The sequence below is a fragment of the Puma concolor genome, chromosome A1 (genome assembly GCF_028749965.1).
Source record: "Puma concolor isolate L17-30 chromosome A1, mPumCon1.1.hap2, whole genome shotgun sequence".
NCBI classification, from domain to species: domain Eukaryota; kingdom Metazoa; phylum Chordata; class Mammalia; order Carnivora; family Felidae; genus Puma; species Puma concolor.
In genome coordinates this window covers 532,536-600,863 of record NC_141667.1, presented here as the reverse complement: position 1 = coordinate 600,863, position 68,328 = coordinate 532,536, and the positions used below count along the sequence as shown (strand labels likewise).

The 68,328-nt window shown below is 57.8% G+C and overlaps 2 protein-coding genes and 1 long non-coding RNA gene across 11 annotated transcripts; 1 reads left to right on the top strand and 2 right to left on the bottom strand.

Moving 5' to 3' along the window:
• Window positions 1-13,839: 13,839 nt before the first annotated feature.
• LOC147583972 (uncharacterized) lies at window positions 13,840-16,537 on the bottom strand. Its single transcript, XR_015240243.1, has 2 exons — window positions 16,019-16,537; window positions 13,840-15,412 (listed from the first exon to the last, which is right to left on the bottom strand). It is a non-coding gene; the product is annotated as an uncharacterized LOC147583972 (long non-coding RNA).
• Window positions 16,538-18,463: 1,926 nt separating this feature from the next.
• TRIP13 (thyroid hormone receptor interactor 13) lies at window positions 18,464-43,054 on the bottom strand. 2 transcript variants are annotated; one of them, XM_086675172.1, is made up of 13 exons: window positions 42,840-43,053; window positions 41,987-42,152; window positions 40,212-40,341; window positions 39,418-39,473; window positions 38,619-38,709; window positions 37,016-37,088; window positions 34,408-34,471; window positions 33,520-33,606; window positions 33,171-33,277; window positions 30,643-30,796; window positions 28,156-28,268; window positions 26,973-27,042; window positions 25,653-26,554 (listed from the first exon to the last, which is right to left on the bottom strand). In XM_086675172.1, exons 1-13 carry the CDS (start codon window positions 42,929-42,931, stop codon window positions 26,459-26,461), a joined length of 1,299 nt encoding a protein of 432 aa, XP_086531298.1. In that variant the 5' UTR covers window positions 42,932-43,053; the 3' UTR covers window positions 25,653-26,458. The 2 variants fall into 2 exon arrangements, with proteins under 2 accessions (XP_086531306.1, XP_086531298.1); XM_086675180.1 differs by lacking the exons at window positions 25,653-26,554; window positions 26,973-27,042; window positions 28,156-28,268 and adding an exon at window positions 18,464-18,829 and having other exon boundaries at window positions 42,840-43,054.
• A 77-nt stretch (window positions 43,055-43,131) lies between these two features.
• BRD9 (bromodomain containing 9) lies at window positions 43,132-66,356 on the top strand. 8 transcript variants are annotated; one of them, XM_086675134.1, is made up of 17 exons: window positions 43,133-43,322; window positions 43,990-44,204; window positions 44,465-44,597; window positions 46,061-46,121; window positions 46,547-46,691; window positions 48,277-48,387; window positions 49,109-49,221; window positions 50,265-50,397; window positions 52,530-52,605; window positions 53,534-53,629; window positions 54,532-54,664; window positions 57,163-57,274; window positions 58,094-58,177; window positions 60,288-60,326; window positions 62,327-62,426; window positions 64,753-64,926; window positions 65,628-66,356. In XM_086675134.1, exons 1-17 carry the CDS (start codon window positions 43,271-43,273, stop codon window positions 65,726-65,728), a joined length of 1,878 nt encoding a protein of 625 aa, XP_086531260.1. In that variant the 5' UTR covers window positions 43,133-43,270; the 3' UTR covers window positions 65,729-66,356. The 8 variants fall into 8 exon arrangements, with proteins under 8 accessions (XP_086531289.1, XP_086531260.1, XP_086531249.1 ...); XM_086675123.1 differs by having other exon boundaries at window positions 49,106-49,221; XM_086675119.1 differs by having other exon boundaries at window positions 49,088-49,221.
• The last annotated feature ends 1,972 nt before the right edge of the window (window positions 66,357-68,328 follow it).

The window sequence follows — 68,328 nt, the reverse complement described above, 5'->3', positions numbered from 1 at the left end:
CATTTAAGGATTCGGTCTCAGAGGGAACCCGTAATTTTTGTTCTGCCTTCTGACCCCGGCAAACTTGACTTTGGAGTCTTTGGGGTAATTACAGGTGTATTTGCGTCTGGCCACCTGACGTTACCAAAGTGAGAGGAACGGGGAGTTCCTCATCCCGCTAGTTAAACACAGCCGATGACGGGAGCCCCGCGCGTCATCCACAGGCTGCAGCCACGTGGCCGTCGGGTCTGACGTGTGTGACACACGTCCTGTCCTCCCCTCGCTGTCCCTGCGGTGGCCCGAGCCCCACACAGGCGCCCGCCACCGGGATTATGCAGTGGGCAGGTCCCCCCGACAGCACCCCCTCTCCACTGCCTCCAGCACGCCTCCGCTGCCCGTAACCCCAGCTGTCTCTGTGTCAGCGCCGCCCTGGTCACGTGGACGGCCACATTCCTGGTCCTCGGACGCCGTGGGGTCTCCAGCGTCACTGCGTCACGAAGACGAAGAACATTCTTTTCTGGACTCCGTCACCTACTGCTCCTTAAACGTGGTATTTCTGTCCTTCCTCTGGCTGCGTTCGACACGTGTGCCCCTGTCCCTGGTCCCAGACGTGGTTCGTCTGCCGATCCCTCCAGACGGTGGGGGTTCCTGCCCCTCTGGATGCGGCTCCGTGGTGTCAGCTCTTCTCGGTTCGCAGCCCGGTCTTCCGCTCTCTGCTCTTCCGAGGGGGCCGTCCGGCTCGCAGTCCAGCTTTCCGAGCCTGTGTCTGATCTGCCCATCGAGCTTTGCCTTGAACTCTCCACAACTTCACGAAGGATAATTAACACACAGAAATACAAACCAAATGATTACATTCAGTGTGTGACTTGTAAGTTCTGATGTGCCGATTACGTGCCTGAAGCGTCACCGGGCTCTGACGGCAGAACCACACGTCCACGTGCGCCTCCACGGCCGGCTGGCCACCCTCACCGCGTAGGGGCCCCTTCCCGCCTTCTGGCCACACTGGGGGTCCAGAGGAGCCCCGCCTGCCAGTCTGCCGTTGTCCACGGCGCCCTGAAGCCATCCTCACGGTCTGGGTCTGGGCCTCACACGACACCTGCCAAGCCTTGTCCTATTTCTCGTGTTCTTTGTCGCCGGTCACTGGGCTTTTCTCTTCTGTTCCCGAGTCCCTTCCGTGACAGCCAGCTGGGGATTGTCCTCCTCTCCTCCAAGTGTCTTAACCGCGTCTCACTTTTTTCCATCTCTTTCTTTCTGTAACAACGTCTCATGGTGTCTAATCTGTCCTTCACCCCGTTATTTGTGTCCTTCCTTTCACTGATGACACACGTGCCTCGTAGCGTTCATTATGGACTGCGTGTGTGTGTGTCCCCCAGCCCCAGCGCGGGGGTGGGGTGTGGAGTGCCTGGCCTCCTGCCAGGTGAGGGCACCGCGGAGGCCGGGTCCGTGGATCAGGTCCAGGCCCTGCCGTGGGAGGTCACCTCTGCTGTTCAAGCCACCCCGACTGATAACGTTTATCTTGATCTTTTAAAAAATCTCCTGTTCGCTTTCCATGTTTTTACGTTCTTTTGGCTTCAGTTCCTACCTTTCTAATCATGGGTGTAAAAGCCGTGGCCGCATCAGGTGGGGTCCCCGTGATCTGGGACTTGTGGCAGCTGCATCCCGGCCAGTTTCCAGAGCGACGCTCTCTGTGGGGACCCTGCAGCGCCCTTCTGGCACTCTTCCGCAGCGGACCTGGCTTATCACCGGCCAGGACCTCTTTCTTGGTAGTGACCTTGCCAGCTCCTGGATCCCAGAAATGTTACAAGTCAAACACATACGGAGACCAGACCTGAAAATTCCCAGAGCAGACAGAACCTATTTGTGACACAGGCGAAGCTTAACTTAGCTTATTTTGCAAGACAAGCCAGGCTAACCTGGCCTGGGTCACCTCTTGCTTGTGTCTCTGAAAATCATAAGGGCATCAGATAGTGCCCCCGATATGAAGCAACCACTAACCTGTTCATTTAAGAAAATTCCAGTATCGTTTCCAGCCCCGGTGGAGAATACGCATCCCTGCCCCCTCCCTTACGAGCAGCTGCAGAACCACACGGCCCGGGCCTCACTCCAGGTCTGGCTGGCGTGTCCCCGGATTGCGAACCGTTTGGTGTGTGTGCACGGTAAACCTTTCCTCATCACTACCTCAGTGACTCACGGTTTTACTTCTGTTTGTTTTTTTTTTTTTTTCCCTGAACTTTTGACGGAAGTGGCCCAAATACAGACCCAAGCGTCAGTGCAGACTCACTCATATTACGCTCATCTCTTCTCATTTTGTCACGCAGAAACTTTTTTTTAATGTTTATTTATTTATTTTGAGAGAAAGAGGGAGGGGGAGTGAGCACACGTGGGGGAGGGGCAGAGAGAGAGAGAGAGAGAGAATCCCGAGCAGAGCTCAGGAGAGAGCTTGAACCCACAGGGCTTGAACCCACAAACCGTGAGATCATGACCTGAGCTGAAATCAAGAGTTGGACACCTGATCGACTGAGCCACATGGCGCCTCCAGATACTTTTCTATCGTTTCTTTCTCGTAAGCTCAGCTATTCATTTAAAATCTGTATTTTTGGTTTTGCCCTGTTTTGCTCAGCATTTCCCGCTGGGCCCTTTGCTGGCTCTGAGCATTCGGGCCTCGCTCTCCTGGGGCTCAGTCCAGGGGAAGAGGCAGCAGGAAGGCTCAGCACCAGACGCAGGAGGAGCACTCCGGCCGGAGCCCCTTGGTGTGGCAGGGCTGGGAGGGACGCCTGCCACAGACAGCGTGTGTCTTGACAGAAGAGTGAAAGCTTCTACCAAGATAGTTTGGCATAAGTTGCTACGAATACAATCAAAATGCTACCAAAACAGTGCAATTATTGAAGAGGAGAGAAACCAGTGAAAGTCTGCATCAGGAAGGAGGGAAGGTCATCCCAGGCTAAGACGCTGGCACACGCGGAGCCACAGAGCACGTTCCGGGCGCGATTCCTGCTCCAGGGACCCTGCGGCCGGCGCCCTCGACTCCACCTGCGCTGACGGGCACGTGCATCGGCCGATTTCACTTGAAAAGGGACCCAGGGCACCGTGTAGGCACTTAGTTTTAGGCAAAGGAGTGCAGCTGAGAAGTTCGCTGCATCACTGAGACCCCCGCCCCCCCCCCGGGGGGGGCTCCCTGCTGACAGGAGAGGCCTTGTGTCAGGGCTGGCGGTGGGGGGCATGGCCAAGGAGCCACAGAATTAAGAAGTCGAAACGTCTGTGTTAGTTGTCTTCCTCCAACTGCAAGGACAGACGTGAGAAAGGAAGACAATGTAAGTAAAATATTCATTGACTCGCCTTTATTTCTTGGAAGAGGCAATAATTCTTCTAGTCAAAACCCATCGTTGACTGATCTGAAGAATCCTTCCTTCCTCACTCTTTCATTCATTCATTCATTCATTCAGTAAACGCTTCTTTAGCACAAACTACAAGCTAATTTGCTATTCAAATTTCTCTTGCTCAGTGACACCCCGGCAGCAGTGAGCACACCCTGGGCCCAGATCCTGGTCTCTAACGCCGTGGGGTGGACTCCGTGCCGCAGGCAGCCTGCATCCCGACAGCTCACCCTGGGCTCCCGGGTCTTCAGAGACAACGTCGGAGGCGAGGTTTCCGAGCCCTGCCGAAATAAAGGGGCTGCCTCCTCCCCCGCTAACACCTTGTTTTGAGGACCTGAGCCAGGCAGGTCTTTCTGGCTTGGAAACAGAGAGCAGAAAAGCCGAAGACCAGACGGAAAGGTCCAGAAGGTCAGTGGGCGCTGGGCACTCCTCTTGGGCCTCTGCTCTCTGACGTGACTTGTTCTTCCCTGCCGCGGGCCCCGGCGTAGGCTACGGGGTCTGCGGGCCGGCCGGCAGGGTGAGCACAGCCCCTCTGTGGACTCCGAGTCCGGGGCGGGTCAGTAGAAGATGACCAAGGCGTCTGGCCCACCTGGACACACTTCCCTTCCTTTCTTCTCCGGCTCCGGGATGCTGAGGGGACTGAAAGCGGGCAGCACACTCACCCCCGGAGGAACCGGGCCTGGGAAAAACCCACAGAGAACACCCAAGCTGCAGTTCAGAAACAACAGATAACACGGCATCAGCGAGCACCCACGAGCCGCTGCCCTTCAGGGCCTTTCCGGCCGCCCGCGGCCCCACGGTGGCTGGGCTTGGGGCAGCACGCGGTCTGCTGTCCACACCCCTGCAGGCCTGGCTCAGACGGGCCCCCAGCTTCCTACCTGCCTCGTCTGATTCCTCGCCAATGTAATCATATTTCCTTTCATTTTTTAAAAGTTACTCATTTCTTTCCAGTTTCATTGAGATATAATTGCCATGTCAGCAATGCAATCACATTTTAGAAATTTGTTTCGGCCATGGCCTGTGTGAAGGCACGCACTTCTGTGTTTGTTAGCCTGGGTAAGCCGATGGGAAGGGTGGGCCCGGGTGTAAGAGCCCCGCGGGGCCAGGTGGCAGGTGGCCAGCCCCACAGCCAGGTGTCCTGTGCTGACACCCTGGACAAGTCCTTCCACCCGGGCTGGGCCGTGTAACCAGGGGCACACGCGGAAGCCCTCGACCGTCACTTCCGAGCTCGGGCCGCGGAGACGCTGCGGTCCCGTCGGGTGCCCCCCGCCACGGGATCGCCCGGACCTAGGCGCTGGGGTCTGCAGGCCGTCCGCAGGACCCGGACACATACCTTCTGACCCCAGCACGGCCTCAGACGACTGCAGACCCCCAGGCCGCCACGGCCCCAGGAAAGGCTCATGCGGAGTCCCTCCGCCAGCAGCTCCCGATTCCCCACCCACGAAACTGCGAGGTCCGGGGCGACTCGTGCAGCAAGGGAGGGGAATGGGAGCGCTGGCACCATGGCCCAAGTTCCCCTGGCCACGCCCTCAGCAAGCAGTGGGCGGGAGCTGTGGACCATCCCGGAAGTGCCCCGACTCCTGTTCTTAGAATTTTGGACCCTGAGGGGCCGGCCGTGGATCCTGTTAGAGGCATTCTGTGGGGGTGCTCCTGCAGGTGGGGTGGCCAGTCCGGTGACGCCAGGCCCGCGGAGGTCACAGAGGTCACTGGTGGGCGGGGCATGTGGCTGAGGAGGCTCCCCTGTTTCTGCTGACGGCAAGAGGCGGGGGGAGACCCGCCAGAGGACGCAGTGACAGGCAAGGAGCCAGGACCCCCAGCCTCTCCAGGGCCGAAGAGACCAAGCGCACGGTGCTCTCGGGAAAGCGTGGTCAGAAGAGGACACTGGTGGGGGCCTCCCGGAGTCGCCAGGGAGCATGGATGCAGCCACGCCAGGCAGCCGGGGTCTCCGGCTGGGCGCCTGGGGGGTCAGACACATCGCTGCGGTGAGGGAGGCTCAGCCAAGGAGCCACGGAGGCAGAGAGGGCATGGGACGCGGCGGGGGGGGGGGGGGCACCCTGGGTCCCGGGGGCTTGCAGGTTCCCTTATTTCTGGGCATCTCCAGCAGCACCTGGACACACTGAGGGGAGAGTGGGCAGGAAATCCTGCAGCCGCTGGGCCAGCCACACTCTGCATCTCAGGAGGCGGGCTGGGGGCTGCCTTCCTCCCAGGACCGGCCAACGGCCAGAAAGCCATCTGGGGACGTGCAGCCAAAGTGAGGAGGGTCACCCGGGAGACAGACACCGTCACTCAGCACTCGCCGAGGAGCCAAGGGAGCTCCCGCGTGACCCCAGCCCGCTGCCAGGGTGGGGTCCAGAGCAGGTGGCGGTGTCCCAGAGAGCCACCGCTGCTGTGCAGTGGGACAGGGCCCGTGTCCACATTCCCTCCAGGAAGGGGGGAACGTGAGCAGACGGGAACAGCAGAGGAATTGTCCTGGGTCTGCTAGCCCACAGCTGCCAGGAAGTCGTCGTTGGGGGCTTTTCTTTGGGAAAATGCCACACCCAGCCTCAGAGACTCAGGGACAGTGTCTGTTCGGGACTCCTGCAAATCCACAGACGTGGCCTCTGGACCTTTGTCCTGGCCTCCCCCGTTGGCATGGGGCCAGCGGCCCAGGGACCCACGGACTGGCTCTGCGGCTACCGCCAGCCTCGGGGAGCAGCTGAGAGACCTGGAACCTTCCATGGCCCCCCTCCCCATCACTGATCGTGGGGTCCTCCTCACCACCCTGACAGTACGGCTATAACTGCAGTGTGTCCTGTGGCTGCTGTGACAGATGACCACACACCGAGTAGGAATTCATTCTCGCACGGTCTGGGGCTAGAAGTCTGACACAGAAGTGTGGACAGGTCTGTGCTCCCCCAGGTCTGGGGGAGGCGGGGCTTCGCTCAGCTTCCCCGTGGCTCCAGCACTCTTGGAAGACCCTCGCGGTACACAGCCTTCCTCTCATCTGCGTCTTTCACCGTCTTCTGGAAAGGCCCACACACTGATACCTCGCCCCATCTCCCCCTCCCCCTCCCCGTCCTTGTCCCCATGCTCACCCATCATCAAGGGTGCTGGAGTGGACTTTTGATCCTGCCTGTCCACCCACAGCCGAGCTCCGGTGATACGATTCATCTTGGAGACCCCAAGTGCCACGGATTCACTCTCCCTACTCCTTCCCTGACATCACAGAACATCTGGTGAGTTCGGTGAGCTTTTCTTCCTCTTTGGGTTGGCACGGTCTCCTAGGAGTGCAAGTCATGGCCCGTGGCCGGGGCACCTGCAGGGGCTGTCCGCACCGGAGGCCGAGCACGTCAGTGCACCACGTAGATGGATTCCACTGCCCTGGGCCTGCCTGAGGCTCCGCTCGGGGTCCACACACGTCCGCCTTGTTGTGTGCACTTTCCTGTCTCCCATGTGGAATCTGGGGAATTTCAGAGAGAGAGAGAGAGAGAGAGAGAGAGAGAGCTCTTCAGTGGAGGCCAAGGGGCCTTCACTCCCTATGTGCTCTGCATGTTCTCAGGGCCCACACACTAGGCTGGGCCCCTGTGGTCCAGAGCTCCACCCAGGTCTGGTAGGCAGCGGAGGAGGAAGGCAAGTCGGAACCATAATCCAGTTACGCTCTCTGGACCAGAAGCTGCAGACTCAAGCGGCCGTCACAGTTGCGGCCAGGCTGAACTGGGCCAAGTTTGCACGAGAGCTGCTTTATTCGATGCCAGGTGCAGAGGATCGTGGGGTCACCTCTTGACTTTCCCTTCTCCATGAAACCTGGTTGAATCACTGGTGAAGGCAGGCTCTGGCTGCTTGTTGCCCTCTCAGAGTTTACAGAGGAATAAGAACACAGCATGGACAAAATGATCTGCCTGTGGATAGGAGTCACGTTCTGCTGGACTTGACCTCTGGCCACTAAAGCGGAAGCACAGTTTGCTTAGGGAATCACAGGGGTGTGAGCCGCAGTGTCAGGAGGGTGGGACAGGAGGTGGTGTGGGGCATGGGCTGCAGGGATGGGCAGGGGTCACGCACACTGGGCGCCCGCAGACTGGGCCTTGGGGAGAGAGAGAGAGAGAGAGAACAGGGCCCCGTTGATCCGCTTATGTGGAACGCCTGTGGCCAGGCGAGGTGGGAGAGGCCTGCTCTGCATATGTCGGCATCTGAGAGGACTCAGAAGGGGCCGAGAGGGGACCTGCGTGCAGGGGCAGGTGCTGCCGGTCACCTTACAGCCACCGTTTGGATCCCTCTCGGTCCACCTGCAGACAGTTACCTTAACAATGAGGGAGGGAAGGCGGTGGAGCATGACCTGCAGGAGAGCCCCCGGTGCTGAGAGCAAGAGGCCAGAGCCAGGGCATCATGTCAGGTGGGGAGGGGCCCCCCAAAACCAGTCGTGGGTTGAAGGGGGCCCCATTCACCCTGTTGAAAGGCCCTGACTCTTACAGCCCCTTGTCAGTCATCATCATACAGACCAGACGAGATGCACCCCAGCTGCTCCCCATATGGGTCCAAACTTGGGGACAGATGAGTTACATGCTGGCCACGCACCCCTGTGTCCTTGCCTGTGGCCGGGTACCCGCAGCTTTTCTAGCAGACCTGCGAGAGGCCCTCCGAGCCAGGCGGGCCTGCCAACTTCCCCTCTGCTTCACGTTGGGGCCCCGGGGATCTGTCCTCCCGACCAAGAGGCTCAGGAGGGGAACAGCTTGGCATGGGGCATCCAGTGCCCCCGGCCCGGAGACCCCTCCCAGGAAACGCTCACCACCGCCCCCGCCCCCCACCCCGGCCTTCCTGTGCCCACATGCTCCAGGAAGCCTGGACAATGCCCCATGCGGAGCCTTTGCTGGCCCGTCCCACCTCCTGAATGCGTCTCCACCCCGGGTAATCCCATCCACATCACTGCACGGAGGAGCCCCCCACATCATGCAGGCCGAGAGGCAGTGCCCCCTCCATGGGCACCTTCACCCTGGGCCTCACACACACACACCCCTGCACCCCCTGTGCTCTCGTGGCCCCAACTCCTGCTGGGTGGCCTCTGCTTTCCTGCAGCGGCGGGAACTCTGGGCCGCGGGTTCCATGGAAACAGGAGGGGCGGGCTCGCTCATCCATCCCTTCACAGAGCACCGACTGCCTGCGGGCTCTGCGCCACACGTGGCTCTAGGCACTTGGGCGTGTGGGCTGATACCGTCCCCCAAAGATGTCAGGTTCTCACCCCCAGGCCTTGCAAATGAGGCCTCAGATGGCAGAGAAGAGGTCTTCGAGCTGTGACAGGTTAAGGCTGAGGTGAGAAGCTCAGGCGTGGCTGGGGTGGGCCCCGAATGCCGTCCCGAGGGGCCTTACAGAGACGGGAGCCCCTGCAGCGGGGGAAGCAGGGAGGGGCCTCCTCCAGAGCCCCAGGAAGGGGGTCGGCGGGGCCGGACCAGCAATGATTCCACCAGCAACCCCAGGTCTGCCCTCTGGCCTCACAAGCGAGACAATGCGTCTCTGTTTTGGTACAGCAGCTGCAGGAGACAGGCCAGCGCCCTAAGCAACCTTCCCGCCCTCCGCCTTCCAGTGTGGGCAGGACCGTGAAATCGAGGAAAGCACAGGTAAGTGCCGCCACCAAAGTGCAGGGCTGTGTGTCCACGGGGCACGGGGGCTGCCGGCCGGTGTCCCTGCCCGCGGGCGCTGAGGCCGAACCCCGTGGCGATGTCGTGGACGCTGCTGGGCAGTCGGTGCCGCTCCCCGCCCTGGGGCCTCATCAGATGCGGGCTGGGGACCCCGCGGGTGGAGCGAGCCCCCTGAAGGGGACACAGCTTCCTTCGGAGTCGCCCTCACACCTCGGCCAGAACTGACATCTTCTGCCGAGAGCTGCCGAGGCCCGAAGCCCAGAATCCCCAAAACGGAAGTGGCCAGAGGGTGGTGTGGATGCTGGCCAGGCGGCTGCTCAAGGTGACAGGGGCGGGCAGACGCAGGGGAGACACCAGGATGGCCCACGTCACCCTGCAGGCAGGCGGTCCCACGGGGTCCTGATGGTGACGTGGAGCCTGGGTGCAGCGGCCGCGGGTGGGCCCAGGAGGCCCACAGCCATGGAGGATGGGGCGGAGCCTGAGCCCGGTTCCCCCACTGACTGCAAGGCCAGCTCCCGGCTCCGGCCCGGGGATGGCCGCCCACGCTGCTGTGGGGTCCGTGGGTCCCCGTGTCATTGTGCAGGTGCCAAGGTCATCAGGGGATTCCCACACTTTTTTCAGGTGTTTCGAGTACAAAACCATGGAGAGAGGGGTTCCCAGGCAGCCCTGTGGCCCTCCTGGCCCAGCCACCGTCAAGCATCCCAGGAGAGTCTGCATTGGGCCTTGCTTGCTTTGTGGGAGTCCCAGGAACATGTGATTCCTCATGAGGGGCTGGCGTGTGGAGAGGACCCGAGTGGGGCCGGGCCTGGGGGTGCCCGTGGGGCGCAAGCCACGTGTGTCGCTCGCCGAGACCCAGAGCGAAGCCGCCTGCCCCACCTAGATGCGTCTCGCCCCGGGCACCTGCCCTCCCGTGTCCTCTGCACAGAGACTCGGCCCTCGGGGACTGGGGCTCAGCCGCTGTGGGACTGGGGTGGGGTTGCCTCGAGGACCCTGGGGCTTCATGGGCAAGTCCAAAGGCCTTGTGCCCGAGGAGGGGTCTCTGAAGGCGGCCGCTCAGGTCTGAGACCCCAGGGAAGGCACCCTCTGGGACGCGTCCAGGGCAGCAGAGCTGAGGCCAAAGACGGTCTGCTTGGCCACCCAGGGGCTCCTGCTGCCCACCGGTCCCGGCGCCGCCTCCAGCCTGGGCCCCGACCCTCCCAGAGGCCCGGGTCTCCGGGGTGGACCCGCTGTCCAGAGGGGGAGGCCGGGCACACAGGGGATCCAGCACCCCGTGCTGAGCAGTGGGTGTGCAGCCACGAAGAGACACACGATTCCAATTTCCTGGAGCCTACGCTAATGAAGCAAAGAAGAAAAATCACGTGATCACTGTATAGAAAAACATCTGAGAACATTCAGTGTTCATCCATGAAAAAACTCTCAGCAGACTAAGAATAGAAAGGCATTTCCTTGACTGAACAAGCAGTTTGCTCAAAAAACCTTCAGCAAATATAATCCCAAACAGTAAAACAGAAGACATTCCCCGTAAGACAGGAATGGTAAGCATGCCTTCCAAAACGTCTTCTCAGTGCGGTAGGGGAGTAACTGCTGTCCTATCATTCCTGAGAGAGACAGAGACAGACAGAGACAGAGAGGCAGAGACAGAGATAGATAGAGACAGACAGAGACAGAGGCAGAAACAGAGACCGAGAGATACAGACAGAGATAGACAGAGACAGACAGAGACAGGCAGAGACAGAGAAGCAGAGACAGAGACTGAGAGACAGACAGAGATAGAGACTCAGAGACAGAGACAGAAACCAAGAGACAGAGGGACAGAGATAGGAGATAGAAACAGAGACAGACAGTGACAGAGAGACAGAGATACAGAGACAGAGACAGAGGGAGATGGAGAGATAAGGAGTGGAAGGAAAAAGGAAAAGCAGATTATTCACAAATGGCATCATCATAGAAATTAGGGGAAAATGAACAGGATAAAGAATCAATAATAAAGACAAGACATAAAGGATAACGTGGAAACCCGGAAGCATTGTGCACACGTTACCAGAGGAAATAGCATGTAGCAAGTATGTTGGATGCAAATACGACGTACAGAATCGGCTACATCTCTGTGTCCCAGAACAAACACGTGAAAACCTGTACAAATCTAACAACAGATGCGAACTTCGTGGAGACGCTGATAAGGCTCTAGCTTCTCGGCACCACCGCGCTGACGGAGCGTGAGCCTGGGCGGCTGGCGAAGACGGTGCCCGCAAGGACCAGTCAGCACCCATCCGGTTTTGCTGCAGGACGCGGCAAGCTGCTGCAAATTCGCGGGGACGCTCGCGGCACAGGACAGCCAGACGGAGCAGGTGGGGAGCTGTCCCCGTCGGAGCCGACAAGGGGCGGGTGGGGAGCGAGAACAGACGCGTGATCCGACACGCAGGGACGCCGCAGAGGGCCTTCTCGGTGGACGTCTCGGGAAAATCAGCCGTGGCTTAAGAAAAGAGTCTCGCGTCCGGGCAGAAATGCTGGGTAGAAGACGTACAGGAGCAAGCACCTAGGTCCCTAGGGGAGCAGGGCTTTCCGAAACAAGCCAGAAAAGGCAGAAAGCGTCAAGGCAGAGGCTGGTACATTGAGCAGCCGTGAACTGAAGAATGCGCACTCATCGAGACACACGCAGGCTGCAGAGACCAGGCGTGGGGCCGGGACGAAGCGCTCACGTTCAGATGACGTCAAGGACGCCGAGCCGTCAATGACAAAAACACCAAGGGCCCGGGAGCACACGCCGTTCAGCCTCATCGGTAACGACGGCCCCCAGGAGCAAGTCAGGACACCGGCCGTGTCACTCCCTACGGAGACCGAAGTCAGCAAAAACCAAGCGACTTCTCGCTCGGGGTCGTGGTACGAACGGCGGTATCGTCAGAGGGAGAGGGAGGAGCGGACCAGACCGAGGCTCGGCGGGAGCTGCCCCTCGAGCTGCCGGGGCACTTTCTTCCAGACCCTGAAGAACCAGCAGAGCCTCGCGTGGACCAGCGTGGCTTCCGCCTCCTGTAGTGAAGTCATCTCCCTGCGGTGCGCACCCACAAGTGCGGAACCGGACCCGTGGCCCCAGAAAACCGTTTCTCTTCCTTCTCAGGCCCGTCCTCGGGAAGAGTAATGTACCGTCCCCAGACTCCATTCCTGCCCCTCTGACTACACACGGGCTGCCCGCAGGGCCCTCGGAGGCCGGAGGCCGGAGCCGCCTGTGCTCCCAGCGCCCCCAGCGGAGAGACCCAGCGCGGGTTGTGAGAACTGTACCCCTTACCTCCTGATACCCTCGGCCGGCCTCTGCAGCCTGCGTGTGTCACCGGCCCCCGGTTGCCCGTGGAGAGATGGGGCTACTTCCTTGTTGATCGGAGCGTCCCCTTCTCTGCGGGGCAAGTCGCGGGGAGGTGGATCTTAGGGTGGTGGGCACCCCAGCGGGCCGGGGCCTCGGGTGCTCCTGGGGAGCAGGCAGTGGACCACTCGCTGGGTGGGGCCGGGCCAGGGGGTCCGGGTGCTCTCCCATCTCCCCCCTGCACCGTGGGGCTGGGCTCATCGCGGTCCCTAAGGCCCGAGCCCTCCGACGGGCTAAGGCCGCGCGTCGTCAGGACAGAGGAAACAAACACGCCAGCCCACGTGCTCCTCCCTCCACCCGTGTCTACACGGCGGCCTGCCCTGCCCCCACTGCACCCCAGCACGGCCTCGCGCAGCCAGGCCTGCACCGCTCCAGCCCCCGGAGCCACCCGGCAGAGGCCCCAGCCGCCGGCACCCTCCCAGGCAGCCGGCAGGGCAGCCCCCACTAGGGCCCGTGGCACACCACACCACGCCAAGCCGCCTCCGGATGGGCGGTGGCTGTGCTCACTGCCGTCTGCCCCCCCCCCGCCAGCGCAGGTAGCTCCGCCAGGGCCTGGCCCTGAGCAGCTGTACGAGTCCAGGAGGGAGTGCGGCCAGCCTCTCCTCTCTGCGAGGAGCACCGGTCTGGGGGTCTGGCCTGCCTGCTCCCCTCACTCCACGGCTCCAGCTAACCGTCAGGAGCAGGTTAGTTTGAGTCCGTTTGCTGTGCGGTTGGTGTTTCTGTCTTAGACGTACTCTGGAGAGGTGGGCCTCTGCTCCTTGCACAAGAGTGTTTCTTTATTTTTTTTAAGTTTATTTGTTTTGAGAGAGAGAGAGAGAGAGAGAGAGTGTGTGTGTGGGAGGGGGGAGAGAGAGAGAGCACAAGCACACACAGCAGGGGAGGGGCAGAGGGAGAGACAGAACCCCAAGCAGGCTCCGTGCCGTCAGCACAGAGCCCAGCGTGGGGCTCGATCTCACAACCATGAGATCGTGACCTGAACTGATATCAAGGGTTGGACGCTTAGCCGACTGAGCCACCCAGGTGCCCCAAAAAGTATGCTTTTTGATGCCCGGGTCTGCCGCACCATGTGCGAAGCCACGAACACAAACCCGTGAGCCAGCAAGACGGGTGCGCTGCTCTCCAGGACCTGCCAGCCTTCACCCAACAGGGTGCCCCGCAAGGGCGGCCCTCAGGGCCTCCAGGGCTGACAGCCTGTCCAGTGCCCATCTTCCTAGAGCCTCGGGAGGGGACCCCCTAGTGGGGCCGTGGGCCTTCTCCCCCACCCACCGCAAGCGGCGTGCGGGGCTTGGGGGCGGCCCCTGGCCACGGGGTCGGCTCTCGGGGAGGCCTCACTGTGTCTCCGCAGCGTGGACCCTCTGCTTCTCTGCCTGCACCTGGACGTGTGTGCGCATGTCCGTCCACCTGTGGGCCAAGGTTGCCTCTATGTGCAACATCTTACCTAAGACTGTAATGTTTATAATTCAGTGAACTGGTACCATGAGCCTTTCCAGGCAGGACCACAAAATTAGCAAAGTCCTTTGCATTATCTTCCTCCAAAAACTTTATTCATAAATCAAAGGTGCAAGGATTCATCACCCAGATGGTTCTGTCAGGACTAGCCCATCCAAGAGAATGCACCGCAAGACATATATACAACTAGATTTTCTAATAGTCACATTAAAACAAAAACAAAAACAAAAACAAAAACGAGCGCCTGGGTGGCTCGGTTGAGCGTCCGACTTCAGCTCAGGTCATGATCTCATGGTCCAGGAGCTCAAGACCCACGTCGGGCTCTGTGCTGACAGGTCAGAGCCCGGAGCCTGCTTCTCATTCTGTGTCTCCCTCTCTCTCTCTGCCCCTCCCCTGCTGGCGCTCTGTCTCCCTCTCTTTCTCTCAAAAATAAACATAAAAATAAATAAATAAAAGCCCAAAAAGAAACAGATGTCGTTAGCTTTAATAATATGCCATTTAAGCCAACGTACCCCAAGTATAATTTTGGCCAAAATGTAACCGAAATGTAAAGTTGTTGCCAAGATGCTCTGTGTCCCTTGCCCTGCGCTGTGTCCTTCCACATGTCTGCGGAGGGCAGGTTTCAGGGGCCCCACAGGCCCGGCGGTTGGCGGCCACCAGCTGGACACCCAGGCCCAGACTTGCCATGTCACAGTCAGGTGCTGCCTTGCCCAAGTCAGCCCATGTCTATCCTATATGGCCCTGGGTTGCATGCAGGATGTGTGGGGTCCAGGGGCAGGGGGGTATTGGGAGAGGGAAGGACACCTCAGGTCCCTGCACGTCTCCTGGGGGCCGAGCCCCTGACGTGCCTGAAAACCCGTGTGCCCTCCAGCCCCACCTGCAGTTGGAGGGGAAGCCGTGAGGGGGACAGGAGGTAGAAGGGTCACCACAGGATAGGGCGGGCACGGAAGGTAGGACCAGCCTGTCCTTCGGGAGCAAAGTCTCTGGCCCCCAGGTAACGGCAGAACCACCCCGGCTTCTCCCCAGACAGGGGTGGTGGGGGGGGGGTCCCGCGTCCTGGACCCCGTGAGAAGGATGGTCCTCACACTGTCCTCGTCCATACCAGAGGACTGAGGTCACAGGGAAACAGCCACTTTGAGTCTACGGAGACAGAGGGTCACTGGCACCCAGAAACTGGCAGAAACACCTGACGGTCATTTTCACGAGTTGACGAAGGCTGAGCAAGGACAGACTCCACATCTTCACGGTTTTGCCTCCAGGAACCATACCAGGTTCTCCTGGTGAGGATGCAAACACCTCCACCTGAGAGGAGGGCTCAGTCCCCACGGTGACTGGTCCCCATCAGGGCAGGCCTGGGCTGAGTGTGGGATGCTGTGCCCTGGAGGAAAGGTCCCAGACGCTCCGTCCCGCACGTGTGGCCGCCTGCAGACACAGGGACGCCCAGAGCCAGAAGGGGAGACGACACGGCCTCTGAGCCCTGGTGCCGAGGCCACCGGCACGCGCAGCCTGTCTCTGGCCAAAAGAACACAAAGCCCATCAGAAAGGCCTTCCTCGCTCAGTGCCACTTACCCCGCACAGGTGTCCGGCTTTCAACGTGAGCCACAAGACACACCGCCATCTGGGAAACGCCACCACCAGACGAGACTCTACGAGACACAGCAGGGATTTTAGAATTTGGGGACTGGGATTTGCTTTTTATCACTCTCAGTTTTTAACAGTTTGGCAGAGAGAGGGAGAGAGAGAGAATCCTAAGCAGGCTCCGATCTGTCAGTGCAGAGCCCTACTCGGGGATCCATCCCACGAACCGTGAGATCGTGACCCGAGCCAGAATCAAGAGCCGGACATTGACCCGATGGAGCCACCCAGGTGCCCCTGGGGCCTGGGATTTAAGATGCCAGTGATGAGCGTGTGAGGGGCTCCGGTGGGAAAAGTAGACAGAATCGGTGGCCTGGAGCAGGGAAGCCCCAGGACACCATGGACCCACACACGCGCAGCTAAGAATTCCAGGAGGAGGAGGGAAGAAGGGAGAGGACCCATTTGCCGTGAAAGTGCCTGGAATCTTCCAGAGTTAATGAGACTCAAACCACAAACCAGGAAGCTCGGGGCACCACCAGCAGAATGAACCCCCCCAGACAGACACCTCAGCAAACCCTACTCCAGCTGGAGAACAGGAGGTGGGGAGGACGCGTGAGGAGCCGTCGGACGAACACGCCAGCTTCCCTCCAGAAGCCAGCATGGGGACCCCAGCTCACCTCCCGAGCCCGTGGCTCCAGGCCTTCCCGGAGGGACCTCGCACACGTCCCAGAGCCCTCCTTGAGGACAACGGGGTCGGGAAACCACGACCAGAGGAGCCTGGGGAGACATGGCAGTAGACCTGTGTCTGTTCGTGTGTGTCCTTCAGTCTGTCCATGTCTCTGTGTCCGTTTCTACGTGCGTCTGTCCGTGTCCACGTCCGTGTGCGAGCCTCCCAGGAGGTGCAGGGCGTCTAGTCTGAAGGGCCCTCTTGCAGCCTTGGTTCAGAGGTTCAATTGTATGTTCAATTGTGTGTGAGACCATACAATTGACGCAGGAACCATTTCCATTAAAACAATTTCCACGATACGTGGACAGAGCAAGGTCACGTCCAGGGTCATGCGGAGGCGCGCTCAGGTGCACGCGCTCCCGGTCGGGTCTGTGTCTGCTGTGCTTATGGCCTCCAAACAGCGTGTCTCCCCAAGCGAGCACTGGTGCTAAGTAGGTGAGGTGGGTGCGTGCACTGGCCGCTTACCCCCGCTCCCCCCTCAGGTGCCCTCCGCCCCCCCTGCTCCCCCTTCAGGCGCCCCCCCTCCCCCCCCCCCCCCGCAGGCATCCTCCCCATTGCACAGGAGAGTGCTGGAGTGCCACCGGAGGCGCTCCCTGTGGTTGCACTCGACTTAAAGCTCCGAGTCGGTCTGCCCGGTCTCTCCCTGCGATGAATCACTGAATCACGGGCCGCCAGACACAGTCACACCCGCCCTGACAGCCCCATGTGGAAGCAGGCCTGGGGCCAAGTGGCTTAATGCTTAACGTCTGGGCCCCGATGCAGCCTTGCAGGTGAGCAGTCTTGCCGGTGGCCTGGGGCGCTGGGGCGGGACCAGGCCCACCCCACTTCCCTGCAGGCTGATGAGGCTACGTGGCCCACGTCCTCAGATGACCCCTGCCTCGGCCACCAGCCGTGCTGTCCTCCCTCCCCTGCCCCCCCGACCACTTTCTGGCCTCAATCCCTGAGGGGCATCTTGGTGATGGATAGATGGAGGCGTCATGACCTCAGCACGAGCAGCAGAGAAAACCCTAAGCAGGCGAATGAACCTGAACAAACGGAGACTTCGAACAAAAGGCAAAAGTGTCTGGACTCCAGGAGGCATCACCCCCAAGCGGCCGCTGGAGCACTTGTCCGAGGGGAGCTTCCAAGCTGACGATTAAGAGCGTGATGAGGACAGTAACCAAGCTCCGAGACGAGGGAGAGTGGCTACGGAGAACGAGTGGGACACATCGGGAGAAAACAAAACACACGGTGGCTGGAATACAGAGTGCGACGCGGGCCAGGGCCACCTGGAGGCCATGGAGGTGGCGCCTGGGAGGGACGGGGGCCCAGGGGAGCACTCACAGCCATGGGGTGTGTGGGGGCGAGTCGGCGCCCACACCTGGGGCCATGGGACAGAGCAGACCAGCAAATGGAAAACAAGTTCAGAGTTTCCAGAATTACAGAATGACGAGACCGTCCCCGCCTGCGGCCACCATCCTAAAGTCTGAGGGCACAGACCAGCGAGGAGGTCCAGATGACCAGGAGGGGTGCTCAGGCGGCCATGTCTTGAGCCCCACGTTCGGGGTCACAGAGCCCCTGAGAGTGCGTGGTGGGAGGGGGCGCAGGCGGTGACAAGTTCAGAGTCGGCAGGAAGAGTCAGGGCAACAGGAAGGACAGACAAAGAAGTCGCAGACCAGCCCACGGAAATGCACTCGAGGCAGGGGATGGCACAGAGACGAAGGGAGGAAAGACACAGGGACACGCGTGCAAGTGGAAGGCGGAGCAGACACTGGACTTGGACACGGAGTAGGGCTGCACACCTCCTCCGGGGGCGGTTTTAGACACGTCTGCCAGGAGAGGGGACGGGAAAGGGTGCCGCTCCTTCCGTTGTCGCTCAAAACTCCTCAGCACAAGGGACACTGGAAACGCTGGCTGGGAACCGGAGGTTTCGAGGGTCGCGGCCAGAGGGTGGCTGGCATGGGCAAAGAGGCCCCGCTCCGTGGGCTGCGCCCCCCACTGGCCAGAGACCCTCGCTGGGTCACTCCGTGTCTGTCACTCACTAGCAGGAGATGACACAGAGGTATGTGAGTGGGGTTTGTGTGAGGAATAAAAGGACACAAAGAGAGGACATGGTCGGCAAGGAGCCCAGGCATGTTAGCGTGTTCTTTCTGAAATATCCCATCGTGACCATCCTCGAGGCCACTGTCCCCTCGTTTGGATGATGCATTTGGGCTGAGCCACAGGAATGGAGACTCGCCGCACCAGCCAGAGGGGGGCCAGATGGGGCCATACAGGGGTCAGACATGGGTCAGAGGGACACCACACAGGGGTCAGATAGGGGCCATCCGGGGGCTGGTGGGGGTCAGACAGGGGTTAAGCAGGCGCCAGATAGGGGCCATACAGAGGCTGGTGGGGGTGAGACGGGGGCTGAGGGATCAAGTGGGGGCCAGGTGGGGGTCAGATGGGGACAGGGGTCAGACAGGGGCCAGATGGGGGCCAGACGGGCTGGTGGGGATGAGACGGGGGTCAGACTAGGCCGGACCGTCGGGATGTGCACAGATCCCAGGACCCCTGGTCTGTCCCTGAGGGTCTGGGAGCACTGACTGCCTAAGGTTGCAGGAGACTAACGGGCTTGTGCCGAGCAAACCAGGCGTCAACTCCAATTTCTCGCGATGACGAGACAGGGTCGTTACCCACACACAACCGACAGCTCGTCACCCGCTGAGGTTGAAGTGGTGGGTGCCATACTTACTTGTCACACTAAATAAATGTGCAGCCACCGGTTTCCCAGCAGAGGAAACTGGAAAATACACCAACTCTGGGTTGATTTCGGAACAAAAAGAGGGCCGGACCCGGTGTCGTGCTCCACTGTTCCTGCTAAAAGTCCGTCTCTTCGATCAGAATGTGGGCATAGTTTCCCCATCTGTGCATCCCACTTAAGCAACAGGTCCTCCCTCCCTTTCATTCCAAAAATTAGGCCAAATAAAACCTAGCCAGACTGCCAGTTGTTCTCCAAAAGGGAAATAAAAGAAGTCATGTGTCAGCAGAAAATATAATAAATAATATATAAAATATATAAATATATAATATGTAAATATAATAAATAATATATAAAATACAATAACTGTTATAGGCCAGTGGGTGAGGCAGGATCCCACCCCTACATCGTGTCCCACACCCAAGGTGTTAGCAGCAGGTGCCCAAAGCCCAGGGTAAGACACACTAGGCCCTGGGGCCCTGGGTGGCTCAGGGGTTCGGCATCCCACTTCGGCTCAGGTCACGATCTCTCTGTTTGTGAGTTTAAGCCCCACGTCGGGCCCGCTGCTGTCAGTGCGGGGCCCACTTCAGATCTTCTGTCCCCCTCTCTCTGCCCCTCCCCTACTCGCTCGCTCTCTCGAAAATAAACAAAAAACTAGGCCCTGCCAGGCGCTTGGCTTTAGCTCACTTTGTTGTAGCCACTTAAAGAACGCGTTCCTTCCCCAATCGCAGGTGAACATGCTCACAGGGGAAAGGTCTGTGGCGTCCGGCTCCCTGGGCACCGGGAGGAAGCGTGACGTGCAGACATGAAATTGGGGTGGCCTTGACGAGAGTGAGCACCCGCGGATGAAGCAAATGCAAGCTCCAACCCCACACGCAGAGCTAACTCAGGACGTCGCTGATACTTGTCTCTTTCTAGCCCCAAACACAGCTGGTTCTGCTGACACGGGCATAAATTACACGGGTCAGGATGGCAGGAGAAATTAAGACAGCCCAAAGCAGGTGCTTGGCTTAAGCACAGGTCTTTAAAATTCGAATCAATGTAAAATAACGTCCGGTTTGAAAGACTCACCGTGGTGGCTAAACCAGGCCAGCTCCGGGAGAAGTGAGGCTCCAGCTCCGGGAAAGGAATCATGGGGGAGGGGACACCGCAGGGACAGAAGTGGGGCAGAGGCGGACACCGGCAGCACCACCTGAGAGCCAGTGAGGGCTGCTCTGTGCCTGAGGCCACGCTGTCCCCAGTTCCCCGGGCTCTGTGGCCACACCAGAGGGGGGCGGGGGAGGGAGCGGGTGGCCGCGGGGTCGACGGCTGGCATCCCGTCCAGATGTCCCTCGCCCTCGTCATGGAGTCGCGTGCAGCGGCCAAGGCCAGAGACCAGGGGCAGCGCGCCGGCACACGCTGCCTCTTCGAGCACAGGTGCGTCCTCTCCCTGGGCCTCGGCGGCCCCCCAGCCAGGCGAAGGGCCAAGCCAACACCCGTCTCAGGGAACCGAATCCGGCATGCCTTCTGCAGGCGGTTCCAAGTAAAGGTGTCACCTAATTTCCATTCCAGGTGCCAGCAGCCTGGTTTTGCCTTTCACAGGGCTGCTTGGCGGCTCCGGGCAACTGGGAGCGAACGGGTCAGCCCAGCCGCCAGGACTCCGTGAGTCAGGATCACAGGCCTACGTGTGGACGAGGAGCTGCTGGCCTACGCAGTCTCTCGGGGACCAGCCGGCGACGCCGCAGCAGGGTCCTTGTGCTGCCGGGCTCGTCTCCCCGCCACCCCTCCGCCGGCACAGGGAGAGCGAGGGGTCACATGTGCCCAGGACCCGGGCCGAGTGGAGCAGCGGCGTCCAGCTGTAGGCGCCTCGGCAAGCCGACAGCAAGCGCCAGCAAATGGCCCTCATTTTCTGAAAAACTCAAAAAGAACAAAAAACAAAACTACCTTAGAGCAATTGCTAATCCCAACCCCAGCGGTTGAAAGCAGGCCTCCTTTCCTGTACTGTCTCGGGGAGACTAAAGAAATCTCTGGAACAAGTCCGACTCGGCGGCACAACTGAGCAACATCTTGCACAGCCCTCTGCCAGTCCGGCGGGGAAACGCCACGGGAAGAAACGCTCACAGTGATCTTCCCAGGTGGCTGCAAAGAAAAGTGAAGCGGGAAAGACAAGTCTGTGCCTCAAACCAGCAACAGAGACTAGGTCAGGACCCGCGGATTCACAGATGCCATCCCACACGCTCTCTTTCCCAGGAAACCACCGCCGAGTGAAGAAAACCACTAAGAAGAAAACAAGGTGTGCAGGACAGAGGCTCTGGGACACAGGTGTACACAAAGCAGAACTCAGGACGTAGAAGACAGGTTCCAACCATCAGTGGCAAGTCAGGGGGCACAGAAGGAGTGCTTTCTTCCACGTACGCCATGTCAGGTGACAGGGAAGGACCATTCCTGATGTGTGTGAAAACACAGGTGACGAAAGAGATCGCTGGTTGCACGTGGTGACTCGGTAGGTAAGGAAGGGACACTTCCAGTCAGAAATGCCTCAGATGGTCGAGAAGGATAGTTCATGGTTACAAATGGTAATGAAAGTAACAGAGAAGGACTTTCTGGTCATAAATTGTGACCCAGGTGACAGGAAAGGCTCCAGTGGTAAGTGGTAAATCGGTGGACAGAGAGATTCCTAGTCATTAATGACAGCTTGGGGGTTAGAAAAAGATGGTTTCCATTCATAAGTAACAACACACGTGATAGAATAATACTGTTCCAGCGATAAATGGTAGCTCAGCCAGCAGGGAGAGAAGGTTCTGGTCAAAAATGATCATTCAGTTTTGATAGAGAAAGAATGATTTCAGTCATAAATAACTCAGGTGACACAGACAGACGTTCCCAGGGATAAAGCTTCAAGGCTTTCAGCCCCAGATTAGAAGTCAGATAACGGACGGTGAGTGTTTCCAGGGACAAACCACTGGTAAGGGGCAGGTAAGTGATCAGAGGTGATGGAGTCAGAAAGACTTCCTGTCAAACATGAGAGCACAGGCGACAGGTATTGAAATTTTCCTGTCATAAGCCGTGATTCACACAACAGCAAAAGGTTTCAAGTGGTAAGTCCCGTGATGGAGAAAGTTTCTGGTCACAACCGATCATTCAGATGACAGAGGAAGGCTTCTAGTGCAAAGTAATAACTCAGCAGAGGCAAATCCGGCTTCCAGTCATCAAGTATGGCTCAAGGTGGTGACAAGAAAGACCGCCAGTCACAAGCGATAACTCGCATGACAGGGAAGGAAAGGCTTCCAGTTGTAAATGATGCGCGAGGGGTACGGGAAGGAGCCCAGGCGCTAGTCATGGCTCAGGTGGCGGAGAAACACTGACTTCATCGTAAGTGATAACTCACGTAGGGGAGAAGTGCATTGTCAGCCTGAACTGTAAATTCAGCAGATACACAACAGTATTCAGGTGACAGAGAATGAGGATTTCCAGGCATAACTGATAAATCACGGAGGAAAAAAAGGTGTCTGATCGTAAAGGATAAGCCAGGCGGTAAAGACAGATAGCAGCCAGTCATGGATCATAACTCACGTAATACTGAGAGAGGACATTCAGCCAAAAACGCCTCAGGAAAAGAGAAAAAAGTTTCCAGAAAGAAATGTTCAATAAGTTGACAGGGAAGGACATGTTCCATTGTAAATGGTGACTCAAAATGGTAGACTAGGGTGGGTTTCAGTCATAAACTATAACTTAGGGGATACAGAAAGAATCCAAACTTAAATCCAATCCAAGAGCAACGGAGTTTCGCCGTAAAGGATAATTAGGAGACACAGAAGGAAGAATTCCACTCAAAAATGACAACCAGGGTCATGGAAAGTCCTCCAGTCTTAAATGGTAGTTCAGAGGGCAGTGAAGAAGGGAAGGGTTTGCGATGGTAACTGACAGCTCACGCGATCAGCCACGAACGTTTCCCGCCGCAGGTGGTCAGTCCGGGTGCCGAGATGTTTAGGAGACAGGGCGGGAGGTCCGCTGTCACAAATGACGACATACAGACACAATGCGATCCATTACTGACAACTCGTGTGGTAGAAGAGGAAGAATCCCAGTCAAAAAATAACTCATGTGACAGAGGAAACAGGTTTCTGTGAATGGTAACTCATCTAATAGAGAAAGGTTTCCAGTCCTAAGTGAGAACTCACATGATAGAGATTACATTTGTGGTAAGTTGGGTCTGGGTGTCTGTGGGGTGCAGGGACATGAAGCACGAGGGAACGTGGCGCTCACGCCGCTCACTGTGCAGAGATGACCTCTGCCTCTGCTTGAGTTTCCCGCCAGCATCCACGAAACGTGTCTGCTCTTAACTGACCCCTGGAATGCTTCAAGGGACCAGTCCTTTCTCCTGACAGGGGGCTCCACCAATAGGCCGTCTTTGCTCCAGTGGCCTGGTTGGCTGATAGAGTCCAAACTGTTGGGTCTGCTTGGCCATCTGAAGGCTCCCAGGCCCAATCCTGCTTCCTCTCTGGTTGGGGCCCCTCCCGCCTGGCGGGGAAGGTGCTCAGGTGGCAGGGACCGAGGAGGCTGACCGTCACTGCACCCGAGCTGTGGGGGTGTGCCGGCCAGAGAGGTACGTGAAGTGCTCGGGGGAATGACAAATGCAAGGACGGTGGCACTGGGTGGTTGTTACTATGATGTGAGGACGTCCTGCAGAAAAGGAAAAGCCGAGGCCAGCGGACGATGCGTGGAGAGGAGTGTGAGGGCCAGAGAGGCTCCAGACACTCAGAGAAACACAGCTCATGCAGCAGAAAAGCGGAGAGTTCGGTGGTCCAGCACCCGGACACAAGGTGGTCGAGTGCCCCCAGGGGATCCCAGACCACAACCCAGGCATAGGACACCTGTGTGAATGGGTCCCGAATCTAACTCCCCAGACCCGCTGGACCTTCTGAGCCCGCAGAAGTGGCCCCCGAACTAGGGCTAAATAGCACAACCTACCTGGGGACCTGCCGGGTCCCCAGGACTGAGCTGTAGAGGGAGCACCAGGGCCACACCCCAGGGTGTCACCGAGGGAGCTTGAGGGGAAGATCTGTGAGCGTTCAGGACTTCAGGCGCTTTCTTGGGACACGGGGTCAGATTTCCTGGCCAAGACCCAAGGGATGAGTAAACCGGCCACTCAGGGGCCCTTGGAGGCTTAAAGACAGATGTGGCCACGTGGGGCCATGGCAGCCAAGGAAGGGGTGGCTGGGTCGGCAGGCCTGTGACGGCAGGGGCCAGGCAGCCGTGGGGGAGAGCTCACCAGAGCCACCTGCTTTTCCCTGCTGTGTGCGTTGGGAATGAAGCAACACGCTTGACATCGGGTCCCTGCCCAGTGGTGAGAGCCATGCCAGTGGGGAGAGCAGGGGGCAATCTTGGAACTGACCCCCCACGACGGTTTCCCAAAACCAACACCAGGTGGGAAAGGGTTCAGGGGTGTGCCCTTCCCACCTCTGCTCACTCTCCGCCTGGTCCCGTGGAAACCGGGACGCAGTGATGACCGTGGGCTCCCTCAGACATGGCTCAGAGGTGGCCCTCCTGGCCCCGGTCCCCACACCTCTGCTGCTGAGGCACGGTCTCGTGGCTACAGCGGTCCGTGGCTCATGCCCGCTATTTGGAGGACTCAGAAAAGGGGCCCAGGAGGCGTTCACACACACACACTGTCCTGCCTACAGGTGACCTCTCTCTCAGTTTAATCTCACGGCCCCTCCGGGCTTCCGGGGACAGCGCTCGGCGTTTCGCCCGTGAGGAGTGGGCTGCCCACCCCAGGAACGCAGCTCTGCTTGCCCCTCGGACCCGCCCCTTGCGGGCAGGACGGCCCTGAGCCAGCGGGGTGTCTAGCGATGCCCGGCGACGTGCACCTGGGAGGTTTTGGCTGCTACCCACACAGTGCCCCTGACACAGCCCGTACCGGGGGACGAGCCCAGGACCCGTGTCCTCAGTCTCGGGGCCCGTGTATGACCCCCTCCTCACACTTTGGCCCACCCATCTCCAGCAGGCCCCTCCGGATGGCCAAGTGGGTGCGACGGCCCACGGCCTTTCTCCTACACACGCCTAGCGAACTAGGTTCCGAGGAGGAACGACAAGCTGGGAACACTCATGCCCCACCGCCCCCTCCCCTGCATGGAAGTTCATACTCATGCACAGCCCCAGGCTCAGACATGCACATGGACACACGCGGCACGTGGGGAAGACAGAAGGGACCGCAGAGCCTAAGAGGGACACGTGGCAGGGTTGGTGGCCTTCGCTGACCACGCTGTCCACCCCGGGGCACCGGCTGAGCCCCGGCACCCCCTCCTGTGCCACCACCCGGGGCAGCGCCACCCTCTAGGGGCCCTTGGGCGGATGCATCAGATGCACCCACAGAACCTCTGGAACCCACCTTCTGGGAAACGGGTCTCGGTCTGGTGGCCTCCCGCGCTTAGATCTCGTTTTCTGCCCGCAGGGTCTGGCTCTGGAGCCCCCGCCCCCGCCGTCCCCAGTCCCTCGGGCTTCCCTTCCCGCTGCCTGTCTCCCTTACCCTGTCTTTCCCCCCATCTGCCCCAGCCCAGCCCCTGTCTCCTTCCTTCCATCCAGGCACCTGGACACCAGGCATTTCAGCAAAGTCGAGATGAAGTCGTCTCAGGGTCCCCCACTCCTGGAGCACGGTGCGCCCCTCTCCTGACCCCGGTGCCCACAGACACTGCTTTTACCCCCTTCAGGGCTTGAGGAGGCCAGAGCCAGGCTCCAGGTTCCAGATGCGGCTCTTGGTGTCATTCCCATAAATGGTCACAGTCCCTTTTGACACCTCAAGGCATGAAACAGGCTAAAAGCTACATGATCACGGGAATGTCTCAAAAGAATCCACATCGTCGGAGTGGAGACTCAACATGAAAAGTTCTGGTGGAATACGCTTTAATACTTAAAAAGCTCTGTAACAAAAGCCAACGTGGTTTTCAAAACGTGTACAAAACATGAGCGTGAAATTGATCTGAGCGTCGGGTAAGCGCAAAGCACACCCTGTGAGGTGCGCCAAGTTCCAGGCAGCTTGCCGTACGCGGGTGACGTGCCACCGCGCGCAGACGCAACGCTACTGCAAAACGACGGGCAGGAGACCGTGCGACGCCGCCTGTCCTGGGGCCGAGCTGCGTGGCACACACTCACCCGATCCCCAAACTGCACCTTTCTCACAAATAGCACCTTTGTGCGAAGCCCACTCTTCCAGAATTGTTTTCTCCATTTCTAGAACATAGGAATAGGTTTTTTTTTTTTTTTTTACTCATTAGTCTCTAAACCGTTTGCACCAAATAAATGAGGCTCAGGTCAGAGAGCAAAGGCCACCTCATATTTCAGTGACCCAGATGTTTTTAACGCTGGGATTACATTCTTATTTGAGACAATGTAGTTTTTTCTTTTGCTTCTTAAAGCCTGTGTTCATGGCCTATTTTAAACCAACTTTGTCAGCATTTTGCATCTGACTGTCCAGAGGCAGGATGGAGTGAGCACACCTAGACGGCAGAACTTGAATCATCTTTTACAACGGTGAAAATGACAGGCCGATCCGTCTTAAAAACACGTCACATAGGACACACTGCTTTGAACACCACTCAGCCTCGTGGGCTTCCGGCCCGGGCAGAGTGTTCGGAGACTTCTGGGCAGCAGCGTCACCTGCCGACTGTGCCCACGATCACGGCGGGGTCCGGATCAGATGCAAGACGAGAGCTGCTTCTTCTCTTCGAACTGCTTGTCCACTGCCAGAGAGAGGGCTCGAAGGAAGCCCTCGATGGTGACAGTGGGGGCCTGGAAGCAGACATGGGTACATGGGCCGGTCGTGCCCCCCGTGGGGCTGCTGGCCGGCACCCCCAGTATGGGGCAGGGCGGGGGACTCCGAGGCCCTGCTCCGCGCGAGTCCATGGAGGGCCCAGTGTGAGCAGAGGTGTGTGAGACGCCCGCAGGCCACCTCCTCGCTTCAGAGGCACCGAGGCCCTCCCGCCCAGAAGCCCATCGCTTAGGCATGGAGGTGAGTCAGATCCGTAACGGTGTTATGTGCAACTCCCCGCGAGGCCAGGCCCCGCCACACAGAGTGGTGGTGGGGGGCACACAGTGGCAGTGGGGGGCACAGAGCAGCGGTGGGGGACACAGGGCAGCGGTGGGGGGCACAGAGCAGCGGTGGGGGGCACAGAGCGCTCAGAGGCAGGGGTGGCCACGGCGGACTCACCTGGACATACAGCGCATGAGCCAGAAAAGGGAGCTTTCTCAGGACGCGGCCGCTGAGACCCTCGCTCTTCCTGTGAACAGAATTGCGCTTGGGGACGGTTTCCCTCATCTCTGAAAGTCCCCTCCCCTATAGCTGGCCTCAAGGTGGGCTGGTGGCCCCCAGTCCTCAGCTCCTGCCCCAGGCGGGACAGGATGCTTGCTGCCCTGAGCTGCTAGCTGCCTAGGAGAGGCACACACGACATGGTGGGCACGCGGCCAGTGGCACGGATCCCGAGGAAACCAGGCTGGTCCCCATCAACTATTTTTGTCCAAGTGTCAGAACTGCCCTCTTCTGCCTCATCTTGACCAGTTTCGATCTCTTCAAGAGATAACCCGAAATATAGTTTCTTCAGGCTATCCCTTTGTTCAAAAGCTTCCACAAGCCTCACGGCTTCAGGATGAAGTTCAAACTCTGGTCACAACGTGGCCTCTGGGCCGCCAGCATCACCACCTGATCTCTGCTGTACAGCCCACTGCAAGTCCCCCACGGCCTTCCCCAGTTCTCTCGTTTGTCCAAATTCTAACTGTCCTTCACTCCACTGCAACTGTGCTCCACTCCATCTCCCCACCTTCCCTTCCTGCCACCCCTGGTCACCAAAGCCATGTGGGAGGTCGACCACACTGCCAGCCACAGGCCCCCAGCACGTGTGCAGCCACTGGCACTCGGGCCGAACGCTCCCTCCTGACGCCTAGGGCTGCCGGGCCGCGTGCTTTCTCTGACTTCCCGAAGCACCAAGCACAGACCCCTGCCGCTGTGTCCTCTGCTTACTCAGACAGAAGTTTCCACTTTTTTCTTCTCATCGATTTGTAAAAATTTAACAAATGCCGTTTAAGAAATCAGGACTACGTCATGAGAGCTTCATCTGGATATCTATCTTTTCAGAGACAAACACAGCACTGCTGTTTACTTTCTAACGGTGCCTGTGGGAGGGTGGCGGACCTCTACGCTCTGGCCCAGGAGCCTGGGGCCAGGGCGGTCGGGTGCTCTCAAAGCTCTCCCAGCGCCTGTGTGACAGACGCCTCGGGGTCCCAGTCCCTGTCCTCTGACCCCAAACCATGACCCCAGGCTGCTACAGTCAGCTACAACCGCCCATGACCACAACAAATGCACTTTTCTAGGTTATAAAGATGGAGGCAATGCACACCTTGAAATTTCACTCAAAAGGAGACTCAACCTTGACACGTTGTTTTCAATGAAGCCAATCATCTCCAGCTCCCGGAGGGTCAGCAGCTGCTGGCGAGGGTATATGATCTGACACTGGAGACAGAGACAGGGCGTCACGGCGCGGTTCACGGGCAGAGTGCACACTGTCGGCCACGGGACAGCAGCCCGTTTCTCAGAAACATCGCCTCCCCCAGAAAGGCAAGCACGGCCACGCCAGGACGCAGGCTGCTCCCCTCTCGCTCACACGCACGCCCCCGCTCCTTCAAACACAGGTGAGAATACAGGTGACGGGACACGTCTCGGAGACTAGCGGGGACCCAGCCTCTTCTGTGCTTTTGATCAAGACGTGTCTTCACTACGTGTCAGGGCAGAGAGGGACTCAGAGGGGCTGAGGCCAGCCCGGTATTGGGTTTCAAAGGCATATCACAACCCAGGGAAGCAGAGTCGAGCTCAGGAGTCAGGACTTGGCCTGCCTTTCAAGGAGGGTCTCCATTTTTTTTTTTTTTTTTTTTAAGTATTTATTTGAGGGAGAGGGAGAGGGAGAGGGAGAGGGAGAGGGAGAGGGAGAGGGAGAGGGAGAGGGAGAGGGAGAGGGAAAGAGAGAGAGAGACAGACAGACACACAGAATCCGAAGGAGGCTCCGGGCTCCAAGCTGACAGCACAGAGACCGACACGGGGCTCGAACCCACAAACCATGAGATCATGACCTGAGCCGTGCAGGTGCCCCTTCATTTGTTGTTTTTAAGACAAGACCGTTGTGTGGCAGGTGGCACAGCCTGACCCTGGATCTGGACTTCATTCCCTTGTGAGCCACGTGGCTGTACACGGGAGGCACTCTGCCAAGAAGCGGCACCTAACAGGGCGCCCAGGGACCAGCACTGAACAACTTCTAACGTGAACTGCTCTGACTTAGGGACCAGGAGAGAACGGAGAACAAACAGCTTTGTCCGCACGTTTTGGAGTTCTGGTGAAGGCTGTGAGTAAATTTAAGCAACAGGGTTTATGCCAGGAGTGTTCTCACCTTCCTGAGCCTCCCTGGGCCCCTGCAGCCTCCCTGGGACTGCCCCCCGCTGGCCCTCTGGGTGCACGTGACAACCACGGGCTCCTGACGGAGTGGGCCAGGCACATGCCGACAGCCTTCAGGACTGGCCAAATTTCCACTCCGTCATCGGAATGGCTTAACTTCCTGCAAACCGGTTGAGAACCCCTGTCCCACACACTCAGCTTCTAGAAAAAGTTCGTACATTAACTGGCGAAACATCTCCCGGATGCGCAGCACAAGTAGGAGCGTGACCACCGTCGGGATCCCATCACGCGGACTTCTCGGCACCAACACTTCCCAGAGCTCACCTGGGACCTCAGGTCAAGGCTCCCCGGGGCCGCCACTTTCTCCGTGCCGCAGCAAAGTGGGACAGGGTGCACACGCCAGACCAGCCCTCCCATCCCTGTCAGGGGCTGTGTGATCCCCACTGAAGCTCTGTGGCGCCGGGCTGGGGGTCGATCCCACCCCCGCCATCCTGTTACAACAACGTCATGCCAACGATCACCACGTAAATCCCCGTCCGTCGGTTGGCTTGGTTACTTCGTATCTCCCAGAATCAGGGTTCAGGAACGCTCCCCTGGGGGAAGGGACTGCCTGCCTCGGGCCTGCTGTGCCCAGTGCCCTGGACTCCTAGCACCCAGGTTCTGCCTAGAGTGGTTTACACCAGGCCCACTGGGAGCACACTACCTTGCCCACTGCTGTTGTGCTCACTGCTCACTAGAACACGGGACTGAAGGGACATTAATGTCGTAGCTAATGATACACTGTGAACGGCAACCCAGTCAGATGACCCCTCTGTGAACTATGACCTCCAGTCAGGAGGACGTCCCTGTGAACTGTGACCTCCAGTCAGATGACATCCCTGTGAACTGTGGCCTCCAGTCAGGTCTCCCTATGAACTAGGACGTGTCCGGCAGGTTTCCACGCCCCTCCCGGCAGATCAATAGATCGCATGATCACAATCATCATTTTGCACTAAAAGAGCAAAAATATAAAGTCGGTGGCCATAATTTCTTTTTTTTTTAATTTTTTTTTTACGTTTATTTAGTTTTGAGAAACAGAGTGAGACAAAGCGTGAGAGGAGGAGGGGCAGAGAGAGAAGGAGACACAGAATCTGAAGCAGGCTCTGAGCTCTGCTTGCTCTGAGCAAGCAGTCAGCACAGAGCCTGACGCGGGGCTCGAACCCATGAACTGTGAGATCGTGACCTGAGCCCAAGTCAGACGCTCAACTGACTGAGCCACCCAGGCACCCCAATAATTTCAACTATCAGCGCAACCTACGGAACACACCCACTGCAGTTTTCGACCTAAGATGGTTAATACCACGTTCAAGTAACTCATCCCATCTCGGAATCGGCGACTTTAACCTGTGTCAGGGAACGAAGGACACACGAGAAGCCCGGTTGGAAACAGAAACGCCCGTACCTTCATCAGTTCTTCCAGACAGGAGAGGTAGATTTTGAAGATGGCTGCTGCAGAGGGCGGTCCGATGTACTGCCTGATGTCAGCCCTGTCCACGAAGGCCACATCGATCCTCTCCGTGATGTTGGAAGTGGTCAGAATCACCACGTTGCAGTGCCTGGAGGCAGAGGAGTGAGCGCCAGTCGGCCGGTGCCTAGTGATTCCATCACACCCCCCACCCCCGTGCTCGAAGGTTCAGAATTCAGCCAGCGTCTTAGCCGGCTGCACCCCACGTCCCAAACCCGGCCTAGGAGGCCTCCTGAGGCCCACACCCGAGTGCCTGCCGGGCCCCCAACTCCCACCAGGCTCTCTTGGCTGCAACACAGTGTGCCAAGGAGGTGTTGCTCCTGTCTTCCAGCAAGTTGTCCCAGACCCCCACTTGACTGTTCCCTCTCTTTCATCAACTGTGGCATGACAAAACTCTCACTTTTTCTTTTTTCTTCCTCCCCCCCCCCCCCAATTTTATTTTTATCTCTAGAGACAGGGAAAGTGTGTATGTGCAGGGTGGGGGGGGGGAGGGAGGGAGGGAGAGAGAGATAGAGAGAGAGAGAGAAAGAGAGAGAGAGAGAGAGAGAGAGAGAGAGGGAGAGAGAGAGAGAGAGAGGGAGAGAGAGAGAGAGAGAGAGAGGGAGAGAGAGAGAGAGAGAGAGAGAGAGAGAGAGAGAGAGAGAGAGAATCCCAAGCAGGCTCCATGCTCAGCTTGGAGCCCAGTGCAGGGCTTGATCCCACGACCTGAGCCAGTATCAAAAGTCAGACACTTAACCGCCTGAGCCACCCAAGCACCCCCAGAGCTCTCACTTTGTGTGCAGAGCCCTGAGCACCCCATCGACCTGCCAGGGCACAGCCAGCTGAGCACTCGACGCGCAGCTCTCGGGACTCCCACACGCCGTGGAGCTGAGGTATTTATCCTGTTTACGGGCTGCTTCCCCTTTAGCTTCCAAAGGACAAGAGAGCCCCGCTGTCCAGTCTGTCGGCCAGCGTGGCCAGCACACGGCAGGCACAAGGCATCCCACGAGCACGCTTCCCAGGCCACTGGGCTTGGTGTGGGGGATGTGGCGATGCTCCCCCGGGGCCCGAGTCAACACACAGGCCAGGCCGCAGGAAGCGTGTGGCCTGGGGAGCCCCCAGGAAGGCCAGCTTCACCCGGTGTCTGGAAACAGGTGTGTAGTGCAGGGTGAGCAAGGGTGAGCCACTGAGGGTTAGGGGCAGGGAGTGTGCGGGTCACAGGAGTCCGGGCGGAGGGATGACACGGCTGGGATTCTTGTCTGGGGACGGGCTTTGTCCCAAAGAGTCAGACCCACACAAAGGAAGGCCTGGAAGGGTGGTCTAGAGGGGCCTGAACAGGAAGCGTGAAGTTAAGGGCACAGGAAGGGGTGAGGGCAACCGGAAACCCGTGCGTCTCCATTCCCTCCTGAGCCCCCACACCTGCCAGCGACAGGAGGGGCACTGGGACCCCACCTTCTGGCTCGAGTAGGGGCTGCACAGGGAGGACATCGGGTCAATGGGAACCCTGGAGGCAGGAGCTGCAGGGCTGAGCGAGCGCCCAGGGAGTGTCCGACGCCCAGTCTAGGTGGACCTGCAGGCCCGTGAGGGGTGACCAACAGAAGAGGGAAGGAGGCTGACAACAGAAACTAGGCGGTCTGGAGAGTGGAGGCAGGGGAAGGGTGGCTGGAGGTCTGACGGTGCGGAAAATTCCAGGGAGGGCAGATGGCTCTCAGGTAAGGGAGGGGCAGAAACCAGACTGAGGAGCAGGGGCGGGGCTGGGAGCAGAGCCCAGGGAGGAAGGAGGAGCGGCTACAGGGGCACATGGCTGGCCCCGAGCAGGGTGGAAGCAAGCAGGCCAGCAACAGCTGCCGCTCAGGAAATTACAGCCCCTCACAGCAGGTCGCAGGTCGTAAACCGTAAATGTACTGCGGGAGGCCCGGGAAACAGCCCACGGCACGATTCGGTTCCCCGCCAGTCCACGCGGACAAGCTAGCTCTGCAGCCGGGCAGCCTCCCGGTGGGAGAGCGCTCCCGGGACCCACCGAGGGCTGCGATCCGGGGTGGGGGTGGGGGCCCGGACCGAGTCAGGTTACGAGGAGTCACTCCCTAAAGCTGCACGGGCTCAGGGCACACTGACCACAGGCCCCGGACCCGCAAGGCTGGGCTGTGGAGACGTGAAATCTGGCCCCATGAAGCGCACGCGGGGGGCGCTCGCCTGTCCATCGCCAGCCCTGCAACGCCAACCGACACTGGGCCGGAGGGCGGCCGTGTTTCACGGTCACGCGCTTCTCCGCACACTTGAGTTTCGCTTTATGTTTCCGATACCTTAGTGAAAGTACCTGCCCACGAAGTGGTGCATTTAGCAGATACACCGCCTCAGGTGTGGGAGAAGGGCCGAAACTCAGCAGCCGTGTGTCCACTCAGAGGAGCTGAGTAACGTGTGGAGGCGTGCGTCCACCTCACACCCTCCCTGTGGCTTCTCACGTGAGACCACCGTGTCAGCATTACCTCTTAATCTGATCGATCTGGGTTAAGACAGCGTTGACCACACGGATGGCATCTGACGGCTCGGTACCTGCTCTGCAAGCGTTGCGGGCGGCCGTGAGGCTCTCCACCTGTGGGGATGGGGCGACAGGTCGGAAAGGACAGCACCCGACCCCAGGGGCAGCCATGCGCTGCATCAACCGAGCAAGCGAGGGACAAGTGAACGGGTACGCGTGAGCCCGCTATGCCAGAAGCTCGACGTGCGGGACGTCGGGGAGGAGAGGGCTGCGTGACAGGAGTGCCGGATGGAGGACGGACTCAGCCAGGGGTCCAATTTCCTTCAGTCACGGGTGTGATGTCCAGCTGCGCCTACCTCATCAATCAGCACGAACACCAGCGCATCTCTGTCATCAATCAAGTCCTGAATCTTCTGGAACATCTTCGTCACCAGCTTGCCACTCTGGAACCAAAACACTCCTTTAACGTTGACTTGTACGCTTCACGCCGCCTGCTGCACACCCTTATCTGCCGTCCCTGCCCAGCCTCGTTATGACCCCAGGGGGCCCCACAAACCCATGGCCTCCTGACGGCCCCCTGGAGAAATCCCTAAATCCCAGGAGCCAGGGCCACACGGGAGAGGCCGACCCACACGATCCCCTTGCCCCGCTCCACGTGCCCGAGCCCATGCCGGCTCAGCCCTGAGCCGCCTGGCACACACAGGTGCCTCAGCGCCCTCCCTCCTTCCTTTTGCCTGCCATCCGCACCACCAGGAACAAGATGGGTCACGGATGCAAGCTAAGTGCACTCCTTATGGGTGCTCCGCGTCCTGGCTCGCCACCCTCTGGAGGGATCTGTTTGCACCGGTGCCCGGGCAGAGCTCTCCTGTGCTGAGAGGCACCTGCAACATCACCTTGACCGAGCCCCACGGTTCGGACAGAGGAACACAGAGGAACGAGGCTCAGAGCCCTGAGGGCGTGCTCTCTGAGGATGCAGCCCTCTGCTGAACGCAGGTCCCGTCCTCAGAGAAAGCTGAGTGTCTGTCCCGCCCAAAGGTCTGGATGCCACCAGCAGAGGGTACTCTCGGGCCTATTTCCAAGTTACCGCTCAGTTCTGGAACTTGCCTCCGACCGCGAGTCCACCCTACTGTCACGTTACCTACTTCTGTCTGAAGCTCTCGGAGGAGAGTCTGCCTACTCTACGAGACAGCCGTCCAACTACATGGTTGACAATGCCGACAAGCAGAAGCGATGCTGATACTTACTTCCGAAAACCACTTAGAGAAGAGGCTGTGGCTGTTTATTTCAATTAGTTGGCCGTACCGGTACCTGAGATGATAAAACAGAGTTACGACGAGTGGCTTCCAAATCGCTCCTACGGCACCCACAGGGGCGGCAACGCTTCTGCTTTAACCCAGCATCCCTCCGCTGCCCACTAACTGGTTAAGTCACCACAGCTACCAACGAGGGCTGGTGCAGCAGCTGCGCAAGTACTTACGACCATCTAACGACATGCAATCAGCGGTCCTAGCTGAAGCAAACTAAGGGTTTTGAACCGGAAAACATCTCTGCATCAAAACAACAGTAACATCTCTCTCGCTTTTCATCTGCTTGTAACTGACGTCTCAGGTGCTCTAAGAAGCATCACCAGCAGTAACGTGGTAGCAAAACAAAACGTAACCGTCAGACGTTTTCTGGCCAGAGCTGAACGTGTTTTCCTCCCTCCATAAACCCGACGAGTGGACAATCTGTTTCCCAGCAAAAACTCACTTCCTGTGGACCCCAGGGCCACGGGGCACCCGGAGGCCCCGAGGTCCACCTCAGTATATACTGACAGACTGCAATCTAGCACTGGTCCTCTGTGCACACGGGACACCTGGATGCACTTAGTTCTAACTAAAATCAAACAGGGAGCGAGACGGGGGCAAAAGGGAAGCCGAGCCCCGTCCCCGATGCCTCGAAAGTCTACGTGAGAAAAACAACCCCTTTCAAAAAATTGCAACTGGCTATCCGCTAATTCTGTTTACCAAAGAGGGGAGAGACAGACAACCTAATGGAATAAAGACTGGGTTGAATACTGAACAAAATGAACCCTAAGGCATTTCAATCAGGTGAGCAACAAAGGCTTGCTAAAGTTTCTCTCTGGCATTTCTAAGCCACAAAATAAATGCGTATTTCCAGACGGTTGTACTGCAGGAAGTTTTCTTTCTTGCGGTAACATCTTCAGTGTCCAGTGTTTCAGGTAACGGCTCCAAGAGATCTGCAAGGCACAGATGCACCTCGGCAGGTCAAGACAAAACCAAGTTGCTCACACAGAATAAAAGGTAGAAAAAGAGCAACTTCCCTACACAAAAATACTCACGGGACATTTTTGAAAGGAAAGAAAATAAAGTATTCGTCCTAGGATACACGCTGGAGTAACAAGTCTCAGATCAATCCCCTGAATTAACCGGAAAAGGAGACGAAATCATCGCAACAGCATCTGTGAATGGCGCCAGACAGCAGGCGTCGGGACTGTCACCCAGACAGGAACGAGGGAGCTCGCAAGCGCTCTGGCTCTCTGCCTACAGCGCCTTCCGACCGCGACCCTGGAGGGGACCCAAGACGTGCACAGCCACCGCGCTGACTTGGACACAGAGGTCAGAGTTCGAGGAGCCTGAGGCAGCTGTAGGCTGCAGAGCAGAGTTCCAGAGGGGAGGTATACACGCAGGAGTAAAGCTCCGGGAATCATCACGGGGTCCCTCTGGGTCTTTGCTGACACTCGGGCGTGTGTGAATACGGAAATCCCAATCGGCTGGAGAGCCGTGAGGGGCGCGGCTCCTGGTGCTCACGGGCTGGGAAGCTCGAGTTCCCAATGGCCAACGTGCACAGTACCCGCTACCACTCAGGGTGCCCAAGTGAGATCCCAGAAGGGCCTCACTTCACTATTAAGTCTGGACTCCTTTCCAGTAAAGCTTAAAAACAAACCTCAAAAGGGTTGCCCTAAATCACAAATGCAATGCCTAGGGGAACAAAACCCGACAAAAACGATGTCTGCGTTCAACCAAAACTTACCTGACAGCACAAGCAGAAACGGACCCCAAACCAGGAGAAACACCGGTCAACAGAAAGACCCGGAACTGACAACAAGGATGGACTTAGCAGGGAAAGCTGTGAAATGGTGACCACACACCAGCTCAAACATTTTAACAAGAGGACGACGTGGAGAGAATTGAAAAGTATAAAAGGAACCAAGTGGAACAGCCAGAAAAGAAAACTATGCAAACAGAAATGAAAACGTCACTGAATTAAAAGCAAATCTGACATCTTAGAAAACTGCCCAAAATGGAACACAGAAAATTCTAAAATCCTCAAAGAAAAAAAGCCACACTGGTGGCCCAGGGGAGAACATCAAACAGTTGAACACGCAAATAAATGGGTCTGTTCCTAGAAAGTGAGTGTGTGTAGGGGGAATCTGTTGAGAAAATAACGGCCGAATGGAGTCTAGACGCAAGGACATCATGAGCCCCGAGAGAGACAGAACTCAAGGAGAAACACACAAATCCACCCCTAACTTGGCCATGCCTCTCTCAGGCAACAGGATGGGAGACCGTCAGCGAGAGCAGCAAGCATCCGGCCCTGAGAGCGGACTGCATTCTGACACACACGTGGGACAGTCACCCAAAGAGCACGTGCTGATCGTTAAAGGAAGCCCCGTAAACGTAGAAGACTGAAACTCTTAGGACAGTGCTCAGTACGGGAGTGAATTTGCTCCGAGAGAGAGGGATCTACTAGTAAAGGAAAATTAGGAAGAAATAAACAGCTTCCGTGTCACACATGAAAAGCAAGCGACCCAGTCCTGCTGCTCCCCTTTCTCGAATTACCAGAAGTTACCTGCTCGAAAGTCTGATGGTCAATTTCTGGGCTAGTGCCTTACACAGGGATGTTTTTCCAGTTCCCGGAGGACCTGTAACAAAACCCAAGCAGATGTGTTAAGTCAGCGTGGTAACAAATCCCTTAAAACAATGGGACCCGCATTATCCCCGGCACACACAGCAAGGAGTGGGGCTCAGAGCTCCGAATGCTGTTACCCCAAGTACTGCCGGGCAGCCCACAAAGAAGTCGGCTAGCAGCGTGCGTGCTGCAAAATATTAACACGCTTCCCAAGGCTTTCCCTTTTTCTCCTTGTCTGACCTCGGCCTGTGTTTCTACTCTTGGCCTCCGTGTCCCCAACACAGCATCGCCTTCCCGGCCCGTGCGTCCCCTCAGCATCCAGAGCGAGCACATCTCCTGGTCTCCAACTTCGCTGACACCCTCCTTGTCCCCACACGTCCTCTAGAAAACCCACCCGCTAAGTCACCTCGTGAAAGGTCAAACGCCTTTCATGACAAGCATCTGGATCCTTAAGGCACTGACGTTTGTCATTCCTGCAGCCCACAGCATCCCCGTCTTCCACGGCAGCCCACACTAAACCAGAAGAGCGGCAGGCGAAGCCCTGCTCGTACAGCTTCTTGCCCCGTGTGCCACTGAGCAGGAGGCCTGGCAGCAGCTGCGACGCCAACACAGAGGGACAAATGCATCTACCAGAAGATGCAGACACTTTCAAATCTGATCTGAGTGCATTCTTGATAATTAAAGAAGAAACATAGAGCCGATTCTAAATGGGAAATACTTGATTTCACTAACCAAAATACCCATGGATGGTCTGCTCAGAACCCAGTATCAGGACAATATGCTGAGATTAACTGCGGTTTAAAAGGCCCCGTGTTGGGGGTGCCTGGGTGGTTCTGAACCTTGATTTCGGCTCAGGCCAAGATCTCACAGTTTGTGAGACTGAACCCCGAGTTGGGCTCTGTGCTGACAGCGTGGAGCCTTTTCGGGATTCTCTCTCCCTCTCTCTCTCTCTGCCCTTCCCCCACTCGTGCGCTCTGTCTCAAAACAAATAAATACAATCTTAGAAGAAAATAAAAGATTTTTAAGACTCCACAGAAGCATATGGGCTTAACTGGTCTCAGAAGCTAATCACCCCCACCTCACTATTATTTGGGCATTCTCTCGATTTCTTTCTAACCAGGAACATCAAGAAAAAATCCAACGTTCTCCTCTGAGAAGATTCAGACAGAATTTCAGTGAAGCAGGGCTGTTGCGGTTTATGGTCACAAAGCGAAGCCCTGGGAATACTACAAAAACGTGAGGCAGTTCCTGCCCTAAGGACTGTACGATCACTTGGGGGAATTAGGCAGTTATATGAAAAGTTTAATAATAACATGGAAGAGTCACAAGGCAGAGACCAGGCAGCTGCCGAGTGAAGGGTCAGGTGACACATGCCCAGGGTAATGTGAGCTAGAGTGGCTTCTCAGGGAGGGGACATTCGAGGACAGCTCTGGCTGCATCAGAAAACAGAACTGTAACCCCTTGAAGGTCAGCAGGACAAGTAAAAAAGCCTGACTTCACACGGTTTACCTGGTTAAATAAAGAAAACCCCACACGCTCTTACCGTGAAGCAGCACCACCCGGTTCCAGGCGATGAGATTGCTGTCGACGTTCTTGTCTGAAAACAGCAAGGTTGTCATCACGTAATCGAGGAGCTGAGCGAAGAAAGGTAAAATGCACATGGAGGTGTGGACAAGGCAAAGGTTCCCACCAGATGTGCTGCCAGAGCTCGTGCCCGAGGAGAGGGGCCGGGCGCCAGACCACCCCTTGGCGACTGCTGGCGCCGAGTGCCGGATGCTTCACAGGCTTTCGTTTTGGAAGAAACTCCAAACGTACAAGACCAGGTTGGCTGCTGCTACTCTAAGTATGCAGACAAACACAGGGGTCCCGCCAAAGGACAAGACTTAGCAAGTGATGAGTGGGTTCCTACCTCTGGGACAACACAGCAGCGGGCAAGCCACAGCACATTCACTTAGGACAACAGCCAGGACTCTGGTCGCGCAGCCCGGGTGATGTGGGGGATGGACTTCTAGTGTCCCCCATGGCATGCAGGACCCTTCCCCTTGAAGGGGGCTCAGACGAGCTGGCGCTTGCTCAGACCTGCCGACCTGCTCTGTCTGCCCCTTGGCCCTGCCTCCTCAGTCCCAGTGCGTTAAGAGCGCAATCCGGTGAAAGCTGTCTTTACATTCTGCACCCTCCTCTTCCTCCCCCATGGGACAGACACCCGGGACACGGGCTGCCAGGAGCCATAAATTCCCAAAAGCCTAATTGAGTCATGGGGCTCCAAGATGCTGGAGGGCAACACAATATTGATCCCAACTCAAACAGCCGGGACTTCCTGCAAAATTAGCACAGCAACTTACATGAGATTTGACTTCCACATCATATACCAGGCTGTCCCAAAGCCCATGGAATTCAGCTGGGAGAGAGGAAAACAAAAACCTAATTTTAGGAAAACAAGCACCACAATGACCAGTGAGGTCTGCCCCGAGTCACTGACGCTCTCCATCGCGCCACACACCACAGGCTGAGAGTCTCATTACCGGGAAGTTAAATTTTTGAATTGGTTCTTAAAAGTTTAATTTTTCTTTACAGATGCAAAATCACTGCCAGTCACTCAGCTTTCAACAGACAACCGAATGGAGTACGGAGTTACTTTTTCATCACGTGACCACGCGCAATTATCTCTTGTGGACCTGAGCTCTCCCACAAGCACATAGACTGCCCCACCGTCCTCCCCAGCAGCCAGCACTTGGGTGGGGCAGAGGCAGGTCTGGGCCGGCTGTCACGACACCACACGTAAACGCTGAGGACTCCACCGGCTAGAACCAAGGCAAAGTCCACAGGGAAGCACGGAGAAGGCAGGAGGAAGGAAGGGGCCGGCAGGTGACCAACCGGGAAGGAAAGAGCACCTCCGGATTCTCAGCACCACCTCTGAGGGACCCGCCTGCAGGAACACAGCCTCACAATGGAGACCCCTGCTTTTATCTTCTGTGATGCGCTCTCTGTTCCACAAGAAAAAAAACACCCCGAAAGCCTACAAAACAGATGGATGAATACAACCTCCTCAGCTAACTGCCTTGGAGAGAGCAGGCTACATGCCGACCCCTGACTTCGTGTCCCAGGTGCGTACTGCCCGGCGCCAGTGCTCACGCACCTGCGGGCAGGACCCAGTGACTCGCCGCAGTTATGTTCTCGGTCTCCTCCTCCAGAGTCTCACTGCTGGGGCCGCCCTCATTCAGCTGGAAGACGTGAAGTGAAATCGTGCAGGCACCCAAGTCGATGGGCTGTGATGAGAGGGAGAGCAATCAACCCACACAGACTGAACTCCCTTCCCAATTCTAGCCATGACAATTACCCGGTAACGTCCAAAAATAAAAATTGAATATGCAGAACGTTAGAAACTCGTTCGTAGATTAGGAAAAAAGCCTATCATATTCAGATTCGGTATCAACTCTTTAAGATGTTTCTCTCTCCCCTTTTGACTAAAAAACTACTTTATTGTTCTTCGTAATCATGAAAATTACGTGGTTAGTGAAAACATACAAACGATACAGAATGAAGTTTGTCAAAGTTGCCCATCCAACCTCACAGCCACACGTACTTGACCAAAAACGGATTCGACCACACAGTTTTCTAACTGTGCCTTTCCCGCTTCTTTTTCACAGCTATGTCGTATTTACTGTGATCGTATCATCTGCTTAGTCAACCTCTAACTGACGGATAACCAAGATATTTCGAGTTGTCAGCTACTATTAACAACATATATAGAAAGTCGCCCTTGCACTTCTACAAAATCACATAATTATGTCTGAAGATGAATTTCTCTAGGTGAACAGGCAGAGCCAAAGATGAGAACGTTAAAACGTCTAATCGCTGGCCCCAGCACCCTCCACTGAGGCTGCGTTAACCTGTCCTCTCTCAGTAGCGTGGAGAGCGCCTCTGCGTCCTCCAAGCTGTCCAAAATCAAGTATGATGGGTAAAAGTCACAAAGCCACGGGGCACCTGGGTGGCTCAGTCGGTTGAGCGTCCGACTTCAGCTCAGATCATGATCTCACCATTCGGGGGTTCGAGCCCCGCGTCGGGCTGTGTGCTGACTACTCAGAGCCTAGAGCCTGCTTCGGATTCTGGGTCTCCCCCTCTCTCGGCCCCTCCCCTGCTCACGCTCTGTCTCTCAAAAATAAACATTAAAAAATTTTTTTAAAAAACCCCAAAACTGACAAAGACACAAACGTTAGTCCCAGTATAAGAAAGGAGAGGTCCACCTTCTAAGCAAAATTTTGGGGCCGAACCAATGCTTCCCAAGTGATTCTTTGTAAGACACGAACCATGCGGATAGAGGGGATGTATCAGACACTGGGCTGTTTGTATAGTGACAAAAAGGTCCCAACACACCCACCCTCTCCCACAAAGATGGTGGGCGAGGCCATCCGCACGCCAGACTAGACGAAGCCCTTCTCCACGGAAGGCCCATCTCATCCCTCAGCCCCCATGCCTCCTACAGTCTATGCCGGTGGAGCGGTCCATGGACATCTGCTGCCTGGAAGGACAGAGAGCAGGGACGGAGGCCTCATCAGCACAGCCCATTCCACGGTGCTGCGTTCTGCTTTCCCAATGGTCCCCCTACTGTGCTGTGAGCATCCTGACCCCCGGGCCAGCCCACTCCCAGCACCTGGCTCTTCCCAGACAAAGCAACAGATAAACGAACCACTTTCTGACAACACACCACCAAAGCAGCGAGCAGACATCCGTGATACTGACGTTGCTTTTTTTTTTTTTTAAGGTAAACTCAACACCCGATGTGGGGCTTAAACCTATGAACCCAGAATCAAGATCGCATGATCTGCTAAATGAGCCAGCCTGGTGCCCCCATGACACTGACTTTGTATTCAACTATGGATTAGCGATTTCTTGGCAATATGAATTAGTCACCTGTGGGTCTTTAACCTTCAACTCTGTGTCAACAATAGACACAGACTGCACGTTTCTGCTCAGAAAAGGATCATCAAACTCGGTCCACGTGTAGTCACCAAACACAATGTTATGTCTGTTGAGCAGCTTTCTAACGCTCAGCTTTATATCTTCTTTTTTGGCAGTGCTGGAAACACAAGACACAGAGGTCAGGATGGTAACAAGTGCCTTCTACAAAATCAGGCCTTTCAGAGCACAGCGGTGGGCTCGCCTGGGGGTCAGCCCCAAGCCAAGCCCTGCCCTCCATCCGCCAAGAGGCCACAGCAACAGCTCCTGCCACCCGGGGCTGCCCCAACGGAAGATCAGCCCGGACACACAGGCCTGGAGTGCGCCACGAGCTCTCGCTAGTGCTGCTACTGTTAGGAACGAAGGCGCAAAGCTCCCACAGCCGTGGGGTTGCAGCCCGAGTCCGCATTTTAACAAAAGCCCGAGGCCTGTGATTCACGTGGGAAAACTCTGACACTTTCCGACTGGCATTCAAGGCTTCCAGGAGGCCGACCGGTTCTGGACCATACCTGCCTCCGCCCCACCTCCCACACTGCCCCAGCCGGCCTCCCCCTCGGGCTCCCCCTCGGCGGCAGGCAGGCCCCCGGGAGGGTCCACCCTCCCGGGCGCCTGCCCCACGCAAGCCACACCCAGACCCCTCTGAAAGCTGCGGACCACGGGGGTTCGCCCGGGGTCCTGAGAGATCAGGTGGTGGGCGGCTGGGGTGACCGAACGGCCCGACAAACGCCAGGTCCGAGGAGAACGTGCACACGCGCCCCTTCCTCCCCGGGCCCGTCCGGCTCCGCTTGGGTGCGGCGCCCGAGCTCACCTGCCGCTCCGCTGGTGCACCTCCACGTGGACGGTCGGCGCCTCGGCCACGCAGGGCAGCGCCTGCTTCAGGTCGCCCACGGCCTCGTCCATGGCGCCGCCTGGAGCAGCGGGGACCCGGCCGGAGCGTGGCCGCCGCCGCCTCGCGCCCCGAGCCGCAGCCACCACCCGGGCCGCCACCGCCCGGGCCGCTCCAGCCGCCCGCCCTCCCGCCCGCGCTTGAAAGTGCCGCGCGCGGCGCACCGCCCTCTGACCCGGAAGCGCTGGGCGCCGGCGGGGCGAGACGGCCCGACTTCCGGCGCCTGCTTCCGGCGGGGTCCGGCGACCTCCGCGGGGCCAGGCGGGTGGCGAGTCAGGGCCGCGGCGGCGGCGTCCACGCTGCGGCCGCGCTTGCTTGCAGCCCTCAGCCCCGCGCTCCGGCCCCGCGCCGCCATGGGCAAGAAGCACAAGAAGCACAAGACCGAGTGGCGCTCGTCCTACGAGGGTGAGGCGGCGGGCGCGCTTTGTGACGTCGGGCCGGCCGGCGGGCGGGGGGCGGGGTCCCAGGCGGGGGCCCCGGGCAAAGATCCCGGGCTCGCGGGCTCGGGCCCCGAGGGAGAATCCCCGGCTCGCCTGCGGGTGGGGGAGGGGGGGTCTCGGCGGGGGGAAGATTCCGGGGTGGCGGGAAGGTGTCCTGGGCGAGGATTCTGGGATCGCGGGCGGAGGTTCCGGGCCAGGGCGCCAGGGCTGTCGGGCGTCTGGTCCGGCTCCTGCATCTGTGTTGGCTTGTCTGGTCTTGGAGAAGTTCGTCCCTGTTTGTCACCCGCGTCCCGCCTGCGCGTTCCTGCAGCCTCGGTCCTGTGTCTGCTGCAGGACAGACGGGCGTGAGCGCAGGCCAGGAGCTTAGGGAAGGGGGCGGGGAGGGACCAGGCAGGCTCCTGGGCTCCCCTGCCTCCTTGTTCCTCGCCAGACAGAGCAGCTCGAACTATGTCCCTGAGGGTGATGCAGCACCAAGGGGGGCGGGACTGGCAACCCTGGGGTTTGCTTCCCCATCTTTCCCTGATGGTGTTGCCTTCTGGGGCCTGGGCGTCCTCTCTGTTCCCCCTGCACGTCGGGCCCCTGGTGCCACTACACACCCGAGCACACCCCGAAGCTGCGGTCTCTGCTTACAGATTATGCAGACAAGCCCTTGGAGAAGCCCCTGAAGCTGGTTCTCAAGGTTGGAGGAAGTGAAGTGACTGAGCTGTCGGGGTCTGGGCACGACTCCAGTTATTACGATGACAGGTCAGACCACGAGCGAGAGCGGCACAAGGAAAAGAAGAAGAAGAAGAAGAAGAAATCCGAGAAGGAGAAGCACCTTGACGACGAAGAAAGAAGGAAAAGAAAGGTAGAGCAGGGCGGCAGCTGGCCGGTGGAGGCCCCCAGCCCCCCGGAGGGCAGATCACAAGGGCCGTGGGGTCTTAGGAAAGGGCTGTCCTGTTTGTAGCCAAAGGCGCACGAGCCCAGGGGGTGGTCGTTGGGGGGGGGGGGGAGGGGGGATCTGAAGGAGAAGTGTCTCTGGAGGGAGGTTTGCCCGCTCGGCTTTGTGTTGCAGGAGGTTATTTAAGAGTGCTTGCCTTGCTGTCGCGCCCTGACTCTGCCTCACAGGAAGAGAAGAAGCGGAAACGGGAAAAGGAGCATGGCGACTCGGAGGGAGAGGCCGACGACTTTGATCCCGGCAAGAAGGTGGAGGTGGAGCCGCCCCCCGACAGGCCCGTGCGAGCGTGCCGGACACAGCCAGGCGAGTGGAAGGAATGTGTTTGGAGGCTCTCCTGGAGCGCGACAGCCCGTCTCTGTGACCCGGTGGTTGGCGTCGTGCTTTTCTGCCTCTCGGGGACGTGTGCGGGAAGGAGGGAACAGCGCTTTCTCTTCCAGGGCTCGACATGAAGCGTAGCTGGACCTGAGGTCTTAGTGTCAACTTGAACCCGTAGAGCAGGGTTCAGCCAACTGCCGCTCCTGTGCCCCCTCCCTTTGTTCTTTTTAAACTCACGAGCTCGTCACGGGGAGAAGGGAACTAGTGCTCAAATCGGTTGTTACTGAGGCTGTCAGGCACCACGAGGCCAGCCTCACCAGAGGAGAGAACACTCGGGGCTCTCTAATCTGTGAGTGGTCACTTTCCTCAGGGGCTTTCAAATGGTCAGGAGGTACTGAAGTGGAGGCGGTTTTCCTTCGAGCGTTTCTCTTCTTGACGTTGGGCTTCACTGCCTGTGATTCGGGAGGGAAGGAAGCGGGGTCGTGTGGCAGTCGTTGCCGAGGGTGTGGTTTTCTGGCAACAGCCGTCCCTGTGCAAGTCATTGCCACGGTGAACAGGTAGGACCCGGGGCCACGGGACACAGTGGGCAGGAGAGAAGGTCAGGCGTGAGACGGTTCGCTAGGTGAACGTGCTCACGAGGTGCGTACGGTCACCGGTCCCTGCCGGCTTGGTCTGATCAGCTGATTAAGGTCACGCGTGCAGTGCTTCCCTTCCGTGTACCCGAAGGGGTGATGTTCACACTCGCTCTGGTCACTGTCACTATCGGGACCCACTCGTGGTCTGCAGGCCTGTGTGCTTCAGCCCTGGAACCAGCTATTTCTCCGAGGAGCCCTGGTTCCTTAGTGCATTCAGATGCTGAGGTCTGGGGGCTGGGCGTGGCCGGCAGTGGTAAGAGCACTTGTGTTCTTATGGCTGAGGGAACAGAACCTAGGCTGCCACGTGTGCTTACTACGTTCACCAGAAACCACGGTTCCACACCGTGGGCCAAGAGATGTAGTTAGTGGCCGTCCTCACAAGGACCCCCGTGCGGTTGCATTCGTACCCGTTTTACAGAGGAGGAGCAGCAGAGGTGCGGCCAGAGGTTCTGGACTGCCAAGTAAAGTGATAGTCGGTGAAGCTCGGCCTCTGTGTCCTGGCCGTCTTCGTACCGTGTCTGGAATGTACAGGGCCCGGCCGTGACAGGGGACTCAAACAGACTGACAAGTGACAGCTCCCTGTTGTCGTCTGAAGGATCTTGGCACTTTCTAAGGGGTTTGGGGGACTGATGCTGTGGTGGATGCCCCTCCCACCCAGCTGAGTTTTTTGGGGCCAAGACCGGGTCTGGGTCATCCTCGTACCCAGTTCTTGTTGGAGCCTGAAACACTGAAACGTGCCGTGGAGTGGGAGCTCTCTGGTGACACAGTGTCAAGATGTTTTGACTCATCGTTATCCTGTACTCTTTAAATTGTCAGCCGAGAACGAGAGCACACCGATTCAGCAGTTACTAGAGCATTTTCTCCGCCAGCTCCAGAGGTAAACAGTTTCTCAAGAACTTGAGGTCGGGAACCTTCAGGGTGTCTTTCCTTGTGACGGGTTCTTCCCGCACCTCCCACACCCGTGAAGCAGACCCTTCGCCCTCCCTGGGTGACGCCCAGTCTAGTGGGGGGTGGGCCGGCGTGGGGAGAGCGCCGTGTGCCCGGTCCGTGCAGGGCAGGGGTGTTGGTGGGGGGCGGTCAGGACCTCCACGATGCAGATGTCATGGCTCCAGCCAGGAGGGTAATTTTGGAATTTTTAATCATCAGAAACATCTACGCTTCTACAGAGTGTAAATTTTATTTCTTATTTTAAGGAACAAAACTTGGTGAATTGTATCATGTTTTAACCGTGAAACGTTTTGTATCGTTTGGAAATCTACATTTAGGATTTTCCTGTTTAAGTAATGATGTTCTTGTTTTCAGAAAAGATCCTCATGGATTTTTTGCTTTTCCTGTCACGGATGCAATTGCTCCCGGATACTCCATGATAATAAAACATCCCATGGACTTTGGTACAATGAGAGACAAGATTGTAGCCAACGAATACAAATCAGTCACAGAATTTAAGGTAAACTAATTTCGGTTTCTGAAATAATTGTTGCGAAGCTCTTTGTGTGTTTATGTCCAGTGAGCACTCTGTCCGTATCAGCTGGTTTCTAGTTGGGAGTGTTCATGGGGGCCTGAGCCTTCGGGCCAAGGTCTTCCAAAGGTTGCATCAGGGAAATCGGTATCTTGTCTGGAAGCTGTAGAGACACGTGAGGTCAAGCAAAAGTGTGTCTGATTTGGTCTGACTCCAGGATGGGTATTTTTAGAATTACAGTTTTTCCTAGTTTTTTGTCTCATAGTAACTGTGAGTTTAATTTTTTTTTTAAACGATAAATTTCTATGACTCTCTAGCGTGTAGTTCTGAACTCTGTTTCTTGGTACAACTGCGAGGCAGGAATTGCTTGTTGGCTTTGATCCCAGGGGCAGATCAAGATGAGTGCTTGACGCTTTGGTAATGATGTCATGTAGGAAAAGGCATCGGGTTTCTTTCTTAGTTTCTATTCAATTTGGAAGGCTTAGCTCTATCCCTTTCATTTGCTGGTGACATGACTGAGCGTGTTTGCTGAGCCTCAGAGGCTGTGCCACGTGAAAGGGTACGGGGGCAGGCGGCCCTCAGTCCTCCACCTTCCTTGTCGGGCCCTGGTTTGCTCTGCTGCCCAGTGACGGTCCTGGATGTGAGCAGTGTCCCCCCTCTGCCTTGTCCTCAAGACTGCTACATCAGGGCCCACAGAGGAGGGGGACTTGAGGGCCACAGGCCCAGCCCTGGGGACCTTGGCCGTGGGGCCAGTGCTGGGGCTCGGTCGGGGTCTGGCTGGCTTCAGCTGTCCTTATGCGTCCTCATGGCCAGCACAGCGCACAGTGACAGGTGTGTGTGCGGTCTGTAATTTGGTTGGAGTGATGATATATTGAAACGTCCAATAGCTTGCTTTTAACGTAAGCTGTTCAGCAAGATTTCCCTTATCTTACAGAAAGCCTTTTTGCTGATGCTATTAGAGTAATTGGCGATAGACCAAGTTTTGAATTCTGTGGCAAAATCCCAGAGAGGCGACGTGAACGTGCTCAGCTCTCGGCTCGTTCCTCAGCTTTTCCTTAAAAGGACCTGGCTGTCACTTGTCGTTCCTACTTACATCTGATTTCTCTCAAAGCGGGGGAGCTGGAGATGGAAAGAGGGAGCCGCGATGTTCTTAGAACGCACACGTGTTGGGGCAGCTGGGAGGCTCCGTCGGTTAAGCGTCCAATTCTTGGTTTCGGCTTAGGTCATGATCTCGTGGTTCACGAGTTCAGGCCCCACGTCAGGCTCTGTGATGACAGCGTGGAGCCTGCTTGGGATTCTATCTCTCCCCTGCTCACACACACATTCTCTTTCTCAGAATAAAAAAACAGAAACAGAAGCCACGCGTGTCGCGCTCAGGAGGAAGCTCCAGGTTTGGCAGGCTTCTCACTGTAAGGTCTGAAACTTCTCTCAAAGAGTCGTTAAAAACCATTTGTTAAGCTGAAGAGCCTGGTTTAGTTGCTTGCCACTCAGTTTTAGCCTCTTGACAGGAATCCGGTTTTTGCCGGCATCTCAGTGGTTCAAACTCGACAGATTCTATTTTTTTCCCTTTCAGGCGGATTTCAAACTGATGTGTGATAACGCGATGACCTACAACAGACCAGACACTGTGTACTACAAGTTAGCTAAGAAGATCCTTCACGCAGGCTTTAAGATGATGAGCAAAGTAAGAAGCCCGCGGCGGCAAGGAGCCACAGAGACGAGAGTTCCCCTCTGTCTCGATGCCTACACAGAGCCCCACCCCCACTGACTGACATGCTTCCACCCGTCCATCACTGGCCGTGGTGCAGAGCCTCTGTACACATCCCAGGCCACCCTCCCCGCCAGGCGCGCGCTCTCTCTCTCTCTCTCTGCTCCTGCGCCAGCTGGAACGTCTCCTTTAGGGTTGGTGCAAAGTGCTGGATCTGTTGATCTAAGTGTGGGTGTCTGATGGATTGCAGCCAGCCTGTGATTTGTTTTACGTGGCTGCCTCACTGAGTCCAGACAGGACGTCTTGGCCGTCCGGAGTGGCTTCCCAGATCTGTCCCATGAGCCAGGTTGCATGCGTCACGCATCTAGGACCAGTGCCTTGTGCCTGACCGGCCTGTAGGTGAGGTGCGGGCCCCTGTGCCCTCTGGCCCGTCCCCCTCTGCCAGCCCCGAGTGCTCCCAGCCAGTCGGCCGCGCCTGTGGTGCTGACTCCCACCTGCACCTGCCGCGGTAGCGCCACGGGAGCCCGCTGTTAGGCCAGGCGAGGCTGCGGCCATCCCCATCCCACCCATCGCCATGGCGCCTCGGCTGTGAGGCAGAGGTAAAGGCCTGCTGCTCTGTCCTTTTTGATTCTAGGAGCGGCTGTTAGCTCTGAAGCGCAGCATGTCGTTTATGCAGGACATGGATTTTTCTCAGCAGGCAGCTCTTCTGGGCAACGAAGACACAGCTGTTGAGGAGCCCGTTCCTGAAGCGGCACCTGTACAAGTAGAAACTGCCAAGAAATCCAAAAGGCCGAGTAGAGAAGTTATCAGGTAACGGGAAATGCACCTCAGGATTGTGAGTGAGGGTGAGCCTGTGCTGGCGCCCGTGTCCGCGGAGTAGCTCGCGGACCCCCACCTGCTGGAAGGAGCCCGGTCCCCAGCGGCCGCGTGTGAGCTCTGGTCTCAGGTGTTTCCAGGCAGCTGGCCGGCAACCTGGGCCAGCCGGGCCTCGTCACGCTAATGGACCTGGGGGCACAAGGGCAGGACAGCCCCTGCCAGCCACACGCAGGCTCTGTTCCAGGTGTGACACTGCTGTTCCCATATGCGTGTTGCAGTGATTGTTGGCCCTTCACTCTGAAGAAGTTCCCTCATGTGCAGGAGGACACTTGATGGTGGCCTAGCTTGGCTGTCCCTGTGCGGGGGATGTAGCTGTGCTGTGTTAGGCAGGTGACACGCTTTGTGGGGGGGCTTCATTCTCCTCGTACCTGACTCCCCCAACTCCTGCAGCCGTCCACCCTGGGCCAGAGGCAGGGCCTTCTTGCAGGCTTGGGGTCCGCAGGCAGAGTTTGCTCCCGCAGCTCCTTGGATGGAGTCGGTCCATATGCTTCTGGAACCTTCCACAGGAGAGGCCACATCCCTTGGGCACTGCACCCAGTGACCCTTGGCTGTTCGAATAAAGCTCTGTGTGGGGTCTGAGCCCGCCTGCCGAAGGCTCGGGACGCCCCTTTTGCCTCACGACCTGTGCTCCCAGCTCACCCTTGTTTCTGGCGTCTCCACGCTCCACGGAGCTTTGCCTCTTTTTCCAACGGTGCCTCGAATGACATTGTGAGTAGTGAGGTTGCCGTCAGGTTGCTCTTAGATCAACTCAGGTGTGCAGCTGAGACACGAGACACCTCCAGCGGCCGTTTGGGGCTCCCTCGCTGTTCGTGGAGGCCCCGCATATTGCTGCAGTTACAGCCACGAGGACAGGGTCGAGGAGTGCTCCGTGCCCTTGCTCCCGGCCCGTGGTGACCTTGGGGAGCGGTAGGGACTGACCATGGTGAGGTGGGAGCAGCACGTGCCCCGGTGACGTGTGTGGTGTTCCTGCCTCGCAGCTGCACGTTTGAGCCGGAAGGAAATGCCTGCAGCCTGACTGACAGCACGGCAGAGGAGCACGTGCTGGCCTTGGTGGAGCACGCAGCTGACGAGGCTCGGGACAGGATCAGCCGGCTCCTCCCAGGGGGCAAGGTAGCGTCAGGGGTGTCTGGGCAGAGCTCGTGTCCTGCAGGCTCGCTTTGGGTCCCGTCACCGGCTCCATCTCGGGGGTGGGCGGGGGCCTCCAGGGGTGCCTCGCGGGCAGGAGCCTCCCAGAAGCGGTGTGTGATGCGGGGACGCTGCAGCAACCTAGCCCCGTAGTGGGGATGTTGCCCACCGGCGGATGGACGTCAGGCCTGCCACGCATCTGCGCTGCAGCCTCCCTCTTCTCCTGGTGTGCTTGCGTCTCTGTGTGCCTCTGCGGCACCCGTGGGTCCCATCTGACCCGGGCCTGGCCTGTGGGGGCCTCCCTGCTGTGCTTGGAGCACCCCCCTGCCGGGAGAGCAGACCGGCACCTCCGGTAGAAACGGTGTGGCTCTTGCATGCACTTCTAAAATTTTTTTTTTTTTTAATGTTTATTTTATTTTTGAGACAGAGAGAGACAGAGCATGAATGGGGGAGGGGCAGAGAGAGAGGGAGACACAGAATCGGAAGCAGGCTCCAGGCTCTGAGCCATCAGCCCAGAGCCCGACGTGGGGCTCGAACTCACGGACCGTGAGATCGTGACCTGAGCTGAAGTCGGAGGCTTAACCGACTGAGCCACCCAGGCGCCCCTGGTGTGCACTTTTAAACCCGCTAGTCACGGTAACGAGGACAGAGGCGATGTTAATCCCGACACGTTTACTTGACCTGGTGCATCCACAGTCTCGTCTGTGCATGTGGTCTGTGTGAAGAACTCTTAGAACTTCACATCCCTGTCTCAGACACGTGTTTTCAAAACGCGCGTGGAGTGTTTTGTCAAAGATTTTGAACAATGACGTTTTGCCTACGCCGGGTTACGTGAAGCATACGGAGATGAATCTTTTACTTACCTTAAGCTTCCCTGGTGGAAAGTTTGCGGTTCCCTGTGTAGCTGATGTTGATCTGCTGGACCCGCTGGTCTGCACGCCTGTAGTGCTTCAGCCCTGGAATGTCCCCGGCACTGGGCACGGCCCTCAGTGGCGCTGGGAAAGAGCCCTGCGGACTGTAGCTCGGTGAGGGAGGGCCGTGCTGAGCTGCGTGTATTCATCAGAGGCACGTGTCCACACCCAAACCCCCATTGCTCCCAGTGCTGGGCCTGTTTCCCTTTTCTCCCTTTTTGGGTTGTAATTCCACAGCAAGAAACCTGACTCCTGTTCCCCTTAGTGCATTCACGTGGTCAGTGCTCACGTGATCAGCACTTACATGGTCAGCGCTCACATGGTCAGTACATCCATAGTCAGCGCTCGCGTGGTCAGTGCTCACATGGTGAGTACTTACATGGTTAGTACTCCCACGCTCACCGCTCACGTGGTCAGCACTCACGTGGTCAGTATATGTGGTCGTCGCTCGTCAGTACTGACACGGTTAGCGCTCACGTGGTCAGTATTTATGTGGCCAGCACTCACGTGGTCAGCACTTACGTGGCCAGTATTTACGTGGTCAGTGCTCACGTGATCAGTACTGACACAGCACTCACATGGTCAGTGCTCACATGGTGAGTACTTGTATGGTTAGTACTCACACACCCAGCGCTCACATGGTCAGTACTTATGTGGCCAGTGCTCACATGGTCAGCAGTGACGGGTGTCCTGTCCTCCCCGCCCTGTATTCAGGCACTCAGGCCAAGGGTCCCCCTCTTCTCTTCCCCCACTCCCATGTGCAGGTGCCCCTCCTGGACCTTCCTGGGGGCCTTCAGAGGAAGAGGGCTTTTGTTCAGTGGATTTCTGTAAGCGGAACTAAGTCCCTTGTGTTAGAGATGGAGCCTCTAGTGCCCGTTGATACGGCATTTGGTGACCAGGGTCCTGTTCTGGGTCATTTGGCTCAGGTTCTGACATCCTGTAAGAGGGCAGTTTCTGGGGTAAGCTTCCTGTTTCCGTATCTCCTTTAGAAGGATCAGGAACTAGTCTTAATCCTTTCAGCACACATGGGTGTGAAGTCAAGTTTGGGGAGGTATGAGAGAGGTCTCTGTGGTCTTTTCCATGGGGAAACGAACTGCCCCATGACCTGTTGGGATTTGTGCACGTTAGGCCGTGCTCGTACGCCTTAGCTCTGTTGGCGTTGCGGCAGAGCACGTAAGGCCGGCCCTCAGGTGTGCTTCCTTGCAGATGGGCTATCTGAAGAAGGACAGTGACGGCAGCTTGCTCTACAGCGTGGTCAACACGGCCGAGCCGGATGCCGACGGTGCGTGGCCCCGAGCAGGGCTGGGGTTAGTCTCCACAGCGCCAGGGAGTTTCGGCTTCGTAGCCCGTTTGAGATCACGGTTGCCTGTGCAGAGCAGGCCCCAGTCGCACGGCATAGACGAATCCCATCCGGTGTTACTCCCCTGTCCTCCCCCTCCTGTGTATGATACGCAGCCTGCGTATGATACGTGGACAGGGGGCAGTCATCCAGTGGGGGCAGGGGTGCTGCTCAGACCTTTTTTGCCCCAGGGTCTAGCATAGGCAGCCAGTATAGAGCTGTGCTCCCACAGGGCTGCGGTTCTACAAGTCTTCATGGCCTGACTTCCAGATACCATCATGAGGATCGACTCACACCCTTGTCAGGGCTCCCCGGGAGGAGCCAGAGTGCACAACTCCGTCGCACTTGCGGAGCTTGGAAGGGGCCCAGACGTGGGCTTAGAGGGGATGCCCTGTGTGATCATCGTGTTGAGGACCTTGAGGGGGGCACAGATGCTGGATCTGCTCACCTGTGGGGAAGCCCTTATGTACTCCGTCTCTTTGAAAAGTATCTTGAGTTGATCAACTCGTAGCTTAGACAGAGTTAAGGTTTGAGAATTGTAGCGGCTACTTTTTTTTTTTTTAAGTGCGTATTTATTTTGAGAGAGAGAGAGAGAGAGAGAGAAAGAATCCCAAGCAGGCCCCAGGCAGTGCAGAGCCTGAGGCGGGGCTCGAACTCACAAACCGTGAGATCGACCTGAGCTGAAATCAAGAGTCGGATGTTTAACCGACTGAGCCACCCAGGCGCCTAAGAATTTTAGTGGTTTCTCTAAATTTGATTTTAGCTGGTCTTTCTAGAGAGCCCCCCGTGCCTTCCCCAAGTGCACTCTGTGAGCCACTGCGGGAGCTGGGAACTCCCCGAGCCACCTGTTCACAGCCCGGTCCCTTTGCAGAGGAGGAGACACACCCTGTGGACCTGAGCTCGCTCTCCAGCAAGCTGCTCCCCGGCTTTACCACACTGGGCTTCAAGGATGAGAGAAGGGGCAAAGGTGAGTGTGGGGTGGGCAGGTAGGGGCACGGGATGAGGGAAATCGCAGGAGAGGTGTGGACCCAGAGTCCTCCCGCCATCTTCCTGGCTCACCTGTTCTTAGTACTGTGTCCCGATTCTGGCTCTGAAACTAACAATGAGATTAAATTAAGGTCCTGTCGAGTGAGGGGAATAAACATTTCACCGGGCACGCTCCTCTTTGCCGTCCACTCGTACCGGTCTGTGGGTCTCAGCCCCGTGCCGACCGTGGGTAGGGGTGTATGCCCGGGTGTCTGCCGAATGATGGTGGGCAAGTGTGGGAGGTGGAAGGTTGGATGGGTGTGGCGGTGGAGGGAGGGAGGGGACTGGTGTGCTGGCCGCACTTGTGTGTGTGGCCGAGTGACCGAGTGACGTCTGTGGCTGGTTTGCTAGATTTGGAGCGTATCGGTGTGCAGCAGTTTTGTTCCCCGGGGGACAGCTGGTGGCGTCTGGGGACGTTGTGATGGTCACATCGTGGTGCTACTGGAGTCTAGTGGGGGGGAGGGGCACGTCTGAGACGCATTGCTCTTGAGCTCTGACGTCATTCACGTGGGGACGCCAGCCGTGATGCCCCCACAGCCCCTTGAGGGATCCAGCCTCGTCCTGTGGGCTCGGTTCCCAGCAGGTCCTGGGTCGGCACGAAGCCCTTCTACCAGCGCGCGCTCGCCTTGCATCGCGTAAACTGTCCTCTGCACCTGCTGCAGAGCCTGAAGTGCCGGTTTGGCCCGGAAGCTGCCACCGCTTCGGGTCACTGGGGAGCAGCGATGTCACAGGGAGGGGGCTGGGAGCGGGGGCGGGGGCGCCGCCCGCGGGACCGAGCGCGTCTCGTGCGGGCGTCACCGCACGTGTGTCTCACGTCTTGTGCTCTCCCTCTCCTACCCTCAGTCACTTTTCTCTCCAGCACCACCACCGCGCTTTCAATGCACAGCAATTCCGTGTTCGGCGACTTAAAGTCGGAGGAGATAGACCTGCTGTATTCCGCCTACGGGGATGAGACGGGTGTGCAGTGTGCGCTGAGGTGAGCAGAGTCGGCACGGTCTGGAAGGTTCTCGCTTGCCGTGCGGGAGGAGCCGTTTCCCTGGTGGGTGGTTGGCGGGAGACGGCCGACGGCAGCGGGTCTGCACGGCAGAGGTTTTCGAGTTCTTTTCCGTGAACCACTGGTTTGCCACGGGTTGGTCTTGAAGTTTGGGTAACTCAGCTGCGCCTTACAAAGGTGACGATCCGGGCTGTAGTTTAAAAAAGAATGTGTGTGTGCATGTAACCAACCACGTGTTTGGAGCTTGTTTCGTGATTTTGTTGGAACGTGGCTCGGTGGCCGTGTTCGTCTGCTGGGGCCACCAGAACCGTGCACCCCAGCCTGAGGGGCTGAAGTGACAGGCATTCGTCGTCTGGCGGGGCCGGAGGCTGGGAGTCCGAGACCCGGGCGTGGGCAGGGCTGCTTTCTCCTGGGGCCTCTGTGCTTCATGCGTAGACGGCCCTGGTCTCCCTGTGTCCTCACCTGCACGCGCGTCTCTAAGTCTGTGTCCCGGTCTCCGTTTCCTTCAGAGACACCAATCATAACGCGTTAGGGCCCCCTAAAGACTCCGCTCGACCTTCATCACCTTTGGGAGGCCACGTCTCCAAATAATACGTTCTGAGGTACCGGGGTTGGAGCTTCAGCAGAAGAATTTTGGGACACGCTTCAGTCCCCAACGGTGACTGGGACGTGGTACTAAAACCTCAGACGTGGTGCTGTGTTTCTGTGGAACTGCTGTGTTCTGTGCACCAATAGAAGTAGGTCACGCCTGTGGAATTTTAGGAATTCTCCAGGAGGAAAGGCAAGTTTGGCTAACTTCTAAGAAGTGGATCTTTCCGTATTAGATCTTTAATTCCAAACAGAACACGGGACGTATTTTAAAAATGAACAAAAGGAAATCAGCCCTTAATACAATTTTTAATGAGCCCAGAGAAGCAGAAGTGGAACACCAAGGAGGAAATCTGGTGAGCGAGGACAGTGTCACAAGTGGTGCCCCCCCCCCCCTTTTGCCCCACTGCCCGGTCACAGCCTTTAAGGGACGGCAGTCACCTTTGGTTCAGGGGGCACGGTGTTCCCAGACGGTGGGCGCCGGGCAGCGAGAAGCCCGACCGCGTGAGCAGCGCACGGCGGCCGCAGCCCACACTCCTCCCGGGCGTCCCCGCGTCACCTCGCCACGCGCTCTGTTCCAGACCACGCCACGAGTGTTCCGGTGTCCCTGCTCCCGTCACATGCTCATGGTGGTGGCGTCTCCTGAAACGCTCCCGGAGAGACTCGTGTGCCGTCACGGTCTCCCAGATCGGTGGCCCTCCTCGCTCCGTGTGACGGTCTGGCCTCTGGGGAGCCCTTCTGAGCCTTTGCCCCAGGGCTTAGAGGCCAGGACCCGGGCCTTTGTCCCCCGCCTCCTTTTACGGTGCCTTCCGCTCACTTCTTTTTTAGTTTGTAGTATTCACGGAGTCCGAAAACCAGGACGACACTCTAGGGTGCGGTGCCCGCGGAGTCTCGTTCCCGCACGAGCTCCCTCTCCCCGCTGCTGTGGAGCATCTCTCCTCGGTCTCCTTTCTTTAAGTCAGAACGGAAACAAAAACGAAAACAGCACCGGGTACGGCCGTGCCCCTCCCGCGGGAGCCCGCGTCTCCCCGTTGACCCCGAGCCGCGCTCTGGCGGTTGTGCGGGGCTACCTACCCGCGGCTTTGCTCGGTCGGTAGAGGACGGCGTCGCGGTCGGGTTTTCTCGGGATTTTCTTCGTAACGTGCTCTTCCTGGCGTGTCTCGTGCGGGGTGTGGTGTGCGGTGCGCGTGACGTGCGAGAGCCGCGCTCGTCAGCTCGCGTTCTCAGAAAGGCTTCCGGTCAGCAGACTGCGAGCGGTTCGGTCTGAGGCGAGACAGAAGTGATGCGTGGATTTGCAACTTGCGGGGTTGGCGCCCCCGATCCCTGCCGTTGTTCAAGAGTTCACCGTATGTGCCCGGACTCTCGTTAGCCTTGTCTTTTTTTAAGTGATCTTCTCGAGATGGTTTTTAAGTTTTAGCATCTGTTTTTTAAGATCTCTTTTGTTTGTTGTTGAGTTTATATTGAGGGAGAGCGCGTGTGCACGTGAATGGGGGAGGGGCGGGGGGAGGGGGGAGAACCCCAAGCAGCCTCCGCGCTCAGCTCAGAGCCTGATGTGCGTCTAGAACTCCCAAAGTGTGAGATCGCGACTCGAGCCCAAGTCGAGAGTAACGTGCTTGACGAGCCACCCGGGCGCCCCTTGAGTTGCTTTTCACCTTTCTGGATCGTGGGCCACCCTGAGTATCCGACGAAGACGGTTGCTGCCACCCCCCAGATTACACGTGGGAGGTTTGCGGCTCTCGGCGAGACCCTCTCGCGGAGGCGCGTCCGAGGAGCCGGGTCCACGGGGCAGGCCCCGCTCCTCGGGACCGCCGGCCCCGGGGGAGGCGCCTGGGAGACGAGAGCGTGCGGCGCGGGGCCTTCCGGCGGCATCATGCCCTCTCTCGGCCTTCCAGCCTGCAGGAGTTCGTGAAGGATGCTGGGAGCTACAGCAAGAAGATGGTGGACGACCTCCTGGACCAGATCACCGGCGGGGACCACTCGCGGATGCTGTTCCAGCTGAGGCAGGTGGGCGTGCACGTGCCACGTTTGTGGGGCCGCGCCTGTGGAAAGAGCCTGTCCGGATGGACACCGTCCTAGGGAATCGCTGGCTCGTCTCCCCTCATTCATTTTTTAAGTTTTGACTTCAGGCAGTCAGTTTTCTTTCAGAGGAACTGAAAAGTTTAAGAAGTCCCGCTTGCCACCCCCCCTTCCCAACCCCCCCCCCCCCCCCCGCCGTCTCTGGGGCTCTGTGACTTTATACCCAGATCACTGTCGTGTGCCGTCCATTCCCTTTGCTCTGAAGACTCTTTTTGGCTATTTCTTCGAGTGTAGACTTGCTGACGGGGAATTTACTCAGCTTTTTTTTGGTCTGAAGGAAGTTATTTTATCTGTATTTATGGAATTCCTCTTCCCTGGGTCTGGAATCGTGGAATCCTAGGCTGCTTTTCTCCTATTTTGAGAGACCCCTGACCACACCGTTTCTGAAGCGTCGCCGTCGTAGGCGTCTGTGTCTTCTGTCGCGCGTCTTCTTGGCAAAGCGCACGCGTCGGCCGACGGGCTTCGAGTGGGCTTTTCCTTTTCTCAAGGTTGTAGGAAAAGACAAGAAGAGGTCTGTGCTATACAGACCTCCGTTCCAGGAGGCCTCAGATACTCGCTCCTTTGTCCTTTGCAGGAAATGGACTGTTTGCTGCTCTACATGCTTCTAAAGTCTAATGTTTGTAACTGATTTTCAGTAATTCGTCTCTGATGTGTTTCAGCGTTCTTTTCTCTGTGTTTATCCTGCTTAACGTTCGTCGGGCTCCTCAGGCCCGTCATTTAGAAGATTTTCATCCGTCGTCTTTTCAGATGTCGTGTCTGCCCCCGCCCCACACTCGTCACTTCTCTGGGACTCTGACACGCGGCTGGCATCCTGGCCTGTCCCGAGTGCCGGTAATGCTCAGCTCCTTTCTCAGTCTCTTGTCCCTCCCTCAGGGGTGAATGCTGTCTGTTGCCGTGGCTTCAAGTTGAGTGATCTGTTTTTGTGCCGCAGCCACGTTTGCTGTTAAGCTCAGCCAGTGAAGGTTTCCTTTGAGACGCCGTGTTGTAGGTCTAGGCTCTGTTTTCTTCCTTCTTAGGCCTTCCCTTCCACGTTATGTTCATGCTTTCCTTTTAAATTTTTGGACCTATTTCTCGTATCTCCCACAGCTGCTTTGAAAGTCCTCATCCACCAATTCTGTCATCTCTGCCATTCCTGGATTTGCCTTTTGGTCGATTTTCCTCTGCTTACTGCCCACAGTTTGCTGCTTTATTGTTTGATTGGACCCCGGGCGTTACATTGTCGAGTCTCTGCTGTCTGGACTGGCTATTACTGCCGCCAGCAGTCATGAGTGACTGGCGGAAATATGACTGTGGTTAGTCTGAATTAGATATGATGAGAATGTGAGCTGCGGACCAGGATTTTAGAGACTGTTACGAAAAAAGAAACGTAGAACTATTTCATTATTTTATCTGGATCTCACGTTAAAATAAAAAATGTTTTCAATACGTTGGGTTAAGTGAAACGCGTCACCGTCGACTACGTGTTAAGATTAATCTTAAGCAGGCTACTGGGAGGTTAGGTAGGCATGTGCTCGCGTTACATTACTGCTGGGCGAGGCTGGCCTGGGTTTTACTGTGTTCTTTTGAGAACGTTGATGTTCGTTTTGGCAGAGTTCTTAGGAGTCATCTGATTTCTTGGGATTTGTTTTTAATTTGGTAGGGTGGGTTTCAGCGGCCTTTATGTTGGGTGAGTTTGGCCCTGATCCTAAGGAATGGCCTTTCAGGGTCTCTCCTGGGGGCCCAGGTTTCAGTGAGGTCTTGGCTGGGTGGAGTTTGGTTGTGTCTCCTCACGTGTACCTGGCCCCATGGTGTTCGTCTGTGTGTGCACAGGTCAGTGTGCTCCGGGTTCAGCCCTCCCGGACTTGTGGAGCTCCTGCTGTGAGCTGTATCCTCCTCTCCAGACTTTGCCACTCTCCAGTTCCGTGTGGCCGCTGTGCCCCCGCTCCCCCTCTCTGCACCGTGGTCTCAAAGTTTTCCTCCTGGTGCCGCCCCTGGGCACAGTGTGTGAGGCTGTGTCTTTACAGGGCAGGAACTCCTGAGATGTCCTGGCCACTTGGTTTCCTTTCTAGATTCCAGCGGGGTCACTTTTCCGAAAGTGAGCTTGCGTTACAGGAGTCACGTAATTCCCAACATGCTGTGACGTCAGGTGACGTTTGATGCTAAAACGTGTACGTTAGCAGAGGCGTGCGTATGCGTGTGGAACCGGACGTCACGAGAGCGGAGAAGTTAATTTTCTACTAAAACTTATAAAAACCTTAGCACGGGTGAGTCTCCAGAACGTTGTCCCAAACAAAAGATCTCAGATGCAAAAGCGTGCGAGCTGAGTGACTGTTTTGAAGGTGAAGGTCCTGCCAGATTGCAGGACGGTGGCTCAGTAGCATTTAGGCTTGTGATCGCCACACGTGGTCACGTGTGGCTGGGCGTCCCGTACAGAATGTAGTCACACAGTAGCTGTCTTGGGTGACTCTGGGTCCCGCGCAGGCTGTGGTCATGCAGTAGTGGTCAAGTGTAAGCCTCTTGTGGACACTGCAGCCCGAGGGGAAGATGCGTGGCCCCACGGTGCAGCCCATCGGGGGGCAGGGGACCCTCCTCACCTAGCAGGTGGTTTCCTGAGCTGCCCCTGAGACGCGGGTACAACGTCAGACGTTTACCTTCTGTTTGAAGCCGTCCAGGGCTGCGGAAACGCATCGGGTGCCCTTCACCTCCGTCCCTCCCAGGGTGCCATCAGGGCACTCGGCCTCCCAGGGTCTTGGCCGGGCCTGCATGAATCGGGCCCTCTGTGGGGAGTTGGCTGTCTGTCTGACGCTGCACCAGCTCTGATTCACGGGTGGTGTGGATACCGCGAGGACAACCCCAGCAAGACTGAATGGGCTGCTTTAATTTACGTCCGTGTACACGATATGAGCGAATCATTCTGTATAAAACCGTTTCGAAAACTGGCTTCTCCCGTTTTGATTTGCAGAGGAGAAATGTTCCCGTGAAGCCTCCAGAGGAAGCGAAGGTGAGTTGCACGGACGTGTAAGTGAAAACCTGATGATTAGCGTTCCTGCGGGGAACGGTCGTGTTCAGCCTGTGAAATGGGGTCATTGAGAAGAGGGTCACGTGTTGTTTTCTTGGGAAACTGGTTAAGTGGTAGTCTCCCTGCCCCTGAGTTTTAGTGACAGGGGTGAGGGGCAGGAAGCCACGGCACTTCTCTTCCAGTCCAGGCACGGGAGCCGCAGAGCAGTGGTTGTGCGGGGGCCCTGTCTTCTCACGTGGCAAGTGTGCACGGCCGGCCGGTGGGGAAGCAGGCGCTGGACCGGAGGGGAGCCACGGGGCACTCTAGCCTCTGGGGTGCTCCCTCGGCTATGTGTGGGGCCTCGGCCCTGTGAGGTCTCTAGGGAGATCTGCGTGTCTGCTCTTTGGCTGGTGTGAGAAGTCGTGAGTAAACCAGCTGTCTTCAAGTCGCTTTTATGAGTTCCAAGTTGCAGGCGAATCTGTAACAACTTGGAAAACCGCAGCTGTGGGATGATTGCCCCAGCCACGTAGGGAGAAGGGCCCCGTGCTGGGCCCTGGGTAGGATCATGAGTAGCACTGAGCCTCGGTCTCTGGTTGCAAAGCAGAGCGCTAACAGTGGGGTCGTCGTAGGACTCTCGGTGGCACTCTCCCCTGAGATCTGGCTACCGCTGTACTCCATAAACACGAGCTCAGCCCCGGCCGGCGTGTCGATGGCCCAGAGTGATCACTGTAACATTTCCTCTTGAGAGAGATTTATCAGAGCACAGAGCAAAGTGGCTTTTCTGAAAGTCAAGTGAAAGAAGCAAATTCACAGATCACCCAGACGAGACAGACCGATGGCAAGGGTTCACGCCCAGATAGGATGACAGGAGAGGGCTCAGACCCAGAGGGGATAGGCCGATGGGAGAGGGTTCATACCAGAGGGCGGGGCCCGACAGGAGAGGGCTCACACCCACAGGGGACAGGCCGGTGGGAGAGGGCTCACACCAGAGGGCACGACCTGACGGGAGAGGGCTCACAGGCCCTGTGCCCCTTGCCTGGTTAGCAGGGTCTCATCTTCCTCCTTCGCCAGGTCCCTGTGTGTGGCCGGATGTAGGTGGGTGCCTGTCCCTACTCTCTGGGCTGGAGGGGACCCTGTGTGAGCCTTCGAGCTGCAGGGCGGGCTGAGGGTGTTCGAGGGCACGTGACGTGCACCTGCGCAACCAGGTCCACAGGCTCTGAGCGTCTGCTGCAATGTGGACCTTTAGTTGAACTATTTGGTGAAGAAACGGTCCCTCCAGGCTGTGTGTCGGGAAGGGCGTGGTCATCAGACAGTAACTTATCCCACAGTGACTTAGGGTCCGGTCTCCAAAGTGAGGGTGGGATTTGGTAGGATTTGGAGGCCTTAGGGTCTTACTTATAGTACATTTCCCTTAAAGCACCAGAGGTGGCTCTCAATGTTCATTTTAAAAAGGGCCATACGTTAGCTGTTACCTCCTAACGTTTACGAGCCACAGGCCGCTGTGGAAGGTTTGCGTGGTGGGAGCGTCTCGGGGAACGCTGGGCTGTTTCCTTACAGTGCAGAGAGGGCTAGGAGGGCGTGGGGCGGCCACAGAAGGAGAGAGAACACGCTTGGCTTGGAATCTGCCGTGTTTTTACGTGTAGTCTCTGCAAGGTAGCCGTGAACCCCTCAGGTCCCCTGTGTCCCCCTGTGCCGCCGCCCCCCTCCCCCCCCCGTTGCAGGGACCTGTTTATCCCCGAGAGCCAGCGGCCTTTGGCTGTGGGGTTTGGTCTCGGCAGTGGCAGCCGCCTTTGGGAGCGCCCCTGGTGGTCGTGGCTGCAGCGAGGACCAGACGCAGCGTGGTCTTCCCGCTCCCTGGGTGTGGACGTGGCGGAGCCGGCCTGTCCTGGGGGCGGGGGGGGGGGGGGGCGGCGCTGCCGCTCCTGTGAGTTCAACAGCTGGTGTTAACTGCCCGCTCAGTGACCTCTTTCCTTTTCTGGTCGGTACCTACCTGTCTCCTGCAGGCTGGGGACTCGCTGGGCGACAGCAACTCCGTCCTGGACTTCATGTCGACAAAGTCCTACTCGGACGCCTCCCTGGACATCTCCATGCTCGGCTCTCTAGGTAGGTCGTGCCGGGCGTGCTCACATCCTCAGGCTCCGCTGGAAGAGGATGCTGTGTTCTCATCCCCGGTGCCGAGTCAGTCTGTGAGGTGGTCCCCGGGGCATGAGGCTGGCCTGTCCCCTTTCTAGGAATATGGCCACTGTGCTCGGGGTCCCTCCCTGATGGCCCTGGAGGGGGCTTGCTCAGGTCTCCTTTTTGACGTCAGGGTCCCTCGAGCCTGTCAGTAGTGTAGGGACGAGCTGCCTGCCTCGTGGCCTGCCATCGATGTGTCTGCGCGCACGTACCCACCAGGCTGTGCCCTCGTCGGCAGCTGAGCCCGACCCTGCCACGTGAGATGCCCTCTGCGGTCCGCATGGCACCCAGGGTTTTGGAATCTCTTTGGCCGTCCGGCTCCCTGTTGACTCGAGGCTCTCGGGGTGCATTCTCCTCCCGTCCTTTCCTTTGGGCCGACCTGACCATTACCACGGGGCTTCTCGCGGACGGTGGCCTCCCTCATTGCGTGTGGCCATGCCCGTGGTGCTTCCGGCCTCAAGGGGTGGAGGCCAGACGTGCTGCTAAACATCCCAAGGCACAGGGAGCGGCCCCCCAAGAATGACCCGGCCCCGGAGGCGACCGCGGCCGGGGGTGAGAAATCCTGCCTGCGTCAGAAGTGGTTTCTATCGGCGGCTCGGAGCGCATGAGGCCGGCTCTCGCTTTGTCATCAGCCCCGCGGTCTCTGCCTTGGGTTAGGCTGTTTGTACTTAGCGTGGTAACCCAGGCCTGATTGAGATCTGCTGTCTTGCTCCTTGTCTGTTATTTTCCCAATTGTTTGGGGGTCCCACGCCTACCGCTGGGTTAGGTGGTTCCCTAGGAGTCTTGGGACTCGTGGCTCTGGTTTGATACAGCAAAGGGGGACAGATCGGGACCCACAGAGGGAAGGGGTGCATGGGGTGAGTCTGGGGGAGACCAGGCAGCACTTCAGAGCCGCCCATGGGGTCCCACGGACACGCCTGACTCCCAGCATCGAGTTGGGCCAGTGCAGGCACTGTCTCCCTGGCACATCTGCGAATTCCAGGCTCCTGGAAGGAGAGCAGGTATTCAGTGGAAACCACATCAGTTGCATGGACAGTCGAGGTCCGGGGAGCCCCTCTGTCACTCGGGTGGTGGCGACCCTCCCGGGATCCAAGTTCACCAGCCAAGGGCCAACTTGGTCTTCTGGGCTTGCGGTCGGAGGCTGCTGTGTTAACGTTAGCCTCGCCAACTCTTCTTTTCCTCTGTGTTTAAGGTTTTTTCCTCATTACTGGTTTTTGGTAGTTTGAGTGTAAGGTGCCTTGATTTGCTTTTGTTTGGATTTATCCGTTGGGTTATGTTCGACCTGTGGACTCGGGGGAACCTCTGGACTCGGGGGTCTGTGGATTTTCAGCTGGGCTCCCGATTCTGCCATTTGTTGCCGAGTGTCTTTGCTTCGTGTCTGGCCGTCTGTTCCGCCGCGGCTGACCTGCTGTTGTCCTTCCCAGCGTGGGGTGGCGGGTGGCCGCAGACGCGGCTCTTTTCCTGTGCCGGAGCCCAATTCGGCTTTTCCAGACTCTCCCCTTCTCCCCTCACCACCCTCTTCCTCTGCTTTTTGAGGAGCGAGTGCCTAGTCGTGAATTTAAGGCCCCTCTTGTTCACAACTTTCCTCCCGTGTTTGGTGGGGCTGTTTCCTTGCCCTCTGCCCACCCGGTAGTGGTTTCTCATGGGCCAGACTGCAGTTACGCCCTTGGGTGCTGGTTAGCTCGCGTGCCTCGATGCTGCGCTTGGTCACGTTCTGACGGGCCATTACCGATGTGTAGGCGTCGGACCCTGTCCAGGTGTGGCTGTGAGGTGCTCTAAGGGCGGCCCCGAGCCACATTTAGTGTAGGGAGGGACAGCATCCCGCCGGTGGACCGCACCCTTCTTCAGGCTTGGGCCACCGGTTGTCGGAGACACGTGAGTTCTTAAACTGCCTGGAGGGGTCGTATGCTCCCACGCACGCAGGGCCCCTCCTGGCCCAGACCCGGGAGCTCTCCCGGCAGCCCACTGCCCGGGGCCCCCTGCCCCCGCTCTGGCGTGTTCTCCGTCCTGGCGTCTGTGGGCCTCCGTTGCACATGCTGTCCTGCTTCCTGCGTGTTTACACCAGAGGGCAAGCCCTCTTCGTGAATGGCTCAGATCTGACGTGGCACCCGCCCTCCAAGCTTGCCTGTCCTCTCCCCCCCCCCACCCCAGCTTTCCGCACGGTGGGTGTTGTCCCAAGTGTTCATAGCGGCGAGGGAGAGACTGGGGGTGCGGCCCAGGCGTCTGGGTGTCTGACGGCCCCGTGTCTGTGCAGGGAAAGTGAGGAAGGAGCCTGACGCAGACGACAGCCACCTGAACCTGGATGAGACGGCGAAGCTCCTGCAGGACCTGCACGAGGCACAGGCAGAGCGCGGGGGCTCCCGGCCATCCTCCAACCTCAGCTCCCTGTCCAACACCTCCCCCTCCGATAGGGACCAGCACCACCTGGGTAAGGTGGCCCCCGGGACCGTGCGGGCTGCTCCCTCTGCAGGGTGTCCCTACCCCGGGGGCGCTGAGACCGCCCTAGTCGGGCAGCTGCCCGGGGTGGAAACGTGTGAGTGGAAGTCACTTGGCGTTAGGAATCGTGGGGAGTGGCCGTGAGACGTGGTCGGCCCTGCGTCAGGAGGAGCCCCAGCTGGCTACACCCCAGGGCCCTTGGAAGGGGCAGAACGAGCCTCAGACGCTGAGTTCAACTCGGGGAACGTTTGTTTCTTTCTGCCATTCCCGTGTTTAGTCCTAACACAGAGTGTCAAGGAGTGTGTCGATCCTCCGGGGCCCTGAGGGGAGAGCAGGTGGCCTGGGGCCTTCTGTGTTTACTGAGACAGAGCGGTCAGGTGTGTGGGCCCCATCGGGATTTCAGTCCCACCAGGAAGGGAACCAAACGCTTCCTGCTCCTTGAATTTACTCCCTTACTTGCCCATGCTGCTGTCGTAGTTCCCAGATAGAAGGTTGGGCTCGCGGAGTTCGTCTTGACGTTGTGGGCTCAGGGGTGCTCGTCCGCGGTGGAGGTTTGGCTGAATAACAAGCGGGCTCTGTGGCTGAGTTGTGGTTTCACTAACCGCCGTCACTAGGACACGTTTTCGGCCCGGTGTGAACCGTGACGTGTGTGTGGATCTGCTGTGTGAACACCTGTCTTTCCCACAATTGCAGGAAGTCCTTCTCGCCTCAGCGTCGGGGAGCAGCCAGAGGTGACCCACGACCCATACGAATTTCTTCAGTCTCCAGAACCTGCAGCCTCTGCAAAGAGCTAGCCTTGTAGATAGACTTCCGTTAGTTTTTTATTTTTTTATTTGTGTGTACAGAGTTTTTGTCGTGAGACAGAGACTTTCGTTTTGTCCCCTCTGGCGTGCGGGAAGCAGCCCCGGGAGGTGGGGAGGTGTCTCTGGCATCATGTCAGCCACACGCGGATCCCGTGTTTCTGTGGGTAGCCCCGTGAATGCTGGACAGCGGACAGCACACATACAGGTGTGTGACTGGGTGGGGTCGAGCCGTTGTGCTTTGTCTCTTGAGCTTTGAGGGGTCTGTAAAGCTCCTCCCTGTGGCTGGCCGGGACACGCCGTCCTGCCCCAGCATCCTTCCCGAGCACCCCTTGGGAGGCAAGAGATGCCCACGTTGGGGGTCCTGTGTGCCGTTTGCCCTGCCCGCCCTCCCCGCCGTCCCCACATTCCCGAAGCAGGTCGTGGCGGGGCCGCACCCTCCTGGCCTGGGACAGGCTCTGTGCTGGGCGGGGCCTGCCTTCTGCTGGAAGCTGACACTGCCCCCTGGCGACAGTGGTGTGCTGTGTCCGTAGACTTTTTTAATCTGGATGTGTTTACTGGATGCCTGTTTACATTTGCAAAACGTAGAAATCTCAATAAAATACAGAGCGATTGCATGTAATTGTTTACAGCCCGTAGGTGTCCACTTCTTTGTTGTTTTCTTAATTTTCTTCAACGTTTATATTTGAGAGAGAGCACAAGAGAGGGAGGGGCCGAGAGAGAGGGAGACGCAGAAACGGAAGCAGCTCCGGGCTCCGAGCTGCCAGCACAGAGCCCGACGTGGGGCTGGAACTTACAAACCGTGGGATCATGACCTGAGCCGCAGTCAGACGCTCAACCACCCTGAGCCCCCAGGCGCCCCTGTGGGTGTCCACTTCCGAGTGACTTTTCGGCGAGAACCTTTGTCACAGGAGGTCAGCAGCGTCCGTTCGTCCGCTCACCCTCCCGCGTTTACTCTGCGTCTGGCCCCGTTCTCCGCCCGCAGTGTGTCTGTCTCTCTTACCCACCCTGCACCACTTCCAGGTGGCTTCCTTTTTGAAAACAGAATTGGAAGGGCGCCTGGGCGGCTCCGACGTTTAAGCGTCCCACTCTTGATCTTGGCTCGGGTCGTGATCTCCCGGTTCGTGGGTTCAAGCCCCGTGTCGGGCTCTGTGCTGACAGTGCAGAGCCTGCTTGGGAGTCTCTCTTTCCCCCTCTCTGCCCCTCCCCTACTTGTACGCACGTGCGCACACTTCTTTCTCTCTCAAAATAAACTTCAAAATATTAAAACAAGATTGGAGCTTCTGTCACCTCACAGGGCAGAGTGAATCCCGGGGGAAAGGGGTTTGTGTGACGGAGGCAGTGGACAGCATGACGTCCCCTGACCCACAAGTGCCACGGGGTGGGCCAGCCCTGCTGGCCACTGCCCGCTGTGCTGGTAGGGCCCCTTGGGAACCTCAGGAGAAGGGGAGCAAAACACTGCATAGCCGAGGCGTCAGGAAGCCGTGGCAGGTGCCGGCAAAGGAGCAAGTCCCCAGGAGGGACAGGCCCCACGGTCAGGCTGCTCCTTCCTGGGTGTGTCACAGCCGTGAAGGGGGGACCTGGGGCTTGGGGCGCCTCCCTGGGCCTGCTGCTCCAGGAAGCTGGCAGGATCCAGGTCCGAACCCACAGGTGCTCTCGGTGGTCAGAATAACTGGGGGCAGGTGGCCAGAGAGGGGGAGTGTCCCTCAGAGCCACACTGGCCACGTGTCAGCCACGGATGCACGGGAGCGCCACAGCACCTCAACCGTGCTGTTGACTCTCCGGGGAGAGGCTGTCTGGGCAGACAGTGCCGGGTGATGGGGGTTCATCTTGCTGCCTTTTCTGTGGGAAGCCACACTCCAAACAAGACCAGCGAGGGGGAGAGCGTGCACATGTGTGAGTGTGCATGCTTGTGCAGTCTCGTATGTGCGTCTGCGTGCACATGAGTACGTGTGACATGTGAGCATGTGTGTGAGCACGCGTGTGCACGTGTTTATCCTGGTGCACGAGTGTGGACGTGCACATTGTGTTAGTGCACGTGTGAGCACGTGTGAGCGTGTGTGTGAGTCTATGTCCATACACGTGTGAGCGCATGTGTTGGCGTGTGTGTGTTGGTGCCTGTGTGTGTGCACGTGAGTGCCAGCGCCTACCTGTCCCGCGCTCCACCTCGCTCCTCCGCCATCCCTGCCCCCGGCCCCAGTGCTGACCCTTTGGGGGTTGGGTGCTTAGGTGTGTGCGCAGCGGGATTGCAGCCGGCCCGTAACAGAGCTTGTGAATGACCTTCCTGTCAGGTAGGTTGAGGATCACACTCGGTGGAGTGCTCTGTGCGCCCTAAAAATAGGGGCGAGTCTGTGTTGAGGGAAGGGGACACTGGGCTGCAGCAGAGTGGACAAGAGTGGGTTGCAGAGTGGGGCCCACAGCACGCCTGTCCCATTAGAAGTTCAGGGCATGCATTGTGCATGGGAAAAGTCCTGGTTGTCCCGGACGGGGGTTATGGCTCTGGGTTTAGGTCTGTTTATCTTAGTGTTGTAGCTTCTGGAGTTTTTCTCATGGAGCGAAGATGTCTCTTTCGGAGGCACATTTCTCATAGGTGT

Coding starts and splice junctions, on each gene's coding strand:
- BRD9 (XM_086675112.1), top strand. CDS start 43,271: ATGGGCAAGAAGCACAAGAAGCACAAGACCGAGTGGCGCTCGTCCTAC. Junction 44,598..46,060: donor AGCGTGCCGGACACAGCCAG/GCGAGTGGAAGG, acceptor TTAAATTGTCAG/CCGAGAACGAGAGCACACCG. Junction 46,122..46,546: donor TTTCTCCGCCAGCTCCAGAG/GTAAACAGTTTC, acceptor TCTTGTTTTCAG/AAAAGATCCTCATGGATTTT.
- TRIP13 (XM_086675172.1), bottom strand. CDS start 42,931: ATGGACGAGGCCGTGGGCGACCTGAAGCAGGCGCTGCCCTGCGTGGCC. Junction 40,342..41,986: donor TGAAGGTTAAAGACCCACAG/GTGACTAATTCA, acceptor CTCTCATCACAG/CCCATCGACTTGGGTGCCTG. Junction 38,710..39,417: donor ATGTGGAAGTCAAATCTCAT/GTAAGTTGCTGT, acceptor TTCTTCGCTCAG/CTCCTCGATTACGTGATGAC.